The sequence below is a fragment of the Eriocheir sinensis genome, chromosome 27 (genome assembly GCF_024679095.1).
Source record: "Eriocheir sinensis breed Jianghai 21 chromosome 27, ASM2467909v1, whole genome shotgun sequence".
Classification (NCBI taxonomy): Eukaryota; Metazoa; Arthropoda; class Malacostraca; order Decapoda; family Varunidae; genus Eriocheir; species Eriocheir sinensis.
Genome location: NC_066535.1, coordinates 4144727 through 4216373, shown reverse-complemented (window position 1 = coordinate 4216373; position 71647 = coordinate 4144727). Strand labels below are relative to the sequence as shown.

The 71647-nt window shown below is 44.3% G+C and overlaps 2 long non-coding RNA genes and 2 other non-coding genes across 7 annotated transcripts; 2 read left to right on the top strand and 2 right to left on the bottom strand.

Annotated features, from left to right (window-relative positions):
• Positions 1 to 36631: 36631 nt before the first annotated feature.
• Positions 36632 to 39257, bottom strand: LOC127004012 (uncharacterized). Of its 4 annotated transcripts, XR_007757508.1 has the most exons (6): positions 39115 to 39257; positions 38222 to 38950; positions 37620 to 38089; positions 37360 to 37489; positions 37057 to 37226; positions 36632 to 36855 (listed from the first exon to the last, which is right to left on the bottom strand). It is a non-coding gene; the product is annotated as an uncharacterized LOC127004012 (long non-coding RNA). The 4 variants fall into 4 exon arrangements; XR_007757509.1 differs by lacking the exon at positions 39115 to 39257 and having other exon boundaries at positions 37620 to 38024; positions 38423 to 38539; XR_007757510.1 differs by lacking the exon at positions 39115 to 39257 and having other exon boundaries at positions 38423 to 38499.
• LOC127004011 (uncharacterized) lies at positions 36877 to 38836 on the top strand. Its single transcript, XR_007757506.1, has 5 exons — positions 36877 to 37005; positions 37201 to 37262; positions 37328 to 37590; positions 37656 to 38063; positions 38261 to 38836. It is a non-coding gene; the product is annotated as an uncharacterized LOC127004011 (long non-coding RNA).
• Positions 39258 to 60946: 21689 nt separating the features above from the next.
• Trnav-cac (transfer RNA valine (anticodon CAC)) lies at positions 60947 to 61019 on the bottom strand. The gene has a single exon. It is a non-coding gene; the product is annotated as a tRNA-Val (tRNA).
• A 2578-nt stretch (positions 61020 to 63597) lies between these two features.
• On the top strand, positions 63598 to 63670 carry Trnak-cuu (transfer RNA lysine (anticodon CUU)). The gene has a single exon. It is a non-coding gene; the product is annotated as a tRNA-Lys (tRNA).
• The last annotated feature ends 7977 nt before the right edge of the window (positions 63671 to 71647 follow it).

Below are 71647 nucleotides of genomic sequence, written 5' to 3'. Positions count from 1 at the left end.
AAGAACAGAATAAAACCTTTCTCTCGTAATGTTTCCTACTGACAAAAGTTACAAAATAGTCATAGATCAACACCAAGGAGAGAAAAGAAATTAAATGCACCAAAACACTACACCTCAACCTTTATGTCTAATGTCGTGGGTGGAAAGAACTGAATAAAACCTCTCTCTCGTAATGTCTCCTGCTGACAAAAGTAACGAAATACTCTTAGATCAACACCAAGGAGAAGGGAGAAAGGAAATACACTATAACACTACACCACAACCTCTCTGTCCTGCCGTGGGTAGCAAGAACTGAATATAATCTTTGTCAAATATGTTTCCCACTGACAAAAGTTACGAAATACTCTTAGATCAATACCAAGGAGGAGCAAGAAAGGAAATACACTATATAACACTACACTACAACCTCTCTGTCCTGGCGTGGGTAGCAAGAACTAAATATAACCTTTGTCAAATATGTTTCCCACTGACAAAAGTTACAAAATACTCTTAGATCAACACCAAGGAGAGGAAGGAAAGGAAATACACTACATATCACGCAACTACCTCTCTGTCCTGGCGTGAGTAGCAAGAACTAAATATAACCTTTGTCAAATATGTTTCCCACTGACAAACGTTTCAAAACACTAAGATCAACACCAAGGAGAGGCAAGAAAGGAAATAATCTACATATTACACCACGGCACTACCTCTCTGTCCTGGCGTGGGTGGGAAGAGCTAAATATAACCTTAATCATGTATATATTTCCTACTGACGAACATTTTGAGACACTTAAAGATCAGTACTAACTAGAAGGACCAAAGAAACACACCCCATAACACTACGTTGCTGCCTCCCTCTCCCAGCAAGCACTTCATAAAAGCTTTGTTGTGTTTCCTACTGACGAAGGTTACGCAACACTTAAAGACCAACTCAAACAAGAAGGACACACCAAATATTAAATAACACTGCGCTACTTCCCTCCTGATAAAGACCTCTAGTTGTGGGTGAAGAGGGAGGGGAGGGGAAGGGGATAGGAAGCATTCAAGGAAGCAATCGTCCCATATGTTTGCTACTGACGAAGGTTGACGAGACCCTCAGCCAGGAAGAGGCGCCGAGATGTCACATTACTAGTTGTCGCCTCCCTCCTCCACCTCCTCCTCCTCCTCCTCCTCCTCCTCCTACTCCACCTCCTCCTACTCCTCCTCTACCACAGTGCCAAGTGACCCGTGGCATCATGAGGTTACACATTCCTCTTCCCACACACCGCAGCGACTCACCAGTGCAAAGGTCGGTCCGGAGGAAAGGGAGGGTAGGGAGGGAGGGAAGGGAGGCAAGGGAGGGAAGGGCAGGGTAAGAAAGGGTGGGTAAAAGGGGAGGAACAGTGGGAAAAAGGGGAAGGGCGATATATGGGTGGGATTTGTTTTTACTATCGTTTAGGGAATGAGAGGAAAGTGTAAAAAGGGGAGGGATAGTAAATGGTTCAGGGGGAGGGGGGGGGGGGAGTCATAGGGGGTGGTTGTTTCCCTGTTATCTGAGGGGGAAAAGGTGGGAATAGGTGGAGGAAGTGCGTATGATAGGGGGCCAGACATCGATGAGTAAAGTGGGTGGGAAACATGGAAACATGGAAACGCAGGCAACAGAAAGCCCATTGGCTCATTACGAGGTTGCCCGCTTTGGTGATTTAATCTGCTCGACAGCTTGGGGCCTGGGGAGCAGATGAAAGCACCTCGACATTGAGGAGTAGATGAAAGCACCTCGATATTGAGGAGCAGATGAAAGCAACTCAATATTCAGTTTACTCCCGACGCAGCGAAGTGACGGTCGATTCTATATTTGAAGGAGTTGATAGTATTCGCATTTACTACTTCTGAAGGAAGATTGTTCCAGTGACGGATGATTCGGTTTGAAAAGAAACTCCTTCCGATGTCTGTGTTACATCGCTTAGACTGAATGGGTAAACCGTTATTTCTAGTTCTTAGGTTGGTTTGCAATTCAAAGAAATTGGAGTAATCGACGTTATTGAATTTTTTCAGATACTTGAAGACTTGAATCATATCTCCTCGTAGGCGTCTTTTCTCTAATGTAAAGAGATTGAGTCGCTTGAGTCGTTCCTCGTACGGTTGAGCCCTTAAGGTTGGTATCATTTTCGTGGCGCGTCGCTGAATCCTTTCCAGTAAATCAATGTCCTTTCTGTAATTAGGAGACCAGAACTGTACTGCATACTGAGGTGCGGTCTTACCATGGAATTATACAAGGATAGCATCACGTCTGGCGTTTTACACTCGAAGTTCCTCGCTATGAACCCGAGCATAGTGTTGGCTTTGTTGTATGCTTTTTTACAGTGATTCGCGTGTTTCAGGTCACTGCTGATAGTGACTCCAAGATCCTTTTCCTCCTGCATCGCTTGCAGAGGTCTCCCATTCATGATGTATGTGGTTACTATTTCTGGACCCAATGTGCATGACTTTGCATTTGTCAACATTAAAAGACATTTGCCATTTTTCCGACCATTCGATAATGTGATTGAGGTCTTTCTGAATGATTTCGCAGTCGGTCTTTGTGAGGGCCTTTCCCCACACCTTAGTGTCATCAGCAAATTTCGATATTGTGGATTTCAGTCCTGCTTCGAGGTCGTTGATATATATGATGAAGAGAATGGGTCCCAGCACTGACCCTTGAGGCACTCCACTAGTGACTGGAAGCCAATCGGAAGGCTGTCCGTTGAGTAGTACTCGTTGTTTTCTGTCGGTGAGCCAATCTCTTATCCACGCGATCAGATTGGCTCCAATGCCCGCCGAGTGCAGTTTCTTAAGGAGTCTCTCGTGCGGTACTTTGTCGAAGGCTTTCTGAAAGTCCAGGTATATAACATCACTGGGGATGTGGGCATCCCAGTTCTTATATATACCTTGGAAGAAGTCTAATAAATTCGTTAGGCAGGAGCGCTTGTTTCTGAAGCCATGCTGGGTGTCGGAGATTACATTATTGTCTTCTAGAAACTTAACAAGTTTGTCTCTAATAATCTTTTCGAGTATTTTTCCTGCCACTGATGTCAAACTTATGGGCCTGTAGTTTAATGCAACGCTTTTGTCTCCCTATTTGAAAATTGTTGTTACGTTCGCCATCTTCCATTCTTCCGGGACATTTTTCAATTGAACAGACTGGTTGAATATGTTAGAGAGTTGCTGTAGTATTTGTTGTTTAAGCTCTTGTAATAACCGCGGGGACAAACCGTCAGGTCCTGTTGACTTGTTCGTGTCGAGTTTATCCAAATACTCTTTCACTTCTTGGTCGCATATTGAGTCAATTTTCAGGGGCGTGATTCCCCTCGGCGGGTCAGGGTTCTCGGGCATGGTTTCGATGTTTTCGACTGTGAATACGGATGCGAAGTTACTGTTGAGGATTCTGGCCATCTGTTTACTGTCCTGAGTTGCAGCTCCAGTCTCGTCTGTCAGGGGACCAATATTGATTTTACTTTCTTTTCGATCTGATGTATGTGAAGAATTTTTTGAGTTTGTCTTGATGTCACGCGCTATTTGTTTTCGTAGTTGCGTTTACTACTCCGAATAAGGGTGCGACAAGCTCTGAGGCTGTTGTGGTACTGAGAACGGGCTTCGGCCGTGTCATTCTCTTTCATTAGGGGATAATTCCTTTTTTTTAAGTTTACCGCCCTTTTATTTCTCTGGTCATCCACGGTGGATCTACGGCACCATTTACTCGCCTGGGTTTCGTCGGCACTGTAGCCTTTTCTACTCCCAAAAGCTTATCTTTGAAGTTGTTCCACACGTTGTCGATTGTATTGTCGGTTAGGTGAAGTTGGTCCCAGGTCGCAGAGGGAAGCAGCTCACGGGCTAGGTTGAAATTTGCTTTTTTGTAGTCGGGTATCACTGACGGATTGTCTACGAGTTTGTGACTTATGTTGACATTGAAACGGATTAAGTGGTGATCGCAACCGTTAATTTTTTCACCAACTTCACAGTCGCGAATGAGGTCGGGGTCGCTTACTAATACCAGATCCAGCAGATTGTTTTCTCTTGTTGGTTGAGTTACAACTTGAGTGAGGAACGAATCCTCCACCATTTCTATAAGCCTGTTACCCTCTTGATCTCCAGTCAATTGTCCCCAGTCAATGTTAGGGCAATTAAAGTCCCCAATTATTATTGCTTCTTTACTTTGTGTTAGAGAGTGAAGCTCTTCGTACAGGGCAGTGTCATCGGCTGCCTGTTGTTTTGGAGGCCTGTATACGGTCGCAAGTGTTAGTTTCTTATTATTCGCAGTTATTTCCACATAGACGGAGTCGTAATTCTCTGCGTCCTGTTTGTCTATTTTTAGGAGCGTACTTTTTACGTAGCAAATTAATCCTACTCCTTTCTTTTGCATTCGATTTTTTTGGAAGTTTTCGTACACTTTAAATGACAGTTCAGATACTAGATGTGCAGAGTTGGCCCAAGTCTCTGTGATGGCTACCACATCTGGTTTCTCAGTTGCAATATACGCCCTAATTTCGTCCTTTTTGGGTAATAGACTGCGTGCATTTGTGTACAAAATGGAAATGTGACTACTGGTTTGGCCGCGTCGTGTTGAATGAGTTCGCTTGTCGGAGGCGTCGTTGGTTACACAGTTTCTTGCAAGCCGCATCGACGCTACGGTTCGGTTGATCAAGGGTTGCCTTTGCCTTGCCCTCGCCTCCAGTTTTTTGAATAGCTTTTCGAGAAGCTTTCAACTGCATCGTTCAGGAGCCTTCCTAGCCGCGCCGAACCAACCTCGTTCAAGTGGAGTCCGTCCTCCCAAAACAAATCTGGGCGCTGGTTGAAGTGATGCCATGCGTTCATGAACCCTACGCCTTCATCGTTACATAACTGCTTTAGACTAGTGTTGACGCCGTACGCTTTACTGTTGTTGTATCCGGCGAACGTATTGACTCTCGGTAGAATTCCAGAGACGATGATGTGAGGGGACTTGGTCTTGTATTTCCGAATGACTTGACGGTATTTTGCTAACAGGTCCTGAATTTGAGTTGACTGAAGGTCGTTGGTTCCCGCATGGATCAGATACACTGTGTCGTCCTTCGCATTTACTGAAACTGCATCGACAGCTGATTCAATATCGTCCAGTTTGGCTCCGGGGATACAGAAACGCTGCCGTGTCAACGTATTCCGTCCGCAAAACTCCGTAAGTTGGCCTCTCACCACACTGTCTCCAACTAAATTGACTCTTAAGTTAGTTTGCCCATACCAGGAAACAGCGTCTGGTTCGTACAAGTGACAGCTGGTAGAATGGTCTTGTGATTTCTTCTGGAAGGGCGCGAGGTACAAGAGGGAGCGCGGGCTAAGGGTGTTTTGGAAGTGGTGGGGGTGATAGTAGGGGGTGATTGGGGAAGGTGGAGGGTGAGGTGTGGGTGGAGGGAGATGTGGTATCAGAAGTGGAGGAGGAGGCGGAGGTTGAGTTCGTGTTGGAGATGGAAGTGGAGGATGGAGTGGTGATGAGGATAGGGGAGGAGTCAAGGGTGTTGGAGGGAGAGGAAGGGAGAGCGGGAGAAAGGGGAGTGGTACTGTGGATGGAGGTGGATGGGGTAGGAAGGGAGGTGGATGGAGTAGAATGAATGGTAAGGGTGGCGGCGGGCTCAGGCGTGGCAGAGGAGATCGTGTTGAAGGTGGAAGGGGAAGATGGAGTGGTGATGAGGATAGGGAGGAGTCAAGGTGTTGGAGGGAGAAGAGGGAGGAGTTGATGAGGTAGCAAGGAGGTGGATGGGATAGAAGGAATGGTAGGGGTGGCGGCGGGTTCCAGCGTTGCAGAGGAGTGGGGTGGTTGAGGCGAGGCAGAGGAGATCGTGTTGGAGGTGGAAGGGGAAGATGGAGTGGTGATGAGGATAGGGGAGGAGTCAAGGGTAGTGGAGGGAGAAGAGGGAGTGGGAGTGGATGAGGTAGCAAGGGAGGTGGATGGGGCGGAAGGAATAGTAAGGATGGAGGCGGGTTCAGGCGAGGCAGAGGAGGAGGAGGTATGTAATTGGGTCAGAACGTCAGAATATGAGTTTGAGGTGGAGGAAGCTGGAGTGGGAAGGGCGGGGAATGACGTCACAACTTCCCATATCAGAACGTTTGAGCGTTTCAACTCATCGTTAATCGAGCTAAGTGCTTGGATACGCGAGTCCAAGACACAATATTTACATTTAGACTCGCTGAGTTGAAAGTGGATCGTGGCAAATTTCTGCGAACAATTACCGCAAGTGAAATATTTGGGCATGATTACAATTCCTTTTTTCTTTTCTTTTTTCTGTAGCAAGAAACTTTAGTTATGATATATTTAGAAACCGCGTGGGTGGCTTGCTGAATACCAGGAAGGAGCTCAACTGAACACCTGGAAGGAGTTAGGTAGGGGTCGGGTCGAGTCCCGCGGGGGTAATTAGTTGGACGGTAGAGAGGCTTATTTAGTTAAAGGAACACAAAGGAGCACAAAGGAGGAGGAGGAGGAGGAAATAGTTAGAGGAGGAGGAAATGGTAAAAGGAGGAGGCGGAGGAGGAAATATGGGTTTGGGCGGAGAAGGAGGAGTAGGGAAGGTGATTAAAATAGAATTAGAAATACCTGTGTTGATTAGGATTATTTAAGGAGTGCCGGGTGGTTTCCTTCGTTAAGCCCTCGGTGGCTGTGGGATATGGGCGTGTGTGTGAACACCTGGGTCTTGGTGTGTGAACACCTGACTGTCTTGGTGAGGGAGTGCCGGTGAAAAGATTAGCCGACCTCACTAATCCCGGAAAATTTCAGACTTAACGGGCGGTACCGGGAGTAATTATACCCCTGGAAATAAATAGGGCGGGGTTCAGGAACGATTGGTAATGAACAAGAAAATGCAGTGAGTTGTGATCTGACCGTTTACTATAGTAATAAAATAAATAAAATACTCGCTATAATAAGTGTGTAAATGTATCACTCGGGTTTATGTTTAAACAATGTGTGTGCTGTTGTTGAAATACTTTACTTTGTTACCCTGTGACAGGTACGGGAAGCAGTAGAATTATGACACTTAGCGTTCCACAGCGTCTGTGATGTCTGCTTAGCAGTGAAGCGACGATGAAGTTACCGATGAGCGATGTCCAACCTCTTCAAGTAATATCAACTACAGTTAAAGTCCTCGATGGCGTATAAAGATTGCACAACACACTTGGTGAACACTAATTCACGGAATCGCGGTTAACAGTAAATTGAGGAATCACGATGAGCACTGAATTACGGAATCACGGTTAACACTGAATCACGGTATCGCGGTTAACACCGAATCACAGAGTCGCGATTAACACTGACTCACGGAATAGCGGTTAACACTAAATCAAGGGATCACGGTCAGCACTAAATCACTGAATCACGGTTAACACTGAAACACGGAATAGCGGTCAACACTGAATCACTGTATCACGGTTAACACTGAAACACGGAATAGCGGTTAACACTGAATCACTGTATCACGGTTAACACTGAAACACGGAATAGCGGTTAACACTGAATCACTGAATCACGGTTAACACTGAAACACGGAACAGCGGTTAACACTGAATCACTGAATCACGGTTAACACTGAAACACGGAATAGCGGTTAACACTGAATCACTGTATCACGGTTAACACTGAAACACGGAATAGCGGTTAACACTGAATCACTGAATCACGGTTAACACTGAAACACGGAATAGCGGTTAACACTGTATCACGGTTAACACTAAATCAAGGGATCACGGTTAACACTGAATCACTGTATCACGGTTAACACTCTAGCCGGAGCGAGCGGGGGTCGTGACCTTAGCCTAGGAGGGTCAGGAAACGAGTGGAGGGTCAGGAAACGAGGGAGGGGGGGTCGACACATGGGCGGCGTATGTTTCGCTGTTATGACTTGGAAACGTGGGTCTGGGGGCAGGGGGGGGGTTGTGGGATTTGTGTTAGCATCGTCGAAAGAAAAATGGGTGTGTGCAAGGGGGAGGACAGCGGGTTTGGGTGGGGAGGGGGGGGGGGGGAAGAGACATGAATGGGACGTGTTTCCTTGTCGTGTAAGAAGAGATAGTAGGTGGAGGAACATTAGGTAGAAGGGGCATAGATAAGGGGGGGGGGGGGGGGGGGCTTGCTTTCCTATCGTCTGATGTGAAATAGGTGAAGGTGATGGAAAAGGGGGCAAGGGCGGGCAAGGGATGGGTGGAGATCATTTCAGCAAAGTTTCAACGAGACAAAAATATGGTGCGAAGTGTGATTTTAGGGCAACGAAAGACACAGTGCAAGAGAGTTATGGGACTGGGTGTAAATGTATGGGGGAAGGGAACGGACGTGGGTGAGCGTGGGTGGGTGTAGGTGGGCGGGAGTGGGCGAGACGCAGTACGCTTAACACAGACAGCCGCCCGCCCGCCCCTCGTCCCCCATACTTCCTGTCTAACGCCTGGCTGCCCGGCCCCCGACACTCACTTGCATCTTCCGTCTTCCCACACTACCCCGTCGCCTCCCCTAACGGCTCACCCCTTAGACCTCCTTTGCCCCTTTCCTCTTGGCCTTTATCCCTTTCTTCCTCTCCTGCCCTTGGACTGTTTGTTTCGCCGTTCTCCTTTTCCTCCTCTTCCTCTTCCTCTAACTTCTTATTTCTCTTATTTTTCTTCTTATTTTTTTTCTCTCCTCTTCGTCTTCTTTACCTCTTGGACTGTTTGTCTCATGTGCGTTCTTCTTCTTCTTCCTCTTCCTTTTCCTCTTTCTTTTTCCTCTTATTTTTCTGATTATTGTTATTTTTCTCCTCTTCCGTCTTCTTTATTTTTGCGTCTTTTCTTTTTCACACACACACACACACACACACACACACACACACACACACACACACACTGACACTTAAAAGCCTTACATCACATCACAGTAACATACATACGCACACACCATCCACCCACTACCAAACCCTTACGCATATCAAACACCCCAGGACTTCTTTCTTTTTTTCTTTTTTAGTCTTTCATCCTTTTCGTCACTCTCCACAAGCACAATACAGACCACCAGTTATATAGTACGAAGCCTTTGTTCTACGGTATAGGAGGTAGCTCAAGTGAAAAAAAAAAACAGAAAAACCGAAGAAAAAGAAATAGTCCGTTGAAAGAAAGAAAAATACAAGAAAAAAATAGCCTTGTAAGTACGTAAAGCTTTTCAGTGAGGTGCCAGAGCTCGACGGGGCACGACATTCACTGTGTTCCGAGGCAATACAACAACGTGCATCGCCTTAGTAATGCAGTGCCTAGGTTTTGTAAGGCTCGGGTCTCATTGTGCAATAGCCGCTCCCCTCCCACCCACACACACCACCAGCAGCAGGAGATCGTGGGCCACACTTTGAAACCCCTTGACTCAGGATAAGAAAATAAATAAGACAGCGATAGAAAGAAAAAAAAAAAAGGCAAGTAAGCAAAATAAAAGATGAATGGTAAACAGAATGAATGAAAATAAAAAAAGAAAAAGAAGAAAGAAAGAAAGAAAACAAGCAAGTAAATAAGCGACAAAGATTTAAAAAGAATAAAGTAGGCAAAAAGAAAAGAAAGATTGAAAGAAAAAAACAAAGAAAAAGAAAAGAAAAATAACAATAAACTACTTCCTGACAAACAAGAGTGAATATTCATACAATGCAGCAAAACGCATTAGCATAACACACACACACACACACACACACACACAGGACGAAGGGAAGAGGTTCCTCACTTGGGCCTCAAGGTCAGCGGTTGAGAGAGAGAGAGAGAGAGAGAGAGAGAGAGAGAGAGAGAGAGAGAGAGAGAGAGAGAGAGAGAGAGAGAGAGAGAGAGAGAGAGAGAGAGAGAGAGAGAGAGAGAGAGCGAGAGAGGAGAGAGGAGAGGAGAGGGAAGATGAGGAGAGAGAGAGAGAGAGAGAGAGAGAGAGAGAGAGAGAGAGAGAGAGAGAGAGAGAGAGAGAGAGAGAGAGAGAGAGAGACGGAAGGAGGAAGAGGAAGAGGGGTACAAGAACGATAGGAGGAGATGAGAGGGAAGGAAGGGAGGCGTAGAAGAGAATGAAAGGGATGAAGAAGGTGAAAATAATGCGCGGAGATGAAACAGATAAACATTAAGTAAAGAGAATGAAAGAAGAATGTTGGAAGAATAGCATAAAGAGGGAGTAAGAATAGTCTGAAAAATGAATGAAGACCAAAATAGAAATAGGAAGAATAATGTGGAGATAAGGAGAAGGGGATGAGTAAGCGAGAATGGAAGGAAAATTATAAAAGGGGAAAATAAAAGACATTGAGATGACAGAGAAAGAGGGGGAGGAAAGAAGAGAATGTAAGTTAAGTAAGAGAGACAGAGCATAATGAAAAAAAAAATAAGGGAGAGAGAAGAGAATAAGAGGAGATGGAGACAAGAAAACAACCGCAGATATGAGAATAATAAGTGAAAGGAGTGGGAGGAGAGAGAAACAGAACTTAGAAGAACAAGGAAGATATAAGATCGACAAAAAATAGAAATGGAAGAAGAAATAGAAAACCAAAACAGGGAAAGAAAAGACAGATAGATGATTGCATAAAAAGAAGAGAGTAGGGAGCAGAGGGGTCAGGTGGAGGGAGAAGAGGAGGGGGAGGGGTTGAGGAATAGGATGAGAGGGGTTGTGAGAGAATGCGGCAGAAGGACGGGTGAGGGATGGCAGTCGGCAGAGGTGGACAGGTGAGGTGATAAGCCTGATTGGTGTGGACGCGGGAGTCATGCTGAAGGTAAGGGACGCCTGGGAACACAACGAGACAAACAAGGAAATGAACAAACAAAATGAATGATGGATATAAATGCAGTGAGAAAATAAAAGAATGAAGAAAGAGGAAGGAACGAAGGGGATAGATTACACACACACACACACACACACACACACACACACACACACACACACACACACACACACACACACTACAACAAAATTAATAAATCAGACAAGAAAATGAAAGGCTATAAATCGTGTTGATAAATAGCTCGAAACTTCAACTAATCATACTAATAAATAAACGTGGAAAAAAGTGGTTGAAACAAAGAGAAATAAACAAATAAACAAATAAGTAAATGAATAAATGAGATAGCCTAACAGCCCTACAACAGATATACAAATTAGTAAATAGATAAATAAGATAATCTAACGCCCCCAAATGAGTACGATCGCAAATAGAGGTAGAAAAAACAAGTATTATTTTCTTCATTCATTTCCCAACACTTCATTTAGACTTTCCTTTTTAGCTTAACTAGAATAAATTAACAACAGGCGTCCGGGTAATAAAAAAAAAAAGATATATGATTGTTACTAGGAAGCAGATGTGAGGAGGAAGAGGAGGAGGAGGAGGAGGAGGAGGAGGAGAGAGAGAGAGAGAGAGAGAGAGAGAGAGAGAGAACCCACAAGTGCTCTTCCCCCAGGGTGTTGCATTACCTGAGGGGAGTTCCCGGCACCCCCCTCCCCCCTACTCCCCCCTTTCCTCTCATCCCCCCTCACTTAACACGGCTTGACCCCCATCCCATTTAGAGTTCCCCTTCTCTCTCTCTCTCTCTCTCTCTCTCTCTCTCTCTCTCTCTCTCTCTCTCTCTCTCTCTCTCATCCCATTTAGAGTTCCCCTAGTCTCTCTCTCTCTCTCTCTCTCTCTCTCTCTCTCTCTCTCTTTCATTTCTTTCATTCTTTCACTTAATAAACCTTTTCCTATTGTCATGCACGGAAAATTACTGATCACGTGAGCATAGCCTGTGTCTGCCGCTCTCCCTCACAACACTTCCTCTTCCTGAACCGATTCCCTCCCTCCCCTCACTCTCCCTTTCCCCGTTGTCCCCCTCCTTCTCCCTCTTCCTTACCCCTCTGTCGACCCCCCTCCCTCCCTCCCTCCCTACCGCATCTTTGTTCCAATCCTCATTTCGATGGTCTTTTTCCTTCACTCATCTGTCTTTTTTTTTAATGTCTTGGTTTTCTCTTCTGTTTTTCTTCGTCTCGTCGTTCTTGTATACTCCTCCTCCTCCTCCTCCTCCTCCTCCTCCTCCTCTTCCATATTCTCCTTTCACTGTCTCTCCTTCATCCTTCACTTTATATAACCTTGCTTCCTTTTATCTTCTCCTTCCTCTGATTCCCTTTCTCCTCCTTCACCTAACAAACACAGAAAACAAAACCTTCCACAGACAACAGCATTACCATCCCTTAGTTAAAGAGGTAAGATAAACACATGCAGAGTCAACAAATACTAACAATTCCTTTTTTCCTCCTTCCCTAATAAGCACAACCATTAAAACACCCACAATAAGCATCAGCATCACAATCCTTAAGTTATACAGGTAAGAGAAAGGCACATAAGAGTTAATCAACGCCAATGTAACCCAAACAAAAAACGGTTAAGCAGAGAACTCCAGAACCTAATCGCCTCTGGGTCAATATTCGCTTCGTGCTGCCTTTGTGTTGTGAGACGCGAGAGGGAAACCAACAACTTACTCCAGACAAAAGACGGTTTATCAGAGAAGTCCAGAACCTTATCACCTTTTCATCCCTCTCAGCCCTCAATCTTTCCTGTCTCGTAAATTTTCTGTTGGTAAGACTTTTAGCTTTCAATGTTTCCTGACTCCGAGACGCGAGAGGATATCAAACAACAAGCTCAAAACAAGTAACGGTTCACCAGAGAAGACCACAAGCTTTGCCTTTGGAACACTCTTGGCTTTCATAGTGTTTCCTGACGCGAGAGGAAATCTGACTACACCGCCTCGTCAGCAGGAGCGAGGAAGTCCACAAACAAAATAGTAATCGGCTTTGCATCACTCACACCCTTGACTGTTTCCAAGTCGCGCTATTTTTCTTGCCAAGCCGGGAGAGGAAATCTGAACGAACCGCCTCGTCAGCACGGTAGCGCTCACACGTTCCTGCCAAATGAGATTACTGGGAGGGAAAGCATAATCGCCTTTTGAAGTTCAGTCCTCCTTGAAATGTCTCTTACGCTACCCCGTGTTCTGTCGGAAAGGTCAGGAGTGGAGCTGTGACAGACCAGAAACATCAGTGGAATAATATAAACCTGCCTTGAAAAATTATATAATATTGATGTTGGATAGGCCTTAAGTGAGGGAATATGAGTGACCAGAGGCAGCAGTGCGATAGTACAACCCTGCCTTGGTGAAAATAACAATAATAACAAAAGTGATACATCAGGAAATAGCAAAAATAAAAAATAAACTGATCATCGACATAATAATCATATACCTGTGAAAGAAATTATTAAGTGTCTGACATTAGTACGAATCTGCCTTTGAGAAAATGATAGAAATAATAAATCAACAAATAGCAAAAAAATCAAATAGTAAGCATCATTAGTATCTCACATATCAGCTAAAAAAATTTAAAAAGTGACTGACATTAGTACAAATCCGACTGGTAAAATAAAAAATATACATAATGATGATAAAATAAGAAAATGGGAAAAATGAAATAATCCGAACATGAACATTACCACATTATAGACCCGAAAAATAAATAAATATAAAACGTCCCGGCCAGCATGATAAACACGTCGTTAAGATACTCGCCATAAAATTGATAGACACGTAAGATAAAATTAAGTGGCAGGCCTTCAACACGAGAAAGGAAAAAAAGAAAACATTGCATCCATTATACGCACAAAATCGTGACGCATTCGAGCATTCCTAAACTGTTGCGTAAGAATCAGAACTCGTACTTTTTTCTCATATTTATTCATTTGTGTGTTGTATGTGCGTATTTTTTTCATTTCTGCGTTTGTGTTGTATGTTGTATGTGTGTATTTTTTTCTTTTCGGTGTTTCTTGTATGTTGTATGTGTGTATCTTTTTCCTTTTCTGTGTATGTGTTATGTTGTGTGTGCGTATTTTTTTTTCTTTTCTGCGTTTGTGTTGTATGTTGTGTGTGTGTGTGTGTGTGTGTGTGTGTGTGTGTGTGTGTGTGTGAGTGCATTTTCCGTGTCATCTTTTTGAGTTGGGTGTGTCTCTTTTCATTCCCTTCCCTTTGGTTATTTAATAGTCGTGTTAATAAGAAAACCAATAGACCCGATTTTTTTTTAATATATATATAAGCAAGTGCAAAAAAACAAAGAGAAAAAGCAAACAACAACGTAAACCTCTGCTTCTACAAACAAAAAGGTGACAACAGAGAAGGGGAAATAATAGAAGGAGACTAACATACAAAATAAAAGAGAATATAAAAGAAACGTTGAGCGATGATATTTTTTATGTCTTCCGTGTCGTACTCTTCGTTAATAAATGCGAACCAACAGACACGAAAGAGAGAAAAAGGAAAAAAATAATCACAAAGAAAATAAATAGATAAATAAATAAATGAATAAATGAGAAAAGTAAAACGATCATATATCCTTCTCTACATTTCATCCTCTCCGTGTTTATGAATGTAACCAAGCAGATAAAAAAAAGCAAAGGAAAAGAGAGAAACTACCACATAAGAAATAATAATAATAAAAAAACATACATAAAAAGAGGGACTACAGATATTGTTGATGTGGTTTCGTACCCTTTGCAAATTAAAGCGAATGATAAAGAGGAAGAGAAAAAGAGATAGACAAGAACACAGAAGGTCACGTCAGCCACACCTTGATGAGAGAGAGAGAGAGAGAGAGAGAGAGAGAGAGAGATTGGTACGAAAGGGTAATTAGATAAAAAAAAACAATAAATGAACACACGCAGCGCTACAAGCATGCTCGTAATTATTGTCGACTTATCATCTCTCTCTCTCTCTCTCTCTCTCTCTCTCTCTCTCTCTCTCTCTTCTGGTAAGCACATTCCTGATAAAAGAACCAGGTAAAGAAAAAAGCTAAGAAGAGGGAGGAGAAGGAAGTGGAGAAGGAGGAAGAAGAAAGGAGGAGGAAGAGGAGAAGGGGGAGGAGGAGGAGAAAGAGAACAATGACAAAGAAGATTTAAAAAGTAATATAAAAAATAAGTGAACAGGAGAAGAAGGAAATGGAATAAGAAGAAGGTGGAGAAAGATAAACAGAACAAGAAAAAGGAGGAGGAAAAGAGATGAAGAAAAAGGGAAAAAGTGTAGGTTAAAGACAAGAAGAAGTAGAAGAGAGAGAGAGAGAGAGAGAGAGAGAGAGAGAGAGAGAGAGAGAGAGAGAAAGAAGATGAAGGCGTAAGAAATAATTTTAAAAAAACGTCGGTAAGAATGACTTGAGGAAAGACGGGTTTAGAGAAGGAAAAGAAACGAAGAGAAGAAAGAAGAGGAAGACTGTAACAAGCCAAAAAGGATGAGGAAGCAAGAGGAGAAAGTAAAGAGAACATATGAGACAGGATGCAAGCGGTAGGTATAAAATGAGAAGCAGAGGAAGGAAGAGAAAAAGAAGATCAAAGGAGTAGAAAGAAGAGAGAGGCAATTAGAAGGACTAGGGGAAGGAGAGATAACAAGGAGAAAGAGACAGAAAGAAGAGCAATACAGTAACAAGGCAAGAGGAATGAGGAAGGAAGGAAGGAGGAGAGGAAAGAGGAAGGGGAGAGATTCTTTGAGACAGGATGCAAACGGTGGGTGTAAGATGCTGGTAAACGGTCGCTTGAGATTACCTGCACACACGGGAAGCTAATTGGAGGTAGATGCACGTGGCGCCCTCCATGATTCACCGCGGAGGAGGAGGAGGAGGAGGAGGAGGAGGAGGAGGAGGAGGAGGAGGAGGAGCATAAAAGGTACACACAACAGATCCTCTCCACAGGGGGGGAAGAGATAAGAGCTTGGAGAGAGAGAGAGAGAGAGAGAGAGAGAGAGAGAGAGAGAGAGAGAGAGAGAGAGAGAGAGAGAGAGAGAGAGAGAGAGAGAGAGAGAGAGAGAGAGAGAGAGAGAGAGAGAGAGAGAGAGAGAGAGAGAGAGAGAGAGAGAGAGAGAGAGAGAGACAAAAAAGGAGGAGGAGTATGAGTATTGAAAGAACGAAGACAAGAAAGAAGAACAAGGATAAGAGATGGAAGGAAAAAAGAAGGAGGATAGATAGAAAGTAAGAGAGAAGAAAAGGGCGGTAAAACGCGAAGACAATGCACATAAATGAAAGGAAGGAGAAGAGGAGAATAAAGAGTGAAGAGGAGGAGGTGGAGGATCACTTGAGGGTCAGCTGGGCCTCAAGTGGAGTGTGAGAGGAGGACGGAGGAAGGAGGGTGTGAGGGGAAGCAGGTGAGGCGAGGAGGAGGAGGAGGAGGAGCTGAGAGGACTGAAGAAGCTGAAAAGTAGTAGTAGTATTAGTAGTAGTAGTAGTAGTAGTAGTAGTAGTGATAGAAATGGTAATCATGTGTACATTCTCAAAATCCACATTGTATATATATTTCTTTTAGGTAGATCCTCGCCCAACAGCTCCCGAATACCTGTTCTAACCTGAGCATATAATAACCTGTTCTCCAACCAGTAAGCAACGCGGCTTTTAACATTTCCTCTGTCACCGTAACACAGAGAAGAATTTGAGGCAATCGTTGACTCCTCTTTTTTTATTAGTTATTTTAGTCTAGTTACGTGCTGTGTTTAGTGTTTGTTCCACCTTTTCCTTCTTTGTTTGTTTCCCAACCATCCACTTTTCGTTTCCCTCTCCCTATCCACCTTTTCCTTCATCTTTTCTTTCCCAACCATCCACTTTTCGTTTCCCCTCTGCCTCATTATCTCCCCTTCCACCTTTTCCTTCATCTTTTCTTTCCCAACCATCCACTTTTCCTTTCCCCTCTGCCTCATTATCTCCCCTTCCACCTTTTCCTTCATCTTTTCTTTCCCAACCATCCACTTTTCGTTTCCCTTCTGCCTCATTATCTCCCCTTCCACCTTTTCCTTCATCTTTTCTTTCCCAACCATCCACTTTTCGTTTCCCTTCTGCCTCATTATCTCCCCTTCCACCTTTTCCTTCATCTTTTCTTTCCCAACCATCCACTTTTCGTTTCCCCTCTGCCTCATTATCTCCCCTTCCACCTTTTCCTTCTTTTTTTTCTTTCCCAACCATCCACTTTTCCTTTCCCCTCTTCCTCATTATCTCCCCTTCCACCTTTTCCTTCTTTTTTTTATTTCCCAACCATCCACTTTTCGTTTCCCTTCTGCCTCATTATCTCCCCTTCCACCTTTTCCTTCATTTTTTTCTTTCCCAACCATCCACTTTTCGTTTCCCCTCTGCCTCATTATCTCCCCTTCCACCTTTTCCTTCATCTTTTCTTTCCCAACCATCCACTTTTCGTTTCCCTTCTGCCTCATTATCTCCCCTTCCACCTTTTCCTTCATCTTTTCTTTCCCAACCATCCACTTTTCGTTTCCCTTCTGCCTCATTATCTCCCCTTCCACCTTTTCCTTCATTTTTTTCTTTCCCAACCATCCACTTTTCGTTTCCCTTCTGCCTCATTATCTCCCCTTCCACCTTTTCCTTCCTTTTTTCTTTCCCAACCATCCACTCTTCCTTTCCCCTCTTCCTCGTGATCTCCCCATCCTTCTTTTCCCCTCCGCCACACCCAACACCTACTGGATTCCATTAACAAAGCAAAAACTAGATAACAGAAACTCGTTACTTCTCCTTAATCATCATAACATTTTATTTTTATTTTCCCGGGTATAGGTTTCGATGGTGGGTCTCCCTATTTTCTTATATTTTTACACTTACCTAAAAAGCCTTCCTTCCTTCACCCCACTTCCATTCATCCCCTTACAGCTTTTTCATCTCTCTTTGTCTATATTTCCTTCTTCCACAACTTCCTTATCCCCTCCTTATCTTATTCATTGCACCTCATCCATCAAGCACTCACTCACACCCTCCTCTTCCTCCTCCTCCTCATCTTCCTCTTCCTCTTCCCTTCCTCCCTCCATCTGTCGTCTTTGTCCAATCAACGGGCTCTTCCTCTTGACTTGTTCTATCACCCTCTTCGATACCGTTACCTCTTATGCTTCCTCTTCCTTATTTTCCTCTTATGATTTATGTTTACCTTCCATCCAATCCTTCATATACTTTAGCCTTCCAACCCTTTCTCTCTCTCTATCTATCTATCTATCTATCTATCTATCTATCTATCTCTTTCTCTCCCTTCCTTCGCCTCTTCCTGCATACCCTTGACTATACTCTTAAAGGTTCTTGAGTTTGTCCTCTTTGTTCATTGTTCTCTCTCTCTCTCTCTCTCTCTCTCTCTCTCTCTCGTACGTGTCTTACTTTCCTAAAAAAATCGATTAGAAAGCTTGTTTTTTTACCCCCTTTGTAATATTGTTGATTCTATGTGTTTGCCTCCCCTTTGTGTGTGTGTGTGTGTGTGTGTGTGTGTGTGTGTGTGTGTGTGTGTGTGTGTGTTTCAGTATTGCTACACTTTCCCTTCTCCTCTCGACTTTCTCTTAATCTGTTTGTTGTTGTTGTTGTTGTTGTCGTTGTTGTTGTTGTTGTTGTTGCTTTATGATTGTTTGCCTCCTAATTCTTTTCTATTTCTCTTTATTCTCATTTTCTTTTAATTCGTACCATTATTATTATTATTATTATCATCACAATCGTCATCATTATTATTTACTGTATTCTATTCATGCTCTTTTTATTCCTTCTCTTCTCCTACATTCCAGTCTTTCCCCTCCTTTTTCTCTTCGTGCATGCTATCTGTTCTTTGTTCTCCTCCATTCCTCTGCCTTTCCCTTCCATTCTCCTCTATACCCCCTCCTCCTCCCTCTCTGGTTTTACTTCTAAGAACAATCCTTTTCTATGATTTATTTTCCTCTCCTCTCCGTCCTGCATTCCACTAGTTTTCCACTTTCTTCTACTTCCCTTCTTCCATGTCCCTTCCCCCACGTTTAGTCATTCTTTCTGTTCATTCTTTTTCATCCTTTTCACTTCTTCTCTCCTATTTTTCTTGTTTTTTTTCCTTTTCTGCGTTCTCTTCTCTAATGCTCCTTCTCCTCTCCTCACTTTACTTCATCATCTTTCCCACCTTTCCACTTTTCCTTTCCCTTCTTCCTCGCCATCTCATTTCATCTTCTTTCCCACTTTTCCACTTTTCCTTTCCCTTTTTCCTCGCCATCTCATTTCATCTTCTTTCCCACCTTTCCACTTTTCCTTTCCCTTTATTCTCGCCATCTTCTCATTTCATCTTCTTTCCCACCTTTCCACTTTTCCTTTCCCTTCTTCCTCGCCATATTCTCACTTCACTTCATCTTCTTTCCCACCTTTCCACTTTTTCTTTCACTTCTTCCTCGCCATTTCCTCTTTCCCCTCCGCCACACCTTACACCTTTCCTTCCAAGAACATGTGAAGCTTCTCCTTTCTCGGGTTCCACCACAAGCACCACAAGAAGCACACACACACACACACACACACACACACACACACACACACACACGTCAGGCCTACCCTTTTTAAGCCTTCGTATTCTTCATTAAAAGTACACGTCATGTCTAGGCCTATCCCATACCCACACGACCACAGGACATGGAACAAAATAGTCCTTCCTATCCGTGTCTGTTCTCTTTAAAATCACTGGAATGATCAACGTATTTGCATAAAGATTTCTACTATTTTCATTCTTTATTTTATTACTATTTTTCTATATACTTTTTTTTCATTTCGCAACAGGAATCAACACGAATTACCCTTCCATTCCATATTTGTAGTTCACTTTGAAGTCGCTTAAATCATTCTCGTATTTCTGTAAACGATTTTTTTTCATTGATTCGGAGAGTGATGCTTGTTACTTTAATTTCTAACTTTTTTTTTACACCAAATGAGACAGCACAAGGGCACAAAAAAAGGGAACAATAAAAAAAGCCCTCTACTCGTTGCTCCTGTAAAGACTCCGAAGAGGAGGCCGAAAGAGCAGTCAATTTGGTGATATGTTTGTTCTTGTTGTAAATATCCTGTTGTTTCCATGCGTTTCCGTCGTCTAAGGCAACTGTTGTGCTTGCTGTTGTCTTTGTCACAGTGCATTTTGCCATTGTTATTGATTCATCGGTAATTATTAATGATGTTGACCTTGTTCTCGTGGCATCAACCTCTTATACCCGTCCCCACCCCCCACACACATACCCCCACATTCATATATCCACCCATCTCCCCACCCATCACCCATCATCCACCCCACACACACATATATCCCCTAAACACATGTATACCCACACAACCAGGCACACCCACACACCCACTTACACCCACCTAACCCCCCCCGCCCCTCCACACACACACAAACTTACATAATCTTCAGTTCCCTTACCCCGTCCCAATCCACCCCCACCAAACCCAGGACATGACTACAATTATCAGCATTAAACGCCGCAATTACGTCAGTTCAATGCGCCCCGCTAACCAAGTAACTGGACCCACTAATCTCAGCCTTGCAGCAACTTGGTCTTCCCAATCTTTTGAGCCCTGTTTTCACAATAATCGTTTACAGCCATTGGTTTCCACGTATTACCCTCTTGCCTCCGCCTCCTAACCTCATTTTCCCCTTCCTGTCCTTTCTATACATTAATACTCTATGATAACCTTCTATGTATCACTTTCTATGTATTATCACTCGCCACTCGTCACCTCTCATCCTTGCTATTCCTTCCCTGGCCTTTCTACGTATTACTCTGTGATTACTAACCTTCTATGTATCACCTTCTCGCCACCCCTCATCCTCGCTTTCCTCACCCTGTCCTTTCTGCGTTATTACTCTATGATAACTGTAACCTTCGGGAGGCCTCGGCGGCGCGGGTGATACAAGAGGGAGGCGCCGGGCAGCGAGGGGAACGAGGAAGCTGTAAAATGATCTGAGCATCCCTGGACTCGAGGCGGAGTGAGAGAATAAATGACGTGTTTCCTTGTTAAGCTTATCTCGCTCCCTCGCTCGCTCACCCGCTCAGCCTCCGCGTCAATCACTCTTAATGTTGGGGGAAGTTTATTGCAGATCACTAAGCGCCTCGCCAACTATCGCCTGTTCCTCTTTTGCCTTCCTGTTTTACCTCAAGGTCGTCCATTAGAGCAACACAGTGACCTCCCTTCCCCCCCCCAGCAAAAATAATAACACTTACCAATAGCCTTAGTCAATGTAAATGTTGTTGTGTAGGTTTGTGATGTGTGTGTGTGTGTGTGTGTGTGTGTGTGTGTGTGTGTGTGTGTGTGTACATAATCACATCCATAAGGCTCTATCTCGACAATCTATATAGAGCACTTTATTCATAGTCAACTGTTTCCATATACTTCTTACTCAGCATCGTCTGCTTCTTGGAGTTCGCCTTTCTAATTCCCTGCTAGCTTTTTATCCTTTTCATTGCTTATTTTTATTATCGTCCTTAACTGGTTCCTCCAACACAAAATAAAAACATCTCGTCACAGAATCCACCATGCCTTAACCAACCAAACACCAAACCAAACATTAGCACAATCGAATAATCTCATTTGCAACCAATAAACTCCTTTCCTCTTGTCCTGTTTCCACCAAATCATTTCCACGAACCTCGAGTACTTCAGTGGCAACATTACTAACTCCAGCCACGTGCAGAGCAGCCCACCTGTGCCCCGAAACAGCAGGTAACCATCACAACCTGTACTACACCGAGGGACGAGGAAAGGTGAGGCTTAACGGTGAACGGCACAGACCCACACGGCGAGGGGGCCTGTAAACATTGATCACGCCTCCCTCCAAACACACGTGCTTCTAATGGCCCAAATACTCGCTCTTTACTGCAAAAGGGATGGTAGTTTTCTTTTTTCTCTTCTTTATCTCTTCAATTTTTAATGTTTCTTCCCTCTTCCTTTCTCCTTTCTTTTCTCTTTTCTCTTCTTTTATATTCCGTTCCTTTCATTTCCCTTCCTTCCCTTTCAGCTCTCTTCCTTTCTCTTTACTCTTCTTTTCTCTTTCCTCTTTTTTTTCCGTTTCTTTGTTTTCCCTTCTTCCCTTTCAGTTCTCTTCCTTTCTCATTTCTCTTCTTTTCTCCTTCCTCTTCTTTTATTTTCCCTTTCTTTCCCTTCCTCTCTCTCTCTCTCTCTCTCTCTCTCTCTCTCTCTCTCTCTCTCTCTCTCTCTCTCTCTCTCTCTCTCTCTCTCTCTCTCTCTCTCTCTCTCAAAAGGTCAATGGCTTAATAATGGATAGCCTTGAAGAAGCTAGACAATTATGAGAAAAAAAAAAACGGGACAGAGACTTCGCTGGAGGTCAGAGGTCAAGGAACGCATGTCAAGTAGCGAGGATTGACGGCGAGCAAATAGATCACGTGATTAAGTTTTTTTTATTTTATTATGGGAGGACGAACATTTTTAAGGTTATTTTTTATCTCAACTTTTCTTGGCGGTGCTTTTTCTCTTATATATGAGTAGAAAAAAAGGTTCCAGATTGATGATGCATGTTCTTTTTTTCCCCTGTACTGACATGTGTGTGTGTGTGTGTGTGTGTGTGTGTGTGTGTGTGTGTCTCAAGAAAACATGTATTAAAAGAAATGTCTAAGTAAGCGACAAACAAATAATAAATACAGGCTGAAAACCACTGCTGGCTGAGTAAGAAAGCGCTTTGGTTTGTGACAAATTAGGCAGAACAAAAACTGGTCACGTACAACACAGCAGAATAGACCTGATGAGGTATCCACTTCACCCTCTGAAACTAATATCAGTCTCTAACCTGACGCAACATGCTATTCTTTCCTGTTGACACCCACAGCTTAGAGACGCAGGCACTCTAGAAATCTCTAGTAACTATAATACGCTCTGACAAAATCCAGTGAACTCTGACAAACACTAATAAACTCCGACAAAACCTAATAAACTTTGATAAACTATAATAATCTCAGATACGCGCTAACAGACTCTAATAAAATAATAAACTTTAGTAAACTCTAACCAACTCTAATAAACTGTATAAACTCGCCCTCCTCGACTCTATCACCGGGGTCTTAGAGGCGTGAACACCTTGCACACCTCCTTTCACCCCGACATTTAACTGTATGCAAGAGTAGATTTTTTTTTCTTCCAGTTTCTCTCTCTATCACACGCGGGCGGGCGCGCACGCGTGTGTGTGGAGAGGGAGGAGGAGTGGGGAGGTCAGTCGAGGTCTTTGGCCGCCCGTGTTTCCCCGCCAGTTTTTGTCGCCTCGCCGTTGTCTGAACTCATTCCACGTTTCCCTGAATGAACTCGTGCATGTCAGCCGACACACTAAGCGCCTCGCCCACGGTTGCTACTGAACGTTGTTTGCTCTCTATGTCCTGGTCAGAGTCCCGTTCAAACATGAGCACAGGCAAGAATACGCAGCCTCCTCCTGCTCCTCCTCCTCCCAGTGTTCCTGTGAGGTTACTGCTCTAAGAGGAAAATACTGGAGGCCATTTAATAGCTTATATTAAATCACAAACTTAAGTCTCTCAAATATCCATTTTGGCTAATATGGATTAACTTATGATAATCAAGGAACGTTGCTCTAAAGGAAAACAAATTTATACGTAAAGAAAAACGCTATGCCCTGCCCCTTTAAATATAGAAGACAATAAGGAGAGTTAAATTCAGTATGGGAAGTGTCTTGATGCTGTCTCCTTGACAGCGATACGAGTGAAATGTATGAGGCAATGCAATATTTCTACTTTTTATTCCAATTGCAAGTAAACGATTACGAAAGAATCCATTGTTGACCAATAGACCACTCTTGATCACACTTAGGCGACTTGATAAATTGATAGTATTCAGAGAAGTCGCTGCCTCATGACAAATTGCCGTTCACGTCCACGCCTCGCCCGCCACACCGCTGCTCCGGCCACCGCTTGTATTAACGTGAGAAGCAATTTGTATTTCTTTTCTGACGCCACGCTGACTTTGTCTCGTTTTTTTATATATTTTCACATGAAATTAAACTATGACGTGAGAAAAATTTAAGCACGTACCAAGTTAATGACTCGAAGCAATGACCTTTGTTTTACGTTGAATTTCTGTTAAGTTTGACGAATTTGCATTCGCTTGTCACTTAAATTATCATCATCATTATCATGATTTTTATTATTATTATTATTATTATTATTATTATTATTATTATTATTATTATTATTATTATTATTATTATTATTATTATTATCGTCATCATCATCACTATTATTGTTATGATCATTATTATTATTTTATTAACATTACGTAAGTGTGTGTGTGTGTGTGTGTGTGTGTGTGTGTGTGTGTGTGTGTGTGTGTGTGTGTGTGTGTGTGTTCATGTATTCCTCGTGACCAGTTTTACCGGCAACGTCCCGCGAGAGGTCAACCTGTTCTCTCTCTCTCAACTCTCCTCTCCTCTCCTCCCTCTTTCTCTCTTTCTTTCTTTCTTTCTGTCTGGCTGTCTATCCGTTTTTCTGTCTGTCGGTCTGTCATTTTCACACATTCATTAATTTTTCGTTATGTTTTAAAAGTTTGCACTCCAACTTTTTTCTCTACCTCTTTTTCTTTCAGACAGTTACAATCTTTCTCTGTTTTGAAATCTCCTTACAAAATAAATATGTGTTCAGCAAAGTCTTATTTCTATATTTTTGCGGCCTAGTGTAATATATTCAGTTTTTACTTAATCGTTCTCATATTTTTCCAGTTCCTACTTTTCTCAGAACTTACAACATAAGCCACCGACGAACAACTTTTTCCGCCAATACAAAACTCCTGACCATTAAAAAGGTTTACTCCCGCCTTAAAACTCAACATTAAGCCTTTTACTCTCCATCCTGGCACTGCTTCCCTCCCTCAAGTGGCCCTGCCTGTCTGGTTTATGGCACTGTCGGAATGGTGCCTTTGTAGCGGGAGGGAGAAGGGAAGGGAAGGGGAATGACCGAAGGAGAGGGAAGGGAAGGAAAGGGAAGAGGGGAAGAAGAAAGGAGGGAGAAGAAGGAAGGGGAAGGAAGAAGGAAGGAAGGAAGAAGGACAAAGAATGAAAAAGAAACAAGGAAGAAAGGGAAAGGAAGGGGAAGCAAGGAGAAAGGAAAAAGGGAAGGGAAGGGATGAAGGGAAGAAGGAAGGAGGAAAGAAGGAAAAAGAACGAAAAAGGAACAAGGAAGAAAAAGAATGGAAGGGGAAGCAAGGAGACAGGAATAAGGGAAGAAGAAAGGAAAAAGGATGAAGAAAGGGGAAGATGAAAGAGGGGAGAGAAAAGAAGAAGAAGGAAGAAGGAAGTATGGGAAGGAAGAAGGAGGGGGAAGGAAGAGACAGAAAAAAGACAAGAGGGAAAGGGAGGAGGGAGAAGGAAGGGAAGGCGGAGGAAGAAAGGAGACGGGAAGAAATGAAGATGGAAAAGGAAAGAGGAAGGGAAGGGGAGTAACCGATAAAGAGGAAGAAGGAGGAGGAAAGACAAGAGGGGAGGAAAGCCGTACAGGAAGTGAAAGCTCAAAAAAATATCTATCTCCTCCCCTTCATCCCCGCAGCCTCTTCTTCCCCCCTCGGCGACCGCGTGGAGAATTGGGCTGTAAACTTTTTTTTTTTTTTTTTTTACACAGGAATGATTTTCTCTCGTTTGTGTTTTTTCGTTTCGTTTTTAATTTTTTTTTTTATTTGCTCTCTTACTATCTTTGTTTAGTTGTTTGTTTTCTAATTCTTCATGTTTATTCTCTTTTCCTTTTAAGTTAGTCAATTGGAACTCTTTCTTTTTTTGTCTATGTTTTTTTCTTTCTTTCTCTCTTTATTTCCTTTCTTCGTTTATTTTCTTGTCACTTCGAACTCTTTCTTTTTTAATCTTTCTTTGTTCTTTCTTTCTCTCTTTCTTTTTTTCCTTTCTTCGTTTATTTCTTGTCACTTGGAACGCTTTCTTTTTTATCTTTCTTTATATTCTTTCTTTCTGTCTTTCCTTTCCTCGTCATTTCACTTTTTTCATTTTATATCCTTCCTTTTCTTCTTGCTATCGTTTCTATATTTTTTTCTTTCTTTCTCTTTTTCTTTCCTTTCCTTCATCTATCTTCCTTCCTTTTTCTATCTTCCTTTTCTTCTTGTTTTCTTTTCTAACTCATTCTTCTTTCTTTCTTTCCTCGTTTCCTCCATCCTTCGTTCCTCTCTTTCTTTTTTCCTTCTTGACTTTATCCTCCCTCCCTTCATTCTTTCTTCCATCTTCTATCGCCTATCCCCTTATACGTTCCGCTGTTGTTTCTTTATTTCCTCTTTACATATCTTTCCTTTTTGTTCTTTGATCCTCCGTTTCTTTCTTTCCTTCTTTCTTCCCGACTTTATCCTTCCTCCCTTCATTCCTTCTTCCATCTCTCTTTCCATACCTCTTTTACCTCTCGCCGTTCTTTCCTTCTTCCCTCCTTCCATCTCTTTGTTTATTGTTTTTGTTTTCTTTATATTTTTTTCGTACCTTTATCAGTCAATCACTCGCAGCACTTATCTTATCTTGATGCTCACGTGTTCTTGCCTCATACACCTGAGATATACCTGACACCTTTACTTTTTTCTCTCTCGGTGGTGGTGGTGGTGGTGGGGGTGATAGTGGTGGTGATTATGATGGAGATGTTAATGACCTCTAAAACACTTACGAAGATTAACTGATAGGCGTGATAATGGAGGTGCGTTTATTATGTCAGGTGTTGATGATGATGGTGGTGGTGGTGATGGTGGTGGTGGTGGCGGTGATGCATGATGATGGTTCTGTAATTATTGTGGTAAGGAGGGTGGCGATTAATGAATGAGGTTAATAAAGGAGGTGTTGTAATAGCTGTGGTAATGATGGTAGTGGTGGTGGTATGGTAGTAGTAGTAGTAGTAGTAGTAGTAGTAGTAGTAGTAGTAGTAGTAGTAGTAGTAGTAGTAGTAGTAGTAGTAGTAGTAGTAGTAGTAGTTGTAGTAGTAGCATCATTATCAGTAGACATAATAATAGACAGAAAGCTAGACAGTCAAACAAAAGGACAGACAGACATACAGACAAACAAACAGACAAACAAACAGGTAGACAGACAGAAGGCCACATCTAAAGAAAGAGACAGACCCAAACGAAAAAAAAAACACAGAAAACAGATAAAAGAGACACATAGAAAACAGATAATAGACACAGAGAGAAAGATATGTAGTACGTGGCGAGAGGAAAAGAGAGAGCGAGACAGCGAGAGAGACAGAGAGAGATGGGCAGCGATAGCAAGAGGCACCACGGGCATCACCACCGCCATACTTCACCGCCAAATTACAGCCCAGCACAGGTAAGGTGGCAGGGTAGGCCTAACACACCTGGCGGCTCATTCAGGACAGACATTAAATTAGAAGACGTCCGCCCCGCTTCCAGGTAAGATGCACACCGACGGGGCCTTAATTACGGGCAGGTGACTTCTTAATCTACCTGGCAAGAGAGAGAGAGAGAGAGAGAGAGAGAGAGAGAGAGAGAGAGAGAGAGAGAGAGAGAGAGAGAGAGAGAGAAAGAAAGGAAGGAAGGAAGAAAGGAAAAGAGAAAATTAAAGACAAAGACAGGGACAAGAAAAAGAAAGAAAGAAAGAAAGAATGAAAAAATGAATGAATGAAAAACAAAGAAAGAAAGAAGTAAAGAAAGAAAGAAAGAAAAAGAGTTAATTAGTTTATGGAGAAGTTAAACACATTCGGTAACTTGATAATTCCCCTCGTCTCTAAATCCCTTATTTGATGTAAAACCAAAGGTGTGAATGGCCCACTAGAAGGTACTAAAAACCGAAGCAGCGGTAGTAGTAGTAGTAGTAGTAGTAGTGTTAGGTGTTGCAGGGAAGTTAAGCTGGCACTACAACTACAACTACTACTACTACTCTACTACTACTACTACTACTATTACTGCTACTACTACTGCAGCTGCTACTGACGGTCGTGGTGATGGTAGTGGTGGTTTATGGGAGTGGTAATGAGGGGAGGGAGGGAGAGGGAAAAGGCGAGGAAAAAAAAAACATGGAAAAGCAGAGACAGCTTGAGGATGGTCGGGAGAGGGCGCAGTGGTACATGCTGCGAGTGTGGGAATGGGGAGGAGGGGGTAGGGGAGATAAGGAGGGAGAGAGAATTAGGATGGTGCTATACAGGACGGGCGTGAAAACATACGTAGAAGAATTTACTGGAGGAGGGAAGGAGGGAAGAGAGTGAGGGGGCAAGAGGAGGAACCGGGAAGGATGAGAGGCTGTTGGGGAGGAAGGGAAAGAGGAAGGCAGAAGGGAGTGGAACGCAGAAAGAAAGAGAGAAGAGGATAAAATGATATAGCCAAGGAAAGGATGACTTAGAGGAAATAAAACACAATGGAAATAAAAGAAAAAAACAGGAAATACGAAATAAAAAGGGAAGAGAAGAGATGAAAAAAGAATGGAAAAAAACACGTAAGAAAATGAGAAAAATTATCAAGGCGGAAAAAAAATAAGCCAGTAAAAAATAAAGGCAGAAGGAGACAGTAACACAGACAAAGAATAAAAAGAGAAAATGAGAAAACATGAGAAAAAGAAAATAATCAAAACAAGACACCAACAGAATGAGGCCGCGAGGGACAGTCTCAGCGGGGTGGCGGCAGCATGAACCCTCCCCGACCCTCCCCAACCCTCCCGACCCTCCCCGACCCCACGCTGGGACACAAGTTCTTGCGGTGACGTGTAAATGATGTCGTCAGGGCGGACAAACAACAGCTTTAGGGCCCATCCTCTCGAAATTGGTCCCTTTTTTTATGTGTTCCTCCCGGGCCGATTGGAGGCGGTGCGGCGGCGGGGAGAAAGGGCAGCGGCAGGTCGGACGTTGTCTTAACTTGACCCGCCGACCGCAGCGCCGCCACACACGTCAGGGCAGGACGGTAAAGAAAGGGACGCAGACGGACGGGGGCGGACACCAGGAGGGAGGAAGATGGATGGCCCGGCTGATGCACTCCTGGACCTGCACACTGCCTGCCTTGAGTGAATGACCGATAACAACCTTAGTATGATAAAGGGGATAACGTACGCAAGAGACTGACTGCCGAACTGCTTGAAGTAGAGAAACAATGAAGGTTTATGAACACTCAGAGTAACAGGACTGGGAAAACGGAACGAAGGAAAAAGGATAAATTTTCGGATTTTTACCAGCCTCACAGTTCATGAAGAGACTGTTTTTTTCTGGTAGATTTAGGTGCCATAAATCATTAAATCACTAATGTAATGAGACTTTTTAATGCCTGTTGTGCACCCGTCGCCGCCACCGCAAAATATCTCGCAGAGAGGTTTAACTTGTTTACTCTTTCCATATTTCACTCACTGCTCACAAAAGCACAAAGATCACAAGTGGACAAACTAGAACAAAACCAGGCAAATTTATGTTTTTCCTGCTGTGAAAAACCCAGCGCGCATGCATGGTGGACAGCAGAGCAACTTATTTCTGCGAGGAGATATTCCTCGCAGCACCGGGCCGCCCCCATCATGTCCCGTCCTCCGCTGCGTATTTCCGTCGCCCCACACTGCGTGCAGAATAATTTAAACTACCCCAACCTAGCTTGACGTAACCTAGCTAACAGAGGGGGGGGGGGGCTAGCCCCCGTCGATCCCCCTGGGTGTTACGCTCTCCCTCCCAACCCCGTCATTGCGCTCCGAGGCGCCCGGAGTAAACCCACTAACTTTTTTCAAAACTCGCTAACGGCGTTTCTAGCAGTTTGCGATGCATGTGTATAGTGTTCAAAATGCACAGAATAATGACATCTAACAGATGAGAAGTGAAAGAAGTACCGCCGTGAGACGGGGAACAACCCGAAATGATACCGGAAAAAGAACCCCAGCCCCCCACACGGAAAAAAATACACAGAGACCGATTGCCAAAGTATTTAAGGAGGTGACTCTACCTTGCATACATTAGAAAACTGCAAATTGAAACCGGAAATCACACAAAACGAAGGCAAATTATAAAACATGAAAACATACGGAAAGAATTGCTGCCGAATTGTGTATCAAGGAAGTGACCGAACAACGAAGTGTAACCCAGCCATGGAACCGTTTGAAGACTGAAACAAACAAAACACACACATGAAACAATAAGAAATCGCTAAAGCTCCGGTGATCACATTTCAGCAAAACAAACAAGAGACACAGAAAGAACAGCCAAACACACACATAATAAACAAACATAAAAGTGACGTTACACTCCACGAAACACGAACGTTATCGGACTGGCTTTCTCGTAACGTGAAGTAGGAGTATCTGGTGTCACAAGGTTGTCCTCTCAGCCTTCCACCCCCCTCCCCCAGCCCTGTCAACCGCCCTGTCCACCACCGTCCATTTACCGCCCTTCTTCCACCCTTCTTCTAGCCCATCTTTAGCCCGTCTACCGTCCTTCTATACAGCCCGTCCACATCACACTTCTATCATCTGTCAAGCATCTTCTGTCGTTCTTCAGCCACATCGTTCCGTCTATCGCTCGTCTACCTCTCGCCTCTCTACCGCCCATCCACATCGTCCTTCTATCGTCTATGTACCGTCTATCTTGCGTTTTCTATTGTTCTATCGCCACTAGGTCCCTTCTACCGTTTCTCTACCGTCTCTCTTCCGCCTGTCTACCGCCCGTCTCTTCGCCCTTCCCTCGCGGCGCTACAGAAGGAAGGGTCAGGCCAATTCTCCCTCTTTCATCTATTTCTCCAAATCGAGTTAAGAAAAGATCCGGAAATGTTTATTGTAAGTGGAATGGTTGACTTTTCCTCCTCCTCCATCTTCTCCTCCTCCTCCCCCTCTTCCTCCTTCTTTCCCTCCTCCTCCTCTACCTCAAACTCATTAATCTCCTTCTCCTTTACCTCCGCCTTCTCATCCTCCTCTCCTTCCCTCTTTCCCCTATATTACCTAATCCTCTCTTCTCCTCCTCCTCCTCCTCTTCATCCCTCCTCAATTAGCCTCCTTCTCCTTCACCTCTTTCTCTTATATATAACATTGCCTAATCTCTTTTCCTCCTCTTCCCCCTGCTCATTACCACCACCACCACCGTCATCATCATCATCATCATCATCGATCAACTCTTTTTTCTTCTCCTGCATTTTCTTATAATATATTTTCCACCCTCCACCTCCTTCACCTGCTCCTCTTTGTCCTGCACCGCTGAGAGAGGCTTCGGCGGGCACACACATTTGACAAGGCTTTCGTAGGAGTTCGGGGCATTTCCACGAGTAGTTTTATGACCCTGGTGGTAGTCTGTTTCTTCTTCTGTACCGTGAACCCCCCCAAAGAAAACACTCATGAGAACCCAGTTGATCTCCCTTTTGGCCGTTGGAAGCGTCTAAGGTCGATAGTGTCAGACGCTTCCACCCCTCACATCAACTATTTCCGAAGGCCAAAACGGAGATCAGTCGGGTTATAATGAGCGTTTTTATAGATTCATGGTACAGAAGAAGGGCCAAATTACCACCGGGCTTATAAAACTACCTCTGGAAATACTCGAAGCTCCTACGAAAGCGGCCTCTTGCAGACTCCTTACGTTCTTATGTTCTTATGTTCTTAAAGCTTTGTCAAATGTGTGTTCTTGGCCGCCGGAGTGTTTAAGAGCATGACCCAAAGAATGCCAACCGTAGGACACTTAGACAACTCCATTACCTTAGTTCTCGTCTTTCCCATTTCGGCGGTAATTTTCTGGGGGCGTGTCTCAATTAACTCGTAACAAAGGCTCGCCGGGTCGCGCTGTCCACGAGGCGCCAAATTACAGGTAATCTATGGGCGCTAAACTTGAGCAAGCCGGACGCGTATTATAACCTCGAAGTGACCTCAGCGGCGAAGACCAACGACGAGGGAAAAAAAATGTGCAGAAAGAAAAAAATGGTGCAGTGTGTAACGAATGAGAGTGCATGGTTTGGGTAGTGAGGAAGAGGAGAGGAGACGGAGGGGAACAAGATGGAGGAGTAGGAGAAGGAGGAGGTATAAGGAGAAGAGACTAGAGGAGGAGGAGGAGAGGAGACGGAGGAGAACAAGATGGAGGAGGAGGAGGAGGGAGAAAAGAACAAGTGGAGGATAGCAAGAAGAGGAGAAACAGATGGAAGTGAAGAAAGAGGAGAGGAGGAAAAGGAAAAAGAGGAGAGAACAACGGTGATGGAAAAAGAGGAGGAAGAAAAGAACTGGAAAGGAAACATGGAAAGTAAGAGGAGGAGGAGGAGGAGAATAACGTTAAAGAAGAGAAGGAAGAAGAAAAGGAGAAAGACGAGAAGAGGTAAAGAAGACGTGGAAAACAAAAGAGGAAGCAGATATAAAAAGAAGAGGAAGAAGAGGAAGAGGAGGAAGAGGTGGGTATGGGTGCATGGGTGGACGGGACATGGGCAAGGTAGGCAGGTGGGAGGGTGGGAGGGTGGGAGGGCATGGGGCAGACACGTGGGTTACCTGGCTAATAAAGGTGTGGCAGGACAGGTAATAGGTCTGTTTAAGGATAAAGAATAGTTCACCTGCCCCACGGAAGAAGGACCATCAGGGCACAGCGGGTGGGGAGGGGTGGGGGAAGGGGGGGAGGGAAGGGGGAAGGGGACTGAAAGGAACGGGGGAGGGGAAGGGAACGAGGAAGGGGAAGGGAGGGGGAGGAGAAGGGGCCGAGAAAGGGGAAGGGGCAGGAGGGGCTAGAGAAGAAAGAAGCTGGGAAAGAGAGAGGAAGGAGAAGGGAGGAAGGGAAGGGGCGGGAAGGTTAAAACGGAGAGAGAGAAGGAGGAGGAGGAGGAGGTGTAGGAGGAGTCTGGGAAAGGGCGTTGGGCGTGTACGGTTGGGAAAGGGAGGACCGGGAAGGGAGGGAGAGAGGAGGAAGAAGGACGGGAAAGGAAAGGTACGTGGGAAAAGAAGGAATGGGTGGGAAAAGAAGGAAGGGGAAGGAAAGGAAGGGGTAAGAGCTGGTTAAGGGAAGGTAAAGGTTCCAACTTTGCAGCCCAGTAATTACTCTTAGGCTCTGTCCTTTGCCCTCTTATGATTCTATGCCCGCCGGGCCATGGTTATGCGTAGTTAAGGCATATCACTCAGATTTGGTCTAACTACTATTGCTACTACTACTACTACTACTACTACTACTACTACTACTACTATACTGTTTAAGAGAGAGAGAGAGAGAGAGAGAGAGAGAGAGAGAGAGAGAGAGAGAGAGAGAGAGAGAGAGAGAGAGAGAGAGAGAGAGAGAGAGAGAGAGAGAGAGAGAGAGAGAGAGAGAGAGAGAGAGAGAGAGAGAGAGAGAGAGAGAGAGAGAGAGAGAGAGAGAGAGAGAGAAAGATAAGCAAAAGTGCAAAATAAGCAAAAGGGAATGGAAAACCGAATGGGTTCGAAGGTCATTTCTAAAGATGATCTGTCACGTTCATTCGGCCCTTCGTTCTGCCATCCCGGATCCGACAAACTCCGTGATCGGCGCCTTCACGGTAACTTTATGATTCTGGTGGTAGTCAAGTCTTGCTCCAAGTCCTCCTCTCCAACCCGTCTGGGGAGCGTCAGGGGCCCAAAGGTCTTCCTGGCGGGCGTCAAAGGGCAAGGAAAGGCAGAGCGCCTGGCCCCTGGGCGTTCATGGCGGTGCTGAGATCCTGGAGGTCCAGGGGCGGGGGGGGGCGCAGGGTACTGACCACCTCCCTCTCTCCCAATAACAGACGACCACACAATTGCACGTTCGTTACACATTGTAGAAGAAAGGCACTGAAGACAATCGTGGCATCTCTACAAAAACAACAGAGAAAATCAGAAAAGACAAAAATCTAGCATCAAGGCGTGTGGTGCTGTGTGTTGGTATGAGTGGGTCTTTTCTGGGGTGAAAGAGACTTGTCCATACTAGCACACAGCACCAAGGCGATACAAGAGAACACTAAGAAAAGAGGATAGAACAGAAACAACTCCAGAAAAGGAATGATATAGAAACAGAATAAAAGAAGAAGGCGTTTGGTGTTGTATGCTGGGACAAGTGGGTCTTTTCTGGGGTGAAGGAGACTTACCCGTACCAGCACACAGCACCAAGGAAAGGCGATTGAAGAACACAAAGAAAAAGAGGATAAAATAGAAAAAATACCAGAAAAAAAATCATAAGAGAAAGAATAAAAGAAGAAGGAAGATTTAGAAAAGGACCACCAAAAAATTTTAATATAGAACCACAACATCGATAAAAGGAAACTACCGTGTCATCTCATCGACTACAAAAACGAATAAAAAAATCACAAAACGACAAAAAGCCAAAAAAATCTAGCATTAAGGCGTGTAGTGTTGTGTGTTGGTATGAGTTGGTCTTTTCTGGGGTGAAGGAGACTTAACCGTGCCAGCACACAGCGCCAGGAAAAGTGATACGAGAGAACACTGAGAAAAGAGGATAGAACAGGAACAACACCAGAAAAGTAATGATATAGTTACAGAATAAAAGAAGAAGGCGTTTGGTGTTGTGTGCTGGGACGAGTGGGTCTTGTCTGGGGTGAAGGAGACTCAGGAGTACCCGCACACAGCACCAAGGAAAGGCGATTGAAGAGAACACTAAGAAAAAGAAGATAAAATAGGAACAATACCAGAAAAAGAATCATAAAGAAAGAGAATAAAAGAAGAAGATATAGAAAAATACCACCAAAATGATAATACAGGATCACAACGTCGATAAAAGGAAAATATCGTGTCATCTCATCAACTACAAAAATTAACAAAAAAATCACAAAACGACAAAAAGCCAAAAAAATCTAGCGTGTGGTGTTGTGTGTTGGTATGAGTGGGTCTTTTCCGGGGTGAAGGAGACTTACCCGTACCAGCACACAGAACCAAGAAAAGGCGATTGAAGAGAACACCAAGAAAAGAGGAGAGATCAGAAACAACACAAGAAATAAAAATGATATTGAAAAGAATAAAAGAAGCCGTGTGGTGTTGTGTGTAGGTACGAGTGGGTGTTTTCTGGGGTGAAGGAGACTTACCCGTACCAGCACACAGCACCAAGAAAAGGAGATACAAGAGAACACCAAGGAAAGATGATAGAACAAAAACAACACCGGAATAAAGACGAAGTTTAGAAAAAGAATAAAAGAAGGAAAATATAGATAAAGAACACCAAAAAAATGATAATATGGAAGCACATCGATAAAAAGAAATATATAGACAAATCATCCACCTTTCGGCCCTAACTAACATCCAAAATCATGGGTGAGTCTTTTCTGGGGTGAGAGAGGCTCATCCAGACCAAGGAACATCAAAAAGAGGATGATATTAAAAGAACACCAAGAAAATTAGATAAAAACAGAAAATAATGTAAAGAAAAAGAAAACACCAAGCAAAAGAAAAAATTGATTAAATTAAATTAAATTAAATATATAAATAAATAAATAACAATACAATTATATAAAATTTAAAACAATATATATTCAAATAAAATATTATAAGAAAAGGACATCATTCACCTTTACGCCTGAACACCAACATCATCAAAAATATGGGCGAGTCTTTTCTGGGGGGATGGGGGGTGGGTGGGGGGGGGGGGGTGGAAGGCTCATCCAATCCATCACAGAACATCCAGAAAAGGATTTAAACACAAACAAACACTGGAAAAGGATGACTTGCTTGGCTCATGTTGCCTCCCGGAGTTCATTTGTTATGGTTTTAGGACAGCCCTGGGCCACTCGCGATGACTCCCTTTATTCGAACAGGGAATCAATATACACATAAAGCTGGTTTTTAAAACAATGTTATATATCAAGAGGCTCTCCACCAATGTGCTTGAAGCAAAACATAATCAGCAGTGTGTTGTTCTTGTCACGACACATGGGCCTGAGACATAGGGCGATATTGCAAGACACTTTCGCTTCTCACATTACCTATTTATAAAGGTCAAAGAGGGGGTCAATCGGGTTCTAATGAGTGTTTCTACAGGTTCATGGTACAGAGGAAGGGTCACACTACCACCAGGGTCATAGAACTACTCCTGGAAATGCCCTCAACTCCTACGAAAACCTTGTCAAATGAGTGTTCTTGGGCGATGAAATGTCTTACAGTACGACCCATAGAGTATAGACTTTCACGGCTTTTGGAATGGAAACTGCTAAGTGCCCAGAGAGGAATGGAGAGATTATTTCCAGGAGTCACTGTATCAAATAAAAAAAGAACTGCAAATGGATGAGAGAAAAAGAGATAATTAGATGATATAATAAAGCCAATTAAAAAATGCAATTATCAAGACATATATAGGAGAGAGGACTTCAGATTGATTAAAAGAGTGACAGAGAGAAATTAATGATTATAAAAGCACTGAAGAGAAGGGCTTTCAACAGATGGCGTGGTGATACAGAGAAGAATGAGGAACGTGTAGTAGAGGCTGTGAATTAGAGGCACAAGACAAAATAGAGTGGAATCGTTTGTGTGAGGCCAAGGACTTCTGCAGGGGCATGTTACAGGCTGATAGTGATGATGAGAGAGAGAGAGAGAGAGAGAGAGAGAGAGAGAGAGAGAGAGAGAGAGAGAGAGAGAGAGAGAGAGAGAGAGAGAGAGAGAGAGAGAGAGAATGGGATGGGAAAACTTTAATTGCTCAAGTGACCTCAGGAGACGCCAGAAACTTTAGTGGGCCGCCGCCGTCCTCGTGAGCGTCGGCACACTCACTACAAGTGTTTCATCTCATCAGCTGTATGAATGTAATGAGCCTGAAAGATGTTAATTAGTGAACTATTTTTTTTACTGAGTAAAATCAATCAGTCCATCAATCAGAAAAGGAAAATATAATAAAAAGGAAATATCGAAAGTAAGAAAAAGAGGAGACGAAAGCTGCACCGCGAGCCGTCGCGAGGGTTCCTTCAGGACCCTTCCGCCTCCCATCTCAGAACCGATTAAACTCGGTGACCGGCGACTTTTCGGTACATTTATGATTAATTTCATAATCCAGTCTGGTAGTTTTAAGAAGCGAGTTCTTGCATTCGCCCTCCTCGCCTCGGCGGGGCGGGGCAGCGCCAGCGAGCCCAAGGTCTCCCTGGCGAGCGTGGTAGGAGTAGAGGGCTCCAGGCAAGGCACCTAGGCGTCCCCCGGGGCCCCGACGGAGGTGCCCGAGATCTTCCGGCTACAAAGCCGAGCAGTGGGGTTCCATAACCGTGGTAGGCAATATGCCTAAGAGAGCAAACTCCGAACAACAAACCTGGGCAGGTGGAGGTCGTTAGCCGTGGTAGGCAGTTCACCTAGGAGAGCAAACTCCAAACAACAAACCCGGGCAGGTGGAGGTCGTTAGCCGTGGTAGGCAGTTCACCTAGGAGAGCAAACTCCAAACAACAAACCCGGGCAGGTGGAGGTCGTTAGCCGTGGTAGGCAGATCACCTCGGAGAGGAAACTCCAAACAAACCCGGGCAGGTGGAGGTCGTTAGCCGTGGTAGGCAGTTCACCTAGGAGAGCAAACTCCAAACAAACCCGGGTAGGTGGAGGTCGTTAGCCGTGGTAGGCAATTCACCTAGGAGAGCAAACTCTAAACAAACCCGGGCAGGTGGAGCTCGTTAGCCGTGGTAGGCAGTTCACCTAGGAGAGCAAACTCCGAACAACAAACCCGGGCAGGTGGAGCTCGTAAGCCGTGGTAGGCCGTTCACCTGGGAGAGCAAACTCTAAACAAACCCGGGCAGGTGGAGGTCGTTAGCCGTGGTAGGCAGTTCACCTAGGAGAGCAAACTCTAAACAAACCCGGGCAGGTGGAGCTCGTTAGCCGTGGTAGGCAGTTCACCTAGGAGAGCAAACTCTAAACAAACCCGGGCAGGTGGAGCTCGTTAGCCGTGGTAGGCAGTTCACCTAGGAGAGCAAACTCTAAACAAACCCGGGCAGGTGGAGCTCGTTAGCCGTGGTAGGCAGTTCACCTAGGAGAGCAAACTCCGAACAACAAACCCGGGCAGGTGGAGCTCGTTAGCATAAGACAGTTCACCTAGGAGAGCAAACTCCGAACAACAAACCCGGGCAGGTGGAGCTCGTTAGCCGTGGTAGGCAGTTCACCTAGGAGAGCAAACTCTAAACAAACCCGGGCAGGTGGAGCTCGTTAGCCGTGGTAGGCAGTTCACCTAGGAGAGCAAACTCCGAACAACAAACCCGGGCAGGTGGAGGTCGTTAGCCGTGGTAGGCAGTTCACCTAGGAGAGCAAACTCCGAACAACAAACCCGGGCAGGTGGAGGTCGTTAGCCGTGGTAGGCAGTTCACCTAGGAGAGCAAACTCCGAACAACAAACCCGGGCAGGTGGAGGTCGTTAGCCGTGGTAGGCAGTTCACCTAGGAGAGCAAACTCCGAACAACAAACCCGGGCAGGTGGAGCTCGTTAGCCGTGGTAGGCAGTTCACCTAGGAGAGCAAACTCTAAACAAACCCGGGCAGGTGGAGGTCGTTAGCCGTGGTAGGCAGTTCACCTGGGAGAGCAAACTCCGAACAACAAACCGGGCAGGTGGAGCACGTAAGCCGTGGTAGGCCGTTCACCTGGGAGAGCAAACTCTAAACAAACCCGGGCAGGTGAAGGTCGTTAGCCGTGGTAGGCAGTTCACCTAGGAGAGCAAACTCTAAACAAACCCGGGCAGGTGGAGCTCGTTAGCCGTGGTAGGCAGTTCACCTAGGAGAGCAAACTCCGAACAACAAACCCGGGCAGGTGGAGCTCGTTAGCCGTGGTAGGCAGTTCACCTAGGAGAGCAAACTCCGAACAACAAACCCGGGCAGGTGGAGGTCGTTAGCCGTGGTAGGCAGTTCACCTAGGAGAGCAAACTCCGAACAACAAACCCGGGCAGGTGGAGCTCGTTAGCCGTGGTAGGCAGTTCACCTAGGAGAGCAAACTCCGAACAACAAACCCGGGCAGGTGGAGCTCGTTAGCCGTGGTAGGCAGTTCGCCTAGGAGAGCAAACTCCGAACAACAAACCCGGGTTTGTGGTGCCCGTTAGATGTCGTAGACAATCCACGTGATGGGAACACCAAAGAAAATGAAAATGAAAAAGAACACCAGAAAAAGGAAAATATAGAAACGAAACATCGAGAAAAGAAAAAGCAAACACACATCATCCACTTTTCGGCCCTAACTAACATCGACAAAATTCTGGGTGAGTCTTTTCTGGGGAGAAAAAGGCTCATCCAGACCAAAGAACATCAACAAAAGGATGATATAGAAAAGAACATCTAGAAAATATAGAAAAGAAAAAAGAATAGAAAAAAACATCGAAAAAGAAAAGTAGCAGCAATAAAATAACAACATCAAGAAACGAAAAGTACAAAGAAACATCATCCACCTTTCGGCCCTCACTAACATCACCAAAATTATGGGTGGGTCTCTTCTGGGAGGAAAGAGGCGCACCCAGACCATCGAAGAACATCGACAGAGAGGATGATATGGGTAAAAGAACATCAAAGAGAAACATCAATAAAGAAAAGAACAACAAGAAACATCATCCACCTTTCGGCCCACACTAACATCACCAAAATTATGGGTGAGTCTCTTCTGGGGAGAAAAAGGCTCATCCAGACCAAAGAACATCAACAAGGGATGATATAGAAAAGAACATCAAGAAAGAATGAAAAAGAGAAAAAGAAAAGAACATCGAAAAAGAAGAGTAACAGCAGTAAAAGAACAACATCAAGAAAAGAAAAATACAAACATCATCCACCTTTCGGCCCTCACTAACATCACCAAAATTATGGGCGGGTCTCTTCTGGGAGGAAAGAGGCGCACCCAGACCATCTACGAACATCAACAAAGAGGATGATATGAAAAAAAGAACATCAAAGAGAAACATCAAAAAAGAAAATAACAGCAAGAAAAAACACGAAAGAAAAGAAAGAAAAAGAAAGAAAAGAAAAACAAATTACAAAATAACAACAAAATAAAATAAAAATAAATAAATAAATAAATAAATAATACAGTAAAATTAAACTAACTACATAACTCTAACTACCTAACTAACAAACTAACTAACAAACTATAGGAGGAGGAAGAGGAGGAAGAGGAGAGGGAGGGAGAAATGGAAGAGTCAGAAACAGCAGAAGAAAAAAGAGTCGTGGATGAGTGGAACAGGCTTGGCAGTGAGTAACAATGCCATAGATACATTCAAGAGGAGGTTGGATAAAGCCATGGACACCGTTGCCAGATCATCGTACTCAGAGCATAGAGTTGACCGGTTTCTGACGCGTAACTATTGCCAAGAAACATTAGCAATTAACTATTTTAACGATAAAGTCTCGTGGCTCAAAATGTCTTAACGGTACGGCCTAGGTGACGAACAACCTTTTCGCCTGACGGGGATGTACAGCAATCCGGCCCTCAGACTCGCGCCGTGCCGTGACAACTAATGAGGGGAATGCATGCAAAGGCTCTTAATTCCTTTGGTTTCCCGCTCATTTCTCGCCCAGGGAAAACGCTCTGCTGCACTGACCCTTCATTTTTACAATTCGCTCCCTTTCTCATTCATCTTCACTTCCGTTCATTCACTTCCACGTTCCTTACAGCATCCGTGGTGCAGTGGTTATATAGCGTGAGTAGCTGTGAATCCGCGGGCACAGGTTCTAACGTCGCGCCGGACAGTCGGTGTGCAGTTCACCTAGCTGTTCATCCTCCCTTTCGGGATGCTCGATAAAGGGATACTAGGGGAAACCTGTGAAAGGTAAACAGTGGTACCCCGGGGAAGAACTATATCCCACTGTTTTGATCCCATAACGAGAGTACAAACAGACAGACAGACAGCCAGACAGACAGACAGATACAGAGCTAGGTAGACATATAGACAGGCAGACATAGACATAAAAAAACAGCTCGTATGCAGCTAAGTAGTAGATAGACAGACTAGCAAACAGATATGCCGACAGATAGACAAACAGACAGACAGAAAGAAAGATACATAGGTGGATAGGGTTACACAGACAAGCAAATGACAGACGGACAGAAACTGGTATATAATAAGAGAGAGAGAGAGAGAGAGAGAGAGAGAGAGAGAGAGAGAGAGAGAGAGAGAGAGAGAGAGAGAGAGAGAGAGAGAGAGAGAGAGAGAGAGAGAGAGAGAGAGAGAGAGAGAGAGAGAGAGAGAGAGAGAGAGAGAGAGAGAGAGAGAGAATGCTGTCCTTTATTGATTATACCACTGGTCAACACACTTTTTTCAGACTTAGGTTTTGTGGTTGTTTTTTTTTAGCTAATTTTGAGGTGCTGATTTCAAATATGGCATCTCTTTTTTTATAACACATCAGGTTTTCATTCTATAGCACATCCCAGTTTTATGATGTACTGTATGAATAATTTACTTGGTCAGGATATAAGGGATAATAAGGGAACATGAAGGGTAGGAGGAGGAGTAGAGAAGGGATTAAGATAAAAATAGATAAAATAAGTAGTTTTGATCTCTCTCTCTCTCTCTCTCTCTCTCTCTCTCTCTCTCTCTCCCACGAAGGTCACGAAGATTAAACAGACTCACAATAACACTAATGGATAAAGGGTGACCAGAGGAGAGAGAAAAAAAGAAAGAGAGAAAGAAGGAGAGAGAAAAAATAAAGCCAGCATCCTTATCTCTCATCTCCCACACCCTTCTCCCCATTAGCATCTTACAAAACAATCATAGCACCAACTTTTTTATATCTTTTATCATGCAAAGAAGTGAAAATATATATACCTTCTCCTTCTTTTCCTCTTTCACCCCCTTTCTTTCTTTATTTCCAGATTTACGTTCGAGAGAGAAAAGAACAGAAAATAACATAAGGAGAAAGATAAAAAAAAGTCGACGTAATATAAGAGATGAAAAGGAAAAGTATACAGACAGACCCAAACGCCGATCCTACAGTAAAGGTATTCAAGAGCCTCTAATGCGTGATCCCGAGGTGGACTGAAGGTGGAATTGAGTACTTATGCTAATCCTGTTGGCTGTGCGATGTTCCTTTGTTCGACAGGGCAGCAGGCGGAGAAAATGGACAAAAGGGAAGGTACAGCGGGAGGAAGAGAGAAAGAGGGGATGGAATAGATAGATGGAATAGATGGAATAGATGGAACAGATGGAATAAATGGAATAGATGGGTGGAATAGATAGAGAATGCAGAGTAAATAAAGGTATGAGTAGGAGTAGAAGGATAAGGGCGGAGTAGAGAACGGTAGGACGATAAATTAAATGAAAAAATAAAGAGAAGGGATAGGGGATAGAATAGGTATACAGGGTGCAGAAGGAAGAACGGAGGAGTAGAAAGAGGAGCAGGGAGAATTACGATATGGAAAGTATATTGTGGGAGAGTAAATCAAAGGGAGAAGATGAAAGGGAGACAGAAAGAGATGGATGGAGAAGAAGGTACAGAGGGAGAAAGAGAGGGGATAAAATAGGTAGGGATGTATGAGGAGTAAAGAGAGAGAGAGAGAGAGAGAGAGAGAGAGAGAGAGAGAGAGAGAGAGAGAGAGAGAGAGAGAGAGAGAGAGAGAGAGAGAGAGAGAGAGAGAGAGAATGGGATAGGTGCAGGATGAAGAGGGAAGAAGGTATGAGGCAAAGGAATAGGAGGATCAGGGAAGAGAAGAGAGTGAGAGGAAAATATAAGGAAAAGGAAAAGAAAGTGGGAAGATTCGTAGAGGGTAAGGAGGAGAGGTAAGGGAAGGGGTACAGGAATGGGATGAAGGTAAAATATGTAGGGACAAATGGGAGGGGTGGTGGAGAGGAAGGATTCATGGGGTAAGGGAGGGAAAAGGGAGGTTCGCGAGGGTAAGAGATGGGGATAGGCAAAGAGGAGAAGCAAGGAAAGAAGTATGAAAAGACTAAAAGTATATAAAAAAAATCAGGAAAAAAGGAGAGATGGTGCAGGGGAGGGAGGAGGAAAAGGGGAAGGGAGGGAAAAGGGAGGCTCGCGAAAGTAAGAGATGGGGATAGGCAAAGAAGAAAAGCAAGGAAAGAAGTATGAAAAGACTAGAAGTGAAGAAAAAATCAGGAAAAACGGAGCGATGGAGCAGGGGAGGGAGGAGGAAAAGGGAAAGGGAGAGAAAAGGGAGGTTCGTGTACGTGAGAGATGGAGATAGGCAAGGAAGGATTATGAAAAGACTTAAAATGAAAAATGCAGAATAAAAGGGAGAGAAAAGGGAGGTTCGTGTACGTGAGAAATGGAGATAGGCAAGGAAGGATTATGAAAAGACTTAAAATGAAAAATGCAGAATAAAAAGGGAGGGTGATGGAGTGGAGGGAGGAGGAAAAAGGAAAGGGAGAGAAAGGGAGGTTCGTGTCCGTGAGAGATGGAGACAGGCAAAGAAGGATTATGAAGAGACTAAAAATGAAAAATGCAGAATAAAAAGGGAGGGTGATGGAGGGGAGGGAGGAGGCAAAGGGAAAGGGATGGGAAGGGAGAATGGAGAAGATATACAGAAGTGAAGGGACGGGTTGAGTTTGAGGGAGGGGAGTCACAAAAGAAGGGAATGAAAAAGGGAAGGCGAAGGTATATTGATAGAAAGTGAGGGAGGAGGGGAATGGGTAAATCATGCGGGTAAAAGAAAGAGGAGGAGGAGGAGAAGGAGGAGTTCACTCCCGACGCGTTCATTTCAATCCCGATGCTTCCAGTTCACTCCCGACGCGTTCATTTCAATCCCGATGCTTCCAGTTCACTCCCGACGCGCGTTCATTTCATCCCGATGCTTCCAGTTCACACCCGACGCGATCATGCTTCATTTCAATCCCTGATGCTTACCAGTCCACCCCGACGCGTTCTTCACTCAGTTCACTCCCGACGCGTTCATTTCAATCCCGATGCTTCCAGTTCACTCCCGACGCGTTCATTTCAATCCCGATGCTTCCAGTTCACTCCCGACGCGTTCATTTCAATCCCGATGCTTCCAGTTCACTCCCGACGCGTTCATTTCAATCCCGATGCTTCCAGTTCACTCCCGACGCGTTCATTTCAATCCCGATGCTTCCAGTTCACTCCCGACGCGTTCATTTCAATCCCGATGCTTCCAGTTCACTCCCGACGCGTTCATTTCAATTCCGATGCTTCCAGCTCACTCTCGACGCGGTCATTTCAATCCCGATGCTTCCAGTTCACTCCCGACGCGTTCATTTCAATTCCGATGCTTCCAGTTCACTCTCGACGCGTTCATTTCAATTCCGATGCTTCCAGTTCACTCCCGACGAGTTCATTTCAATCCCGATGCTTCCAGTTCACTCTCGACGCGTTCATTTCAATCCCGATGCTTCCAGGTCACTCCCGACGGAAGGAGAAGGAGAAGGAAGCGGTAAGAGAATAACAAGAACAACAATAATAAGAACAAGAACAAAAGCAAGAACAAAAAAGAACAAGAATAAGAACAAAAAAAAGAAAGGAAGTGTGTAAGGAAGCAGGAACATAAATAGCTGTGGAAGAGAAAGAAGATATGAAAATGATGTGCAAAAAATAAGATGTGGAGAAAGAGGGCCAGAAAAGAAGGAGAAGGAGGAGGACGGGAGTTGGGAGAAGAGGAGAAAGAATGGAACAGCGAGCAGTGAAAGGGTAGAAAACGTCACCTGTGACAAACGTTGTATTATGGTAGATATGTTTTTTTTTTTTTGTGTGTGTGTGTGGGAAGAAGTGAATGTACGTATAGCTACACAGCCGAGTGATGGAGAGGCGGACCTGGGCGCCGCAAAAACTACACCAGCAACTCCCTCACTACGAAATACAAAGAAATAAGAAAACGGAATGGAACACGAGGAGGAGGAGGACGAGGGCGAGGAGGAGGAGGAGGAGGAGGAGGAGGAGGAGGAGGAGGAGGAGGAGGAGAAGGAGGAGGAGGAGGAAGAAGAGGACAAGGAGGAGGTAGAGTTTCGGTAAAGGTTAAACTCGTCACAAGAGACACGAAGAGAAACATTTTGAGATGCGAAGCGAATCAAAAAGAGGATTAGGAAAGTAAGGAGAGGCAAAGTGCGGGACGTTTGCTATAGCTGCGCGTGGCCTTGGTGCTCATCTCCGTCACAATGGCCTTAAGCTTTTAGTGGGTGTGCGTGGGTGAGATTTGAGAAAGAGAGAGAGAGAGAGAGAGAGAGAGAGTAAAATGAACACATACCTGGTTACCAACAATAATATGATCCGACAGACCACGACAAACCAAGACTGGGTGGAGTGAAAACAGACGCACAAACACACACACCTGCAATAGAGCAAACAAAGACATTAAGTTAAGCACACACGCACACACACACACACAAACAATGAATACTTACCCTGCAATCTTTCCCTCTACCTCTCCTCCCTTATCCCGTTCCTCCTCCTCCTCCTCCTCCTCCTCCTCCTCTTCCTCCTCCCCATCAAAAGACTGACTGATCTTCCTTGACTCTTAAATTAATCTTCCATGTTACTCTTTTTTCTCCTCTTGCGTATCGTCCTTACTTCCCTCCCTCATCTCCTCACCTTCCTTCCCTCCCTTTCTTTCCTCTCCCTCATCCTCTATTTTCCTTCCTCTTCCATTGGTTTACAGTTTTCACAATTGCTCTCTTTCTTTTCTTTCCTCTCTCCCCTTTACTCCTCCTTTATTTACTCTCTCCCTCGTCTTCCTCCTCTTCCTCCACATCCTCCTCCCTATTCCCTTATTCATTTTTTTCTCCCTGCTCTCTCTTCCTTCCTTTCTCGCGGTGCCTTAGATGTGTGTAGGACCCGGACACACACACACACACACACACACACACACACACACACGCCGTCACCTCCCCAAAACCTGTTCGTTCTTGCTGTATGTTAATGTGGCTTGCTTTATGACTCGGCAGAGAGAGAGAGAGAGAGAGAGAGAGAGAGAGAGAGAGAGAGAGAGAGAGAGAGAGAGAGAGAGAGAGAAATATAAAAAAGTAAAGAAAAAAACTCACAAGACCTGAACCAACCCGTGTACTTCATTTTTTTTTATTTCAACATATTTTACTAATCCTTTTTTTTTTTTTACTTTATTTCTCATTTATTTCTTTTCTCCGCGTGAAGGCGTGACGTTTTGACAAGAGACAAGACAAACCATTACAGTAACAGGGAGAGAGAATGGAGTCTCGAGTGAGTTAAAAAAAATAATAGTTTACTCTCTTTCTCTTCTTTCCTCATTTCTTTCCTTTTCTTTTCTTTTCTTTTCTTTTCTTTTCTTTCCTCTTTTCTTTTCTTTTCTTTTCTTTTCTTTTCTTTTCTTTTCTTTTCTTTTCTTTTCTTCTCTCTTCTTGTCTGCTCTTTCCTTGTCTTCTCTTTTCTTGTCTTCTCTTCTCTTGTCTTCTCTTCTCTTTTCTTGTCTTCTCTTGTCTTCTCTTCTCTTTTCTTGAATTCTCTTCCCTTTTCTTGTATTCTCTTCCCTTTTCTTGTCTTCTCTCCTTTTCTCTTCTCTTCTCTTTTATTATATATTTTTTTGTTATTCTCTCTCTCTCTCTCTCTCTCTCTCTCTCTCTCTCTCTCTCTCTCTCTCCCCACACCAATTATGAGAACCCACCAATTATAAGAATATCTCTAAGTAGGAACCATTCTTGTTAGTGAACTTCTAATTGCTTAATTGGCATCGAGTTAGGCATAATCATCTTATAATCCCAAGAGAAGACGCAGGACAGTGGGGTGCAATGTCAAGAGGAGAGTGAAGGAGGGGAGGAGAGAGGGAGGGGAGGAGAGAGGAGGGAGGACTGTGATCGGGTGTGGTGGTGGGGATCTGAATAAGGGAATGAGAAGGTTATTGGGTATAGTTAAAGTTAGGTTATTGGGTATAATCCTCCCGAAATTGACCTCTCTTTCGGCCACCTCTTTTGATTCTTTTTAGGAGCAGCGAGTAGCGGGCTTTTTTTATTATTGTTTCTTTTTTTGTGTGCCCTTGAGCTGTCTCCTTTGTTGTAAAAAAAAAAAGAGGGGATAGGAAGGGATAAAAAAAGAATGATTGACTAGGATTGGGGATTGGAATGGGGAAAGAAAGAGATGAATAAGCATGATGCAAGACTAGAATAAGGGAAGAATAGGGTGACTGTGTGAGGTGGGAGAGTGAAACATATTTGTGGCGCTCCCTGACAAAGACCACGATAGGGGATTGGAATGGGGAAAGAAAGAGATGAATACGCATGGTGCAAGACTGGAATAAGGGAAGAATAGGGTGACTGTGTGAGGTGGGAGAGTGAAACATATTTGTGGCGCTCCCTGACTAAGTGGGGTAAGCGACACGCACAAGAAGACGAGAAAATTGTCATTGAAGTTTGGTGTTTCTACTTTTCTTAGGCATATGTATAAAAATTACCATAATGCCACTTCTTTGAATTTTAGTCTGAAAAGTTGCCTCAAAACGCCTGAATAGTTGGTGGATGCGAGGCGCGTGATATCTCTAGATTGACCCCCATGTCGCTTATCTCAGTTTAGCATGGGAGGCCACATTGATGGGTTTGGAGCACCAGTATCCACAGTAATACCATTCTCAACCGAAGACCACCATTAGGTTCACCACTTCACACGCACAGATAACCAAACTCAAGACTGCGAGAGGGACACAAACATCTCCTGTACTGTCAAGAGGCTCTAAAACTTGTAGTGAGAATAATGCTGGGTCGGAACTAGAACAACACAAAAGATCTGACTTTGGGTGAAAAAAATTAAGAAAGAGAGAGAGAGAGAGAGAGAGAGAGAGAGAGAGAGAGAGAGAGAGAGAGAGAGAGAGAGAGAGAGAGAGAGAGAGAGAGAGAGAGAGAGAGAGAGAGAGAGAGAGAGAGAGAGAGAGAGAGAATTTACACAAATTTACATAGAAAATCAGACCACACAGACCCCATGGTCCAGACTAGGTGGTCTGTCCTTAAACCGAAGTGATTCTACATTAATCAGAAGGCTCCAAAACGTTGCATTTCTACTCTAGTTAATATTAAGTTCAAGGAAGTGACGGTCGAGCTTGTTTTTAAAGGAGTCAATCGTGTTACACTGGACCACTGAAGGTGGGAGCTTATTCCATTCTCGCACTACAACATTGGTGAAGAAAAATTTGGTGCAGTCTGAATTTACTTGTCTACATTTGAGTTTTATGTTATTGTTCCTCGTTCGCAAAGTGTCATCGATCATAAACAATTTTGTTCTGTCTACATTCGTGAAACCATTAAGTATTTTAATACATTCGATCAGTTTTCCTCGGAGGAGACGTTTCTCAAGAGAGAACATGTTAAGGGTGGAAAGCCTTTCTTCGTAGGATTTGTTGCGGAAGGAAGGGATCATTTTTATTGCCCGACGCTGAACACCTTCTAATTTAGCAATGTCCTTTGCATGGTAGGGAGACCATAACTGTACTGCATATTCCAAGTGGGGTCTGACTAAACTATTGTAGAGCGGAAGTATTACATCTTTATTCTTGAATAAAAAGTTTCTTTTAATGAAGCCCAACATTCTGTTCGCTTTATTTGCTGCATCGATGCATTGATGTGAGAATTTGAGGTTTGACGCGATTTTGACCCCCAGGTCCTTAACGCATCGAACGCTTGTGAGTTTAACGCCGCCCATTTCGTAATCGAACTTCTTATTTCTTGTTCCAACTTGAAGGACCTGGCACTTGTCTACGTTAAAGGGCATCTCCCATCTATCCGACCAAGCTGAAATTTTGTGCAAATCCTCTTGAAGGCTTTGCCTGTCTTCGCCAGTGAGAACCGAGTTACCAATCTTTGAGTCGTCTGCAAATTTACTAATGCGATTATTGAGTCCAACATCCACATCGTTGATGTAAATAATGAAGAGCACTGGGCCAAGAACCGAGCCCTGAGGGACGCCACTAGTGACCGGTGCCCACTCTGAGTTAAATCCGTCAATCACCACTCTTTGTTGTCTGTTGCTCAACCAATTCGCGATCCATTGGTTTACTTGACCGTCAATACCAGAGAGAGAGAGAGAGAGAGAGAGAGAGAGAGAGAGAGTAAAGATACATGTCGGGAGGCTGAAAAGTTCATAGGCTGACTAAGGAGGAGTTATGCTACAGCAACAAAACTAGCCATGCATTAAATTCAGCCTTTTCTGATATTAACTGCATTGTTTCTTTACAGATACACTCACAGTGGACAGTAATCCAGGACTTTGAAAAGGAGACCTTGAGCCACTTCATGAAGATGGATAAAAAATTTCACCGTGGTGTTATCAAATATCTGCAGAAAAAGGGGTTAGCCCCCAAGGACATTCATGCCGACATGGTTGCTACATTAGGGGATGATGCTCCAGCTTTATTAACTGTGCACAAGTGGGCAGCTGAATTCAAGAGGGGCAGAGGGAGCCTTGAAGATGACCCAAGATCTGGTCGTCCTGCCACAGCCACCACACAAGAAAATATTGACTGTGTTCACCACATGGTGATGGATGACAGACGTTTAACTGTGAATCAGTAAGTTAATACTGCAGGCATCTCCCGTGAACGAGTAGAGAACGTTTTGCACAACGAACTTGGCATGTCAAAGGTTTCCGCTCGGTGGGTGCCACGGCTTTTGACGCTTGATCAAGAGCACACCAGGCTGCTCATGTCACAGGCAAACCTGGCACTTTTTGAACCAGATCCAGCTGGTTTTCTTGAACGTCTCCTCACTTAAGATTAATGTTGGGTCCACGACTTCGAGCCAGAGGCCAAACAACAGCCTAAACAGTGGAAACACCCCACTTCTCTCCCTCCAAAGAAGGCCAAGATGGTGTCATCAGCAGGGAAAGTGATGGCCTCCGTCTTCTGGGATGCAAAGGGCATTGTGTTCATTGATTACCTTCAGAAAGGTCAAACTATCAATGGAGAATATTATGCCAATTTGCTGAGGCAGCTGCGGAAAGCAATCAAGTCAAAACGGCCTGGACAATGCTCCTGCACACAAGTCTGTGGTTGCAATGGCTGCTGTATACGACTGTGGCTTTCAACTGGTAGATCACTCTCCTTATTCTCCTGATTTGGCACCATCTGACTATTTTCTGTTCCCCAACATGGAAATACACTTGGCTGGGAAGCAGTATCAAACCGATGATGAGGTCATTTCTGCTGTTGAGGACTTCTTTGAGGATCAAGAGGAGAGCTTCTATACTGCAGGGCTCCAAGAGCTGCAACACGGTTGGAAGAAGTGTGTGGACCGAAGGGGAGACTATGTTGAAAAATAAACCACATTTGGGCAAATTTGACCACTGTATCATGGTCAGCCTATGAACTTTTCAGCCGCCCTTAGACAGAAAGAGAAATAAAAAGAAAAAAAACAGGTTGAGTGGGGAGGAGTGAGAGAGTGGGCAAAGTGGAAGCAAGGAACGAGGAAAGCATAAAGAGAATGTTAAAGGAAAACGAAGGAAAGGAGAAGAGGAAGAACAGGGGAGGAGGAGAGGGAGCAAGGAAAGCTTAAGAGAAGAGAAAATTAAAGGAAAACCAAGAAAGGGAGGGATAGAAGAACAAGGAAGGAGAGGAAGGGAGTAAAGCATAGAGATAAGGCAAAAGTTCGACCAAAGAAGGGAGATAGAGGAAAAGAAAGATCAAGGAAGGAGAGGGGGCTTAAAATGTTTGTATAACAAGGGTGAGGTTTCGTTGCTTTCCCTCCCTCCTCTCTACCCGGTCCTCGTTAACGCATGACTCATGAAAAACTAATATATCAAACAATGTCTCCCTTTGCTATGCCGCCCGCTGCTTCAACCCTTTTCTTTTACTGTTTTTTGCGCCTCTTCCCGCCCGTGGACAGAAGCGTGAGGGGCGTGAGGGCCGTGGGGGGCGTGGGGGATGTGGGAGGTGTCGGGGGCGTGAGGAGCTTAAGGAGGCGTGAGGGGCCGCGTCATGCACCTCCTGTCCTTCCTTGTTGATGTTACACTCGAGTGCCCAAGGGATGAGTGGCCGCAGAAGAAAAGGATGAAGATACTGGTGGAAAATTTAATGCCTCAGTCAGTCACGTAAAGGCAAGACACACGGGAGCATCATTTTATTCCCCTACAGACAAAACAAAAATATTACTATAAAGATAATATATGAATTCGTATAAGTAACGTCAAATGATAATTGATTACCTAGGACAGTCACGCATATATGAAAGGTAAGACACATGGGAGCATCATATTTTGGATTTTGCTGTATGAACCAGGGTTGTTGATTTATTTGTATTTAAAAAAAAAATTGGATTTTTTCATTTAAATGTTTTTTAATCGATTTTTTTTATTAATGAAAATAATTAAATGAATGTAAGCCTCTCTATTTTCAACATTAGTTTCAAACACTTGTTGGAGTATTCTTGTACCATATTCCATCATCATAAGTAGCCTGGCTGGCTGTTTGAGCCAGTCCCAAGACTGACCATCCGCAGCCAGCCAGCCACTGGCCAGCATCACACCACAACTCTGTCTAGTCTCTTAACAGTGTAATCAGATCATGTCATGTTTTGGACATGTCCTGACTGAAATTGCACAAAGAAAGATGAATGCAGCTTCAAATGAATGTATCAGAAAAGGCTGTGGATGATCCATGTATGTATGTGAAGTGATTCTTTGAAAAATAAGGGAATATATTTCAAATATTTCCTGTCCTGCCACTTCCTATATTTGGTGGTTTTTGTCCCATTTAATAGCTTTTCTTTAGTTCATTTGAGTGTTTGGAGGGGCCCAAAGACTACCCACATGCTGTCCTCATGATTGTCCATCAACTGGACTCCAGCGAAACTCTAAAGAGGACCAAGTAAGGCTCGGGAGGGGGGGTAGGGAGTTAGCCAAGCAAGATGGCGGCACTATAAAACAGATGCCTGCTCTACCAAATGGCTGGGACCAACCAAAAGAGTAAAGATGGGGGCATACGCTGCAGCTGAGCGTGGCCGCAGTGCACATCTCCGTGGAACTGGTCCTTGAGCCATCGGTGGGAAGAACCCATCACCCCAGGACAGGGTCAGCGTGACATCCGGGTTACCACAGTTTACCTTCCCCAGGTTTCCCCAGGTACCCATTTATCGACCAGCCCGAAAGGGAGGATGAGCAGCTGGGTGAGCGGCACGCTGACTGCCCATGTCGGGATTCGAACCCAGGGCGCGGGTTCGTAGCAAGGCACACTAACCACTAGACCATGAAGGCATAAAAAAAAGATCCAAGGGGTGAGAAATTTCCTATATGAGGACAGACTTGAGCATCTAATGCACCCAATGTCAACAAGATGAGAAAACAGTTACAACAAGCAAATGAACTGAAGTTGCTAACCCATGGTTGCCCCGCACACCTTCTAAATGTATTGGCTCATGGTTTGGAAATTGGCAACATAAAAGAACATGTGGTTCACTCTGCCTCAGCAAAATACCACCAGAAAGACGGCCAGTGTCTTGTTCTGCCTCAGGACACTGGACGGACCATGTGTGGCTGACGGAAGATATAAAATTTCGTAAAGTTGACAAGGAAAATATTGATATCAAAGTTAGAGAGTGTTTTCTTTGTTTACTTCTCCATTCTATGTTGTTGCTCAGCAATAGGATCAAGATTTAAATCAATGACATTAAAAAAAAAAGTCAATTAGTAGAAATCCTGGTTTAAATCAATGATTTAAAAAATAATAATTTGATCTAAATCTTGATATAAATCAGTGATTTAAATCAACTTGATTTAATTAATTAATTAATTAAATCCCTAAAGACAAAAAATACTCGTAAAACTTTTAGATGAATTCGCATTATATGCAACGTCGAATGATAACTGGATATCTGGGACAGTCACGCAAATATATAAAGAAAAGACACATGGGAACATCATTTGGATTTTACTATATACGTTAACACTACACCATTCACTTATTTAAGACAAAAAATTATGCTTGTACAAATTATATGTGAATTCGTGTTTATAAATAACGCCGCATAAAAAAATCCCATAATAAGTAAATTATACCAAAAAGTGTAGATATGACACTTAATTCCTACTGTTTTGGTTTCGATGTTTTTTTCGCTCATCTGCGTAACTGTCAGAGATGCACACAGGGAAATCAGCAGACAGGTAAGCAGGTAACTATAAAGAACCCTCGAGCCTTCCTGAGCCCCCCAACACGCTTGAGGCTCAACCCCCGACAACCTGAAGCCGCGTCACGAGCCGGTCACTCATACGCTTCGCTGGACGCCGGGAATGTACTGTGATGACACGTGACTCGGGGTTGAGTCACCACACACACACACACACACACACACACATCTGACATCTGCCCGTGTCTGTTCATTCCCTTCGTGATGTCTTCTTTTGACCCCTCGCTCCTTTCCCCTCTCCCTCTCTTCCTCCCCGCCTCTCCTCCACTAGCCCTCCCCTCCCCAAACACCCTTCCCTCCATAGTCCGAATCCGCCGCTACCACCTGGGATTTTTCAGTCACCGCCGAGGGGGTTAAGACAACCCACATGCTGTCCTGAAGACCATCCATCAACCCGAACTCTAAAGGAAACCGTCCAAGTGAATCAAGAACGAGCTCCGGGGGGCAGCATGGGCCAAGAAAAAATGGTGCCACTATAAAACACTTGCCTGCGCCATGGCGGGCTGGGGCTGACTACCATCCAGGCCCTTCAAGAAAGCCTACCGGCGCCATAGGCTGGCACGTAAAAAAAAAAAAAATCCCTTCCGATACCTCGTCCCCACGACACACCCTTCCTTTCGACCCCCCTTTTAACTGGCGCTACCCTATGAAAAAAAACTACCAAGACATCCCCTTCCCTTCAACCCACCCCTCCACTCTCCCTCCCTCCTTATAAAGCCCCAGTCACACAGTCACGATCATGACTCCCGGCGCCCTCCCGGCGTCAGACCACCCGCTGCCAATTTTATAATGTCGCGCTGCAAGACATACGTAACGACCATCGAAAGTACATTCCCTTGAGTGCCGACCATAGCCGATGTCGAAACGACGTTGTTACGACGTTATTGAGATGGACATCCGATGGCCGTAGCTTATTCGCAACGGGTGACAGATGTCGAGGAGGGCCCCGATTGTTTTGAAATTTCCAAAACTGTCGGCGTGTGGCCCGACGGTGGAAGGAGCCAGCTGCCTGGCAGGACCGCCGGGGAGACATAATCGTGACTGTGTGACTAGAGCTTTACACACCACATCCCAAGACAATCCCAACCCTTCACCCTTTGTTCTTCCTCCCCTTCCTCCTCTTTCCCCCTTCCACCTCTGCCTCCTCCTCTTTAACTCCCCTCTTAACTGACCCTTCCCTCCTGACACCACTTCCCAAGATCATCCCCTCCCTTCCTCTTATCCACCCTCCCCTGCCCCCCTGCCCCCCTACTATAGCGTGACGTCACCCCTTTCGTCAGCAGACAGCGTGTACATAAGATGCTTCACACTCTGCTGCTTCATATTTCGTAAACACTCCATGAAGGGCGTTAATTGTGACGCCTTAGCGATACTTTATATTATCTTTCTTTTTTTTTTTTTTTTTGCATGTGTGCTTTTGTGTTGTTCTGTTGTTCTTACCTCCTTGCTTGGCCGATAGTTTGTTTGTTTGCTTTTTTGTCTTTTTTGTTTATTTCTTGTTTAGTTGTTTGATGTCTGCTTGCTTGTGGTAGTAGTAGTAGTAGTAGTAGTAGTAGTTATAGTTGTCGTTGTTGTTTTCGCTGGTTTTGTGTTCCTTGATTGGTTGATGTGGTGGAAGTGGTGGTGGTTGTGAGTGGTGGTGGTAGTAGGGATTGCCAGGGAGGGAGTGATGAAAGTGAAGGGGGAGAGGTGACTGTGGTGGTGATGATAATGGTAGAGTTTATGGTGTTGGTTATTATAATGATGGTGTCTGTGGTGGTGGTGGTGGTTTAGTATAGTAGGTGCTGAAGATATAGTGTGGTGGTGGTGGTTGTGGTGGTGGATACGTAGTGTGGTGGTGCTTGTGGTGGTGGTGGTGGATACGTAGTGTGGTGGTGCTTGTGGTGGTGGTGGTGGAGGGGGAGTGACGTAGTGGTGATAAGGAAATTCTAAGAAACTAGCATGCATGAAATTCCTCCGGTGTGTGTTACAAGGTTCTTTTTTTTTTTTTCTTTTTTTTTTTTTGAGGAGGTGGCAAAGGGTAGTTGTTGTCATCTCTGTTGTTGTTGTTGTTGTTGTTGTTGTCCTAAATTCACGCGCAGCTCACGGGGTTCAAAGTGTGTGTGTGTGTGTGGGGGGGGGGGGAGGGGACGAGAGAGAGAGAGAGAGAGAGAGAGAGAGAGAGAGAGGCTGAGGTCATCTTACTGCGTGACCGAGATTCTCCAGGACGTTGCCAGCAGAAAGGAGGAGGAGGAGGAGGAGGAGGAGGAGGAGGAGGAGGAGGAAAAAGAAAATTAAGGCAAAAAATAAAAATAGAATAAATAAAATAAAAATAATGAAAAAAGGGGCAGCAATAGGAAAGAGAAAAGACAGAAAGCAAGACAACGAGAGCTTAAAAGTAGAAAGAAAACAAAACAAATAAAAAGTAAAGGATGCAAGGAACCTAACAGCGAGAAAACGAGGAGAGAACGAAAACAGGAATTGAGGGAACACAGGAAGAGAGGGACATCAGGAGAAGTAAATCACGAGGTGCGGGATAACATGGAGACGAAGAACAGGAAGAGGGGGAGAGAGAGACATCAGGAGAGGATAAGCAGAGGAAATTGAGAGAGATCAGAAAACGGGAAAACAGGAAGAAATGGTAAGCAGGAAGAAGGAACTCAGGAATACAGGGAAAGAGAAAAGAAAACAAAGTGGACAAGGAGAAAGTGGAAGTTGATAAGGTAGAAAGAAAATCATATCAACGAAGAGAGAGAGAGAGAGAGAGAAAGAGAGAGAGAAACAGACAGGCAGACAGACATAGTAAGAGAAGGACGCGGATAGGACATGACTCGAGGAACACAACAGGTAGCTAACAGGTGACATGACTTGATACAACGTGGGACTCGGGGACGATCTATACTGGCTCTACCCTCTAAGAAGACCTTGACGTGAACGAAGTTACTATTTCCCTATTGATCAAGTTTCCTTTTCTTTCAGACTTCAGCAGCGACAACAAAAAAACAACAACAACAAAGACAACAACTATTACCCTTGTTACTTATACAGTTATCTTTCTTTAATATTACCCTGAGGTACTGTACTTTTAGCTTCCCTTTTCTCTCTCCCTCTCTCTCCATCTCTCTCTCTAACTCTCTTTCTCTCCTTCCCAACCCCCTTTCCTCCATTCCTTCCCTTCACCCCCTGCCGCCACTACTCTCAACGCCCTCCCCCCCTGCCCCCTTCTCGTGCCCCCCCTCGTGGTTACCTGACAGGTGGGCGGCGGGACAACACTAATTAGCGGACAGGACAGGTAAATGAGGTCGTAAAGGCGTGGAAGGAGAGGGAAGAGACGCATCCTTACCCAGTGACGTTTCCGGTAGAATTTGATGACTTTGTTGGAGTTTCGTGTTATTTTCTTTTGTCAGTAAAATATTTGTTTCTTTTTTTTTTGTATTCGTTGGTTGTGCCTTTTTTTCATTAGTTGTAGTTAATTTCTTCGTTCTAATATTCGTTTTCATATTGTTCTGTTCATCCGCTAATTACTTTTTGTTACAGTTTTTCATTATATTTCACCAACTTATTCATTACATTGTTGCGTTTTTCTTTCACTAACGTTTCTTTTTTTTTGCAGTTTCTTTCTCCATTTTTTATACTTGTTCATTTATTTTGCTGCACATCTCCTTCACTAACGTATTTCTTTTGTCTGTTTTCTTTCATCACTGATTTCACTCATTTATTTGTTCCTTTATTGCACTGCTCTTTCACTTTCTCTAAGATCATCCGTTTGCTCTTTAAAACTGAGACTTTACCTTCATCCATTCACCAGTTTTCATTAATATAACGTTCTTTCACAAGCAGTTCATTCACTATCACATCCCTTTAGCTAACCACACACTCTTCCCTGTATTCGGGATCTCAGCGATACATTAACTGCCTTCAATCACACTAATTAGCTTTTTTAAACAACTTCACACTCGTTCACTCACTCATTAACACTCCATAATTTCATCGCACACACATGTCAATTATCCATCCCTTGAAGCCTTCACTAAACTGGCAACACTGTTCTTTGTACTCATGACATCATCGAATTATTAACGTCATCTTCCCTAACCACGTTCATTCACTCCTCCAAACTGTGGCTTCATACTCGTCCACACACTGTTACGTACGACTTCATTTGTTTACCCTTTAAGTCATGCTTCTTTGCCCTCGCTAATAAGACTAATAAAGTTCCCATCACGTTCTTTCCTCTCTCTCTGTTTGTAACGATCTCTTCTGCTGCTGCGAACACGCGAGCCACAAATAGACCACAGCTTCGGGGCGTCTACATTAATCATTCGGTGAGACAGATACACCAACAAGCGGATAAGAGCCACCAAGAACCCACCAAGTCTGTTTGTTTGCTTGTTAACTAATGATATTGCAAGCAGTGATGGGTGAGCTTATCAATGAGGGCGCACACTGACACACACACACACACACACACACACACACACGACAGCTGATCCCTCCCTCCCTCCACGCCTTCACGCCCGAAAGAAAACAGCGAGGCAGGCGTGGGTGTGACGAGGCGTGGTGGAGGCGTGGGTGACGGGGCGCGAGAGACCACCCTACCCCCCTTTAACACCCCTACCGCCGTACACCCAGCCCCCTGCCCTGTAAACACCCCTTACACCTCCTTCACCCAGCCCCCTACCTTCATATACCCCCAACAACCCCCTACCAATCCCATCCCTCCCTTACCACCCTTCCCAGTAACTGTTCCCCTCCCAGCCCCTTCTACCTCCACTTTCTTCCTTACCCCTCCACATTCTCCCCACCCACCACCACCACAATAACATCATCTCTCCACCTCCCCTCCCCACTTTTCTCATCTTTCCCATCCACATCCCCACCCCTCCTTTATCACCCCCTACCAGATTCAACCCCACCACCACCATCACCCCCTCCACCTTCTACCTGCCTTTTCTTACTCATGCCCCTTCTTCTTCCCCACCTCCTCCATTCCCACCACAAAAAACTCCTTCTCCTCCTCCTCCTCCTCCTCCTCCTCCTCCTCCAGCTCCACACACATCCGTCTCGCCGTCTCTCCTCCACGGGTGAAACAGTTTAAGGAGTCGCTGTGGTAAGTCGCTCTGACACCACCAAGTCTTCTGTGCGAGTAAAAACGAAGGCGAGGAAAAAGTATCAGGGGGGGCTAGCAAGTCTTTTGAGTGTAATGGAGAAGGTTGGGGGAGGAGGGGATGGATGGTGGGGAGGGGTAAGGGGTAGGGGGGCTGGGGGGAGGTTGAAGTAGGGGAGAGTAAGAAAGATCTAGAGAGAGGGCGAGATAGATAGATACGTAGATAGATAGATAGATAGATAGATAGATAGATGAGAGAGAGAGAGAGAGAGAGAGAGAGAGAGTGGGTTTAGGTTCGTTAACGTAGGTGGGGAGGTATTTGTTTGTTTGTTTGTTTGTGAAGGCAGACAGATACATACAGAGGTGAACACTTATGCAATTTCTATTTATAAATCCATAAACTTACGTGAAAGAACTGCGAAAGATGAAAAGTTTACGGCGCTTCGTCTTATAAAACCAGAAACCAATATTATTTTTTTTTACTTAACAACGAAAATATGAAAAGAAAAGAGAGACCGATAATCTTTTTCAACGAGTAAGCAATATAATGATTCTCTCTCTCTCTCTCTCTCTCTCTCTCTCTCTCTCTCTCTCTCTCTCTCTCTCTCTCTCTCTCTCTCGTTTATTCAGTCTTACTCGAAAGAGAAAATAAACAAACAAGGAGAAGGAGGAGGAGGAGGAGCACAGGAATGAGGAAGAGGAAAGGATAGAGAAGTAGCTAAGGAGGAGGAGGAGGAGGAGAAAAGGAAAGAAGGAAAAGAACAGAAAGAATAACAAGAAGAAGAACAAGAGCAATAAGAAGAATGATAACAACAAGAAGAGCAAGTACAAAAGAACAAGAAGAAAGAAAACGAAGGTGAGAATGTGAAAAAACGAAGAAACAGAAGAAATTAAAAAAAATCAAGAACAAAAAAAAAAAAGACACGAAGAAGAAAAAACCACGAAAAATCTCATACAAAAAAAAAAAAAATCACACACGTACAACCGCCACCCCCCGAAAAGAAAGGAAACTCCGGCACTGTTTACACCGTCTCTCACAAATCAACCCAAACACACGTCTTATTTTGGTGGCGGCGGCGGCGGCGAGCATTTCTAGGAGTGGGGAATCTGCAAGACCAACACCGCGAAAACCTGTGTATTTTCTTAAGGTGTCTGGCGGGTTGCGAGGGCGGGTTACTGCGGGTGTCGAACTTAAAGGGTGAGGCGGGATGACGGGAGGAAGGGAAGGCGACGAGGAAGCACAGAGAAAAAGATGAAAAGAAACAGTGAAGAGGCGGCAAAAGAGCGAAAGAAGCCGTGGATTATAGACCATGAAAATAACGCAGTAGAAAGAAAAGAGTAAAGATGAGGAATAAAGGATGACGAAGGGGAAGAAGGGAGGACGAAGAGACACAGACAGTAAAGTGAAATAAAAATACAGCGCAAAGGAGACATGGGAGCGAAAGTAGACGTGGATTACAGACCATGAAAATAATACAGTAGAAAGAAAAGAATAAAGATGAGGAATAAAGGTTGACGAGAGGAAGGGAAGGCGACGAGGAGGCAGAGAGAATAAACTAAAATAATACAGCGCAAAGGAGACAAAGGAGCATAATAAGCCATGGATTAGAGAGCATGAAAATAACTATGAAAACAAGAGAACACAGTGGAAGAGAGAAATTAGGACAGAAAAAAAAATGTGAAAGAAAGACAGGTGAGAAACGAATGTGGGAGAAAGACGAAAGGGAAGGAAGGGGAAGTGACTTAAAAAAGGGAAATAAAAAAAGGGGAAAGAGGGGGAGGTGGGTGGCAGGGGAAGGGAGAGACAAAAAAAGGGAGCGGGGTGTCAGGGAAGGGAGAGGTTACTTCAAAACATGTCTTCGTTAGGGTGTTATGAGAGGTGAGGTGTGTGTTTACCTTGCTACCGATCCTCAAATTACTGTCTCTTTGTAGTTTGTGTTTATCTCCTAATATTTCCCCCTCCTCCTACTCTTCACCTCATTATTATTCGTTCTCTTCCTCCTTTATGTTTGCCTGCTTGTTTTACCCTCTTCCTCCTCTTCATCCTCATTATCACCACCATCATTCTCTTCCTCATTCTTCTTCCTCCTTTCTCTTCCTCCCTTTCTGGATATTTTGCCCTCTTCCACCTCCTTATCATCATCACCGTCATTCTCTTCCCCTCTTCTTCTCTTCTTCCTTTATCATTCTGTCTCTTTAGTGTTTATCTGCATGCTCTCTTCCTCCTCCTCTTCTTTATCATCATCATCATTCTTCTTTTTTATCTTCCTAATCCTCTTCCTCCTTTATTATCCTACCTCTTTTTTGTTCACTTGAATGTTTTTTTTTCCGCCTCTTCCTTCTCTTCCTCCGTCTCATTATTCTCTTCTCCATCCTCCTCCTCTTCTTCCTTCCTTATCCTGTCTCATTCATATTGCTGTTTACCTGAATATTTTCCCCTCTTCCTCCTCCTCACCATCATCTTCATAATGATTCTCTTCCTCATCCTTATCCTCTATTTCTTCTCTTTCATTATTGTATTCCCTTCTTCCTCTTCATCATCATCATCATTCTCCTCTTTCTCCTCTCCCTCCTTTACTATCCCGCCTCTCTAGTGTTTACCTGAATATTCTGACATCTCCCTCATTTCCATCATCATCATTATTATTATTCTTTTTCTCTTTATCGTCTCTCTCCTCTTCCTCCTTTATTTTCTCTTCCTCCTCACAGTAATTAGTAGTGAACGAACTTAAATGAACAGTATGTATAATTTGAATACACTGAAGAGAAAATATTGAAGAGTGAAAAGAATAAAGTAAATACACTAGAGCAATCCTATTCTTGAACACACCGGCGCCCAAGCACACATATTTAACAAGGCTTTCATAGGAGTTCTTGGCGTTTTCGGGGATAGTTTTATGACCCCGGTGGCAGTCTGAGCCTTCTTCTGTACCAGGAACTCATAAAACCTGAAAATACCGACCATAGTCTTCTAATATTACTCTCCAAGACAACGTAACAAGTTCAACACACTAAGAGGAACACAGCACACACCAAATCAGTCAAGAGAAGCAATAATGAAATAATGTAAAATCCAAAATATCAACAACGTAACAGGTTCAACACACTAAGAGGAACACAGCACACACCAAATCAGTCAAGAGAAGCAATAATGAAATAATGTAAAATCCAAAATATCAACAACGTAACAAGTTCAACACACTAAGAGGAACACAACACACACCAAATCAGTCAAGAGAAGCAATAATGAAAAAATGTAAAATCCAAAATGTCAAATATGTTTTCGCCCGGGATCGAACCGGGGACCTTGCGCGTGTGAGGCGCACGTGATAACCACTACACTACGAAAACTTGATGAAGAGAGCGTATGATTAGCTATAAATATTAAGTGTATCTAGTAATCTATCTCTTTATTTATCCATTTATTTATAAGAACATAAGAACGCAGGAGTCTACAAGAGGCCGGTAGGCCTGTACGAGGCAGCTCCTTTGACCCTAAGCTCCCGTGAATCTAACCCCACCTAATATCGCTGTCCATGAATTTATCTAGTCTATTTTTGAATGTGACAATTGTATTTGCACTCACCACGTGACTGCTAAGCCTATTCCACTCATCCACCACCCTGTTAGAAAACCAATTTTTGCCTATGTCCCTGTTGAATCTGAATTTATCCAGTTTAAACCCGTTACTTCGTGTCCTACCCGGTTCTCTTACCAACAAAACCTTATGAATGTCTCCCTTATTAAAGCCCTTCATCCATTTATAAACCTCGATCATGTCTCCACGCACCCTTCGCCTTTCTAGAGAATGCAAGTTTAACTGTTTGAGTCTTTCCTCGTATGGCAAGTTTCTCAACCCCTGAATCATCTTAGTCATTCTCCTCTGCACCGATTCTAACATTTTGATATCCATTCTATAGTAAGGTGACCAGAACTGAACCGCATAGTCAAGATGAGGTCTAACTAATGCTAAATATAGTTTGAGGAAGACTTCGGGGCTTCTGTTGCTTACGCTCCTTGAAATAAATCCCAGTACCCTATTAGCTCGATTTCTAGCTTGAATGCATTGTGCCCTTGGACGGAGATCAGAGCTCACTAAGATTCCTAAATCCCTCTCGCACCCAGACCTACTTATGAGAGTGTCATTTAAGCAATAGTTATGTGAGGTTGTTCTACCTACACTCAGAATACTGCACTTCCCTACATTGAACTCCATCTGCCATTTATCCATGATCATATAATCTGTTGAGTTCACCTTGGAGAATACTAGCGTCCTGATCCGACTCAATTATTCTACCGATCTTGGTATCATCTGCAAATTTACTAACATCACTACTAATTCCTGTATCTAAGTCATCTAAGTCATTGATATAAATAATAAACAAAAGTGGACCTAATACCGAACCTTGTGGGACCCCACTCGTAACACATCCCCAGTCAGATCTTTTACCATTGATTTGCACTCTTTGCTTCCTATTGCTAAGCCACGCCTTGACCCAGTTCAAAACTTTACCCTCTACTCCGTGAGCCTGTAATTTAAGCAACAGTCGTTGGTGAGGAACTTTGTCAAACGCTTTACTAAAATCAAGATAGATTACATCATAATTTTCATCTGTCAACCGCCTCAAATACTTTATTGTAGAAGGACAAGAGATTGGTGAGGCATGACCTACCTTTTGTGAACCCATGCTGCGAGTCGTGAATTAAGCTATGTTTCTCTAAATGCTCCCGAATGTTCCTGGCTATTATGGACTCCAGCATCTTCCCTGTAACCGATGTTAAGCTAATTGGGTAATATTTATGCAAGTATGTATGCGTGTATTTCTCTATCTATCTATCTATCTATCTATTTATTTATGTGAGTATGTATGTGTGTATTTCTCTATCTATCTATCTATCTATCTATTTATTTATGTGAGTATGTATGTGTGTATTTCTTTATCTATCTATCTATCGATCCATTTATTTATGTGAGTATGTATGTGTGTATTTCTCTATCTATCTATCTATCTATCTACCTATTTCTCTATACAATTTATATTTAGACATGGGATCAGTATCTTCACGCATAAAATTAGATCCAAAACCACACACACACACACACACACACACACACACACACCTTAAAATTTCTAGCACCAGGAAAGAAAAATCAAATAAATAAATAAAGCAGGAAGGATATAGTCGAGTAAAAAAAATTGTTAATAAATATATGGCGGTGCCTTTTTTAAGCAGGAAGAAGGAAAAAACAAGTCCCCCGCGGCTCCCGAATGAAGGATCCTGTGACATGTTTGGGGCGCGCCTGACCGCTCTGTCACAACACCCACCTCCATCCCCCCCACTCTCTCTCTCTCTCTCTCTCTCTCTCTCTCTCTAATATAATGGCACGTCCTTCATTTTCCTCTATCGTAATATTCTTTATCGACTCTTTCTTTCGTCTATTCTTTAACCCTCCCCTTTTCTTTTGCTTTCCTATTCGCCTTTACCTCTCTAATTCTCCCTTTGCATTTCTGTGTGAACCAAACGCATTATCAGCAGACCAACATAATCGTCAAATACATGCTGAATAGTAGGAGCAGGTGTGTAATTATGCTCCTTCTTTCTTTCGTTCCTTCTATTGACTGGTCAGAGTGGACGAATGAGCAGCGGCAGCCTTCCTTATACTCTCCATCACTGCTCACTATTATGATTTTGCTTCTAATGATTTGGAGGAAAACTGAATAACGAGGGGAGAGAGGGGGAGAGAAAGATAGACAGACAGACAGAGAGAGAGAGAGAGAGAGAGAGAGAGAGAGAGAGAGAGAATGTGGGGGCGGTCAGACAATAGAAAGTTTCATTTGACACTTGGCAACGCGCTATCTCTTTTATCTAATGTCGCTCCCTCCAGGTCTCCCTCTTTTTCTCTCTCTCTCTCTCTCTCCCCTCAACAGCCCGGCTAGCTCAGTCGGTAGAGCACGAGACTCTTAATCTCGGGGTCGTGGGTTCGAGCCCCACGTTGGGCGAATAACTTTTTATACCTGACAAACCCTCCCACACCGCCGCCTTCTCCCTCGCCTTACCCTCCCCTCCCTCATCCTCACCTTAGGCCCCCCAGCGTCCCTCCTGCTCTCCTTCCTACCCTTCCCGCATAGCTAGCCTCCCTCAGCCCTTTCCCTTCTCCCTCCTCCCTTCCCTCATCGTTCACCCCAGCATCCCTCCCCATCATTCTTACCCCTCATCACTCTCCCGGACAGCCAGCAGCCAGCCTCTGCAGTCCCTTTCCCTCTCCCTTCCCCTCCTTCCTTCATCTCGCTCACTCACCCTTTTCGCCAGCATCCCTTCCCATCCTTCCTACCCCTCATCTCTTCTCCCTGACAGCCAGCCTCCCCAATCCCTTCCCCTCTCCTTCCCCTACCTTCATCCCCTCACCCCACCATTCACCCCAGCATCCATCCCATTTTTTCTACTGTATGTGTGGATGATGGATGAGTGGAACAGGTTTGGCAGTCATGTTGTGAGTGCCAATATGATAGAAATAGAAAAGGTTAGATAAATTCAGGGACATCGAGGTTAGGTGGGGTTAAGTTTAGATGAGCTGCCTTGTATAGACCTACCAGCTTCTATTAGACTCCTTATATTCTTACGTTTTTTATAATCTTATCCAGACTCCTTACAGTATGTTCTTATGATATTATCCCCTCTAACCTTCCATTCCATCAGTTCTTCACGCCCTCCTTCCTCATCTCCCCTTCCAAGTCCAATCATGAATCCGCTCACTTCCCTTCCTCTTACCTTCCCCTTACATCTCTCCCCACCACCACCCAGCCACCCAACCAGTCCGCAACCTCCCTCCCTCTCTCCTTCCCTCCCTCCCTCCCTCCCCCTTTGACCCTCCTACCCACATCCTCCTGACCACACACACACACACACACACACACACACACACACACACACACACACACGTCGGACTCTAAGGCGAAGGTTGTGTACTGCGGTTAGATGTAATGCATAACGAAGCCGCAGCATCCTCGCAACCCTGCGCTGCGGTCAGGTGTGCGGTTGTTGTTGCTGTTGTTATTGTTGTTGTTGTTAATTAGTGTTCCGTGTTCAGGTTATATTAGTACTGGCTGATCTTTTTGCTCGGTATAATTATTTGTTTTATTTGTTTGATTTTTATTGTTTCTGTTTTTGTTTTTTTTGTATGTGTTGAGAGTGAAAGTAGATTTGTGATGTTGTTCTTATCTTCGTTGGTTAATTCCAGATTGTTGTTGGTTATTTAAGCGTTGTATTTACTGAACGAGAGAGAGAGAGTAGCGGGATCCCTCGACCCACGGGGCATCCTCACTCTCTTCAAGGCACAGATACGTCCGTATCTGGAGTACGGTGCCCTGTGCTGGATGGCGAGTGCTGCCACCCACATGCAGAGGCTCGACGCAGTGCAGCGACGAGCACTGCGTCTGGTGGAGGCCAGCGACCACCTGGAGGAGGAGTCTGCCACTGTGACATCGCTGGAGCACCGCCGTGATGTCTCAGCACTGGTGGTGTGTCACAAAGCCCAGGTGCAGGGGGTTCCCCACCTCAGCAGCTTGAGGCCCCCTCCACGCGCTGCTCAGAGGTTCACCCGGACTACACTCTCCGGTGACCAGCTCGTGGAGGTGCCTCGATCACACTCCAGGCAGCACCAGCGCACTTATACAGCCAGGACCACACGCCTGTGGAACATGTTCACGGCAGCCACTCCCCAAGTGGAGAACATGAGCACGCAGCAGGTGAAGCTGGCTGCTCACAGGTGGCGTGAGGGACACCCAAGTGCGCTAGTGCTATAAACTATAAATATAAAGTGACAAACTGACATGATCCGATATTGTTTTTACATGTTTTTCTTTATTTTTTTCGTATTTTTCTATTTGTATGCTTGAATGTTTCAACATTCGACAATTCAATTTGTCCCATACACAGGCTCTTAGAATAATTTTACCGAAAAAGTGTAATTTTGAGCCTCCTTTTTCTGTAAAAAAAAATTGTTTAAATAAAAAATTAAAAGAGAGAGACAACTTCCGGAGGGGGGGGGGTGATAAGAGACCGATAACAACAATAACAATAATTCCTTTTTAGATTATTGAAGGAATGTGATATAGAAAACGACGCAGTAGAGAGAGAGAGAGATTACCTCCACCTATCCATATCTTATCTTTATCTCTATCCACCTTTATCAGCGAGGAAATATTCAACCAATCTTATGTCAATGACGCAAAAGAGCCATTATGTCACTCTCCCCTACGCCTACGCTAACCCCCCATTCCCTCTTCACCCCCTTTCCCCCTTCACCCCCCGTTCCCCTCTTCACCCCCCTTTCCCCTCTTCACAACCCCCTTCATTCCTCCCTTCCCCTCCCACCAATACCCTTCATTCCTTTCCCTCCCACGCATGCCCTCATTCATTCCTTTTCCTTCTACACACTCTTTTTATTCCTTCCCCTTCCACTCACCAACCTCACACCCCTCCCCTCTCCCCAACCTCCCTCATTCCTTCCTTCCCCTCTCTTGTTATTCCTTTCACTCCTTCTCCTCCCACATATCAGTTTTATCCCTCCCTCCCTCCTCCACTACCCACCATCATCCATCCTCTCTCCTTCCCCTTCCTCACTTACATCATCCTTTTCTCGTCCCCCTCTTTCCATACCTTTCATTCCTTCACCTCCCACATATCAGTTTTGTTCTTTCCTCTTTCACTACCCATCGCCACCCCCTCTCCTTCCCTTCCCTCCAACCTCCTTTTATCCCTCCCTTATTCATTCATTCCCCACTCACATATTTTCATCTCATTTCCTTCTAAGAACAAACATCATTCTCTCTCTTCCTCTCCCTCCAACCCCCTTCATCCTCTTTCCCCTTTCCCTCTTTAACACTCTCCACGTCCCTTTCCTTTCCCTTCCTTTCGCTCTCTCCAATTGACCCTCACCAACGTTTTATTACAATACTCAACTCCTTTAATAATGATGGTGATGACTGTTATGATGTGAGATTCTACGTTCTAATGTAATTGAAATGCAAAGCTATTCTCTTTTTCAATCACACACACACACACACACACACACACACACACACACACACACACACACACACACACACACCACGCTTTTCGTCGTCCCCATACCACAGAAATAGACAAACACAAACAAACGGACAGACAAAGAGACAGACAAACAGACACTCCTTTTATTGTTTTGTCTAAGTATATGTAACCTTCACGCTCCTCCTCCTCTTCCCCCTCCTCCTCCTCCTCCTCCTCCTCCTCCTCCCGCAGAATGACGCCTTTTGTGCCCTCGCCCGACAGACAGACAGACACGGACAGCACGCGTCATAAATCCGGCCGCAACATGAACCAGAGGCCTCGCTCAAACCAACAACCGAGGAGAGAGAAGAAATAAAAAGATAAGAGTGGAATTTGCCGGGTTTTTTATTCTTGTTTTTTTCAATGACTTTCTTTTTGGTGTGTTTCTGTGTTTTGTCTGCCCCCCCCCCCCCCCTAAAAAAAAAAGTGGAATTTGATGTTTTTTTTATTATTGTTTTTATTGATTCTCTTTTTTTATTTGTTTATGTGTCTTGTCTGCAAAAAAAAAAAAAAGAGAGTGTAATTTGCTGGGGGTTTTTTATATATCTATTCTCATTATCATTTGTTTATGTGCCTTGCCTGTCTTTCTTTATCTCTCTCATCTACTACTACTACTACTACTACTACTACTACTACTACTACTTTTACTACTACTACTGCCTCTTCCCTTCAAACACCCTTCTATGCCTATATCGGATTTCGCTTTTTTTTCTTCTTTTTTTTTTTTGCTTAGCTCGTCACGGCCCTTCACCGCCCCCCTTCCCCTCCCCTCCTCCTCCATCTTTCACTCTCCTCTTCTTGTTCTTCCTCCTCCGTCAACTCCTTCCTCTCATACCTTTCCTTCCTTCCTTCCTTCCTTTTTTTTCTACCCCGCATTACGCTCATTTTTTTCCCCTAATCCAATTCCTGTCTCTTTTTCATCACCTTTTTCCTTTTCCTGTTTCCCTCTACTCTCTCTCTCTCTTGCTTCTTTCCTTCCTTTCTTTCTTCCTTCCATCCCACAATACGCAAATTCCTGTCTCTTTTTCCTTATCTCTTCCCTCCCTATACTCCTCCTCTCTCCTACCTTCCTTTTACCTTTCCCTCACTCCTACAATACGTCATTCCCTCTACCTTCTTTATCATCTCTTTCCTCTCCATACCTTCTTTTCCTTTTCCTTTCCTCTCTTTATGCCTTTCTTCTTTCACTCCCCTTCAACAGTACACCAATACCTCATTCATCTTTTCTTTTCTTTTTTATACTCTCCCCCTTCTCTTTCCTCCCTCCTTCCACACCACACCTGACGATCCAAACAGAGACAGACAGACGGACAGACACGCGGGGGCCATTAGTCGGTGAGGCTGTGGCGGCCGTGGACGTAAACAGGAAGGAAGTCTGCTGGCCCGGGGCGTGAAAAAAGGGGTAGCGAGCGGCGGTGTTTGTGTATGCGTGTTGTCAATGGTGTCAGGATTGTATACCAGGTTACTCAGAGACAGGGGAGAGGGGGAAGGGGAAAGGGGAGGGAGGCATGTAGGGGATGGGGACGAGGGGGGAAGGAAGGGGGTTACAGCTCATTTTCGTCTTTCTCCTCCTTCTTCTCTTCTTTCTTCTGCCGTTTCTACCTTCTTCTTCACCGCCTGCTCCACCTCCTTCTCCTCCTGTCCATTATTTCCTGCTGTTCTCTTCCGCCTCCTTTTCCTCTTTTCTTGCTTTCTCCTTCCTCATCTTCTTTAATTCTTCTTTACTTTCACCTTCCCATCTTCTAGTCATTATATTTATTTCTCTTCTTCTCTTCTTCCTCCTTATTCTTCTTATTGTTTTAGTTCTTCGTCTTTTCCTACTCTCCTTTTTCCTCCTCCTCCTCCTCCTTCTTATTCTTCTTTTATTTTTCTTATTCATCTCATTCTTCGTCTCTTATTTCTCTCCATTTTGCTCCACCTCCTCCTTCTACTACTACTACTACTACTACTACCACTACTACTACTACTACTATTACTACTACATCTACACCTTCACAACACTCCTCTTCATATCCCTCCTCCTCCTTCTCCTCCCCTTCCTTGTGTCACCTGAAAGAATGAGAGGGATGAGGGAATGAGGGAGACGCAGGTGAGGGAAGAGGAAGAGGAAGGGGAAGAGGAAGGGGAAGAGGAAGGGGAAGAGGAAGGAAAAAGGGATGAGGAATGAGAAGGAGGAGTTTGTCAGGGCAGCGTCACGAGGCTTCACAACAACAGGAAAAGGAAGACGAAAATAAGGGAAAAAACAACACCCCCCAAAAAAATTCATTGAGGTTGAAAAAAAAGGTTGAGGGAAAGGAAGGAAGGGAGGAAGGCGATCAGCTCTGGTAACTTCTCTCTCGCTGACTTGTGTTAATAAATAAGTGAAAGAGATGAGGCAGGAAGTCAGACAGGCCGACCGTGGCTGAGAAAATATTTGTAAGTAAGAAAAAGTGGGAAAAAAATGAGATGTGTTGAAGTCAAAGAAGCGGAAAACAAAGGAAGGGAAGTGAAAATGAAGCGCAAGTCATGTAACGGGATCAACAGCAGACAAAAACAGCAGTAGACAGCAGGGTTAAGACCAACAGAGAGCCACTACCCATTGTATTTAAGCAGGCAGGAAGCGCGATAGTCATGCAACGAGAACAGCAACAGCAGACAGCAGGGTTACGGCCAGGCCAATAGACAGCTAGCATACACTTCCATCTTAGCAGGCAGGAAGTAGAAAGCAGACAGCCCCCTTAAACCACCTACCCTTTCCATCTTAGCAGGCAAGAAGTAGAAAGCAGACAGCCCCCTTCCACCACCTACCCTTTCCATCTTAGCAGGTAGGAAGTAGAAAGCAGACAGCCCCCTTAAACCACCTACCCTTTCCATCTTAGCAGGCAAGAAGTAGAAAGCAGACAGCCCCCTTAAACCACCTACCCTTTCCATCTTAGCAGGTAGGAAGTAGAAAGCAGACAGCCCCCTTCCACCACCAACCCCTTCCCCCTACCTCTTCCATCTTAGCAGGCAGGAAGTAGAAAGCAGACAGCCCCCTTCCACCACCTACCCCTTCCCCCTACCCTTTCCATCTTAGCAGGTAGGAAGTAGAAAGCAGACAGCCCCCTTCCACCATCCCCATCTCTTTCTCTCTCACTTTCCCTCCATCATCCTCTCCCTTTTTCCTTTCCTCACTCATTTTCTCTCCCTTTCCCTCCATCATCCTCTCTCCCTTTACCCTTCTCTCACTTATTTTCTCCCCATCTCGCTTTCCCTCCCCCAGCCTCCCCCACCTCCACAACCAGCTCAGGAAAGGTCAGAGGTCACCAGTTCATGACCCCCGCAATATTCTTACCAGGCGAGCAAAAAGTACCCATGTATGTAAAAAAAATATATACCTGAATGAAAAATAACCTGCACTTCACCTGTGACTCACTAATGAACTCACGTGCGGCCTGCTTTCTCCCTCCTTTTCCTCCCTCCCTCCCTTTCCCCTTTCTCTCTTTCCCTTCCTTTCGTGGTCCACTCTCTTCTCTCCATCTCTCTTCCCTTATATTTATCTCTCTCTTTGCTACTATTTCATTTCATTTAATTATTCCTGTGTTGCGTTTTTTGTTGTTTTTTTAGCGTTGTTTTTAATCATGCTGCAAAGTTTTTTCGTGTTATTATTATTATTATTATTATTATTATTATTATTATTATTATTATTACTACTACTATTAATATGGACGCCTCGAGTGCTTGAGATTTACTATTTTTAATTAAAGGTGGCGGTCTGTTTCGTCCTCTCTCTCTCTCTCTCTCTCTCTCTCTCTCTCTCTCTCTCTCTCTCTCTCTCTCTCTCTCTCTCTCTCTCTCTCTCTCTCTCTCTCTCTCTCTCTCTCTCTCTCTCTCCCGGTTCATCCTTCAGATCGTATCTTTATTCTCCTTTTCGGGTCCTTTCTCTCTATTCTCTCCACCCCCTCCCTCCCCCCTCCTTTCCCACCCCCTCCCCAGCCACTTAACAATGCCTCTCCTCGCTCTCTTTTGCCTCCCTAATACCTTCCCCTCCTCCCCCTGCCCCCCCCCTCCATTTTCTCTTTCTCCTCTAATCATTTCCTTTCTCCCTCTTCCTCCATTCTTTTCCTCCATCACTTACCCGTATATTCATTTTTCCTCTTTCACTTCATTTCCTTTCCTTACCCTTCTCTCTCTCCCTTCCTCCTTTCTATAGCTTTCTTTTCCTCCCTTCTCTTCCCACCTTATCCTAATACCCTTCCCTTCATCATTCCCTTTCTTTTACTCTTTTACTCTCCCTCTTTTCTCCCTTCTCCCTTCCCTTCTTCCTTACCCTCCTTCTTCTCTTCTCCTCTCTTCCTACCCTATCCTAATTCCCTCCCTTTCCTCTCTAATTTTCTATCACTTTCCTCCATTCTCCTTTCTCCCTTCCTCTCCCTCTCCTTTTCCTCTCTTCCTACCCTATCCTGATTTCCTCTTTTCCCTCCCTCCCTCCCTTGACCCCTCTTCTCCCTATCCTCCCTCCCTTTCATATCCCTTTCTTCTCCCTTCACTAATGACCATCTCTCCCTTATTCTTTCCTTCTCTCTCTTTGCCCCTTCCCTTCGACCCTCACTTACCTTCCCTTCTCTTGGCCCTCATCCCTTCTCCCCCCTTCCCCCCCCACCAACCCCCTTCCCCCCTTTTCCCCCTTCCCACACTTCGCTATCCCACTTATACCCACTCAAGAATCTGTCAGCGCCATAATGAGAGAATAAACTCCCTTCCTCTTCTCTCCTCCTCTTCTTCCCTTCATATTCTTCTCTCCCCTTCACCCCATCGCCTTTTTCGTCCTAATTCAACAGCTCTTATGATTATTACAGTTTGGCTTTTTTTTCTATGTATATCTTCTATGTTATTTTTATTCTTTTTTTTCTCTTTTCTTTTCTCTG